The following is a 72089-nucleotide window of genomic DNA, read 5'->3' as shown; positions in this document are numbered from 1 at the left end:
AAATAGAATTGAACAAGAACAACACGAATCAGTGGAAAAATGCACTGCAGAAAAATTGCTATTGATCTACTAGCAATTAAATAACTAAACAAAACACAGAAACTAATTTCAGAAAACAGAACAAAGACTGAAGCAAAGACGAAACTGTTATGGAATTAACAACATACAAAGCACTAAACATGACCTAAGACACAACAAAGATCAGAAAATTCAAAGCTAAGTAATAAAGTGAAATCAAACCTAATTGACATGCATTGAACGGCATATTAGAAGCTTAAAGACAGTCATCACCGTATTGATTCAGAAAAATTAGAACAAGCAAACTTTAATAAATTTCAATGAGAAATCACAACAGCACAGATTAAAACTCAGAAAATTAACTCAAGCATAGTATGAACAAGAGGGAAACAAACATTGAAGAAGAAACAACAGAGATAAGTCTCGAATACTTATCTTTGAAGACCTCCACGCTCCAAGCTCGAAATCGGAGCTCTGATTACCACATGATGACAGCCGGTTCGATAGAACATTGTCAAACCCTCGTTCTCGCAGCAGAAATGGTGAATGAATGATGAATACGCGGTGAATGATGCAGCGAAAATGAAATCGACACTCGCACGAGTTTCAGTGGGAAACTCTCACTCAATCGGAACCTAAGAGGTGAATACCTCTTTAGAAAGTGAGCTAAGACGAACAAGGTGGAGTTATCTCAACCACTATATCATTCATCAAAGCTAGTTACAATGAAATGGTCTGCACCTTTTATAGATGAAAGGTAGCCGTGAGAAAACAAACAAAGAAGGCACCGTCTAACAAAGACCTAATGGTAGGGAAGGGAAAACGTGAGCAAGAATTTTGAACATAAACCAAGTTACATGAGTACCTTCAATCACTCTCATTATTTTGATCTTTTGTCAAGATCAACGGAATAACTTCTTCGTGATTTGTTCAAGATCAACAGAATAACTTCTTCGTGATTTGTTCCGAGAAATCATCTCCTAAAGTGAGAAGGATGTTCTGCTATGGCTAAATATTTATCTGATGATGGACCAACATTTAAAACCAGCCATTGTTTATCTTCTTCTAGGAGTGGTAGAAGTTGCAAATCCCTGGAAAATTGTACAGCTATGGGGCCCATGTAACCGAACTCCCTTCTGAACTTTGCCATCTCTCGGGCATTTGATGAAGAGGGAAAAATCGGTTCCATCTCCTGCCTCCTCCGCCTCTGCTGTGGTGGTTGTCCAAATGACGAACATAAATCTTGCATTTCAAGAAAATCTTCAGAACATGCTAGCCCAGCAATATTGTTGATTTCTTCTATTGCTTCCGCAATTAACACACCTTTCTGGTCGTCAACTGGCCCAAATACATACAAAATTTCATTGTTTAAAAAATCATTATTGATCAACGTCAATGAAGGATCTTGAGAATAGATCACATGATACTTTCGGACAATTTCAGTTAAATCTGACACACTCAGCTGAGAGATATATGGATTCTGGAGACAAATGTTTTTTTACGAGGGAATGCCACAAGCTTATGTGATTCCAACCTATGAACCGACCATACAATGGTCGACCACTTCTGGCATACATTAAATGCGTAAAGACAACAGTTTTGTTAAAGTACACCTTGTTCATGTTGGCTGCAAATAAGAGAACATATATTAAAGAAGAAACTACATTTTTTCGCAAGACCCACGACGCCTTGCTGCAATAACGAGTGGCTAGTTCGTTCGTCACACACAAATGAAAACAACACACACATAAAAGAGTTCATTACCGAGTTGTTGGTGGACTACAGAGTCTTTGGTGGTGGGTGGTGCGACAACACAGGACTCGCAGTTAGGGCACGCAAGCTCGTTACTGGTGTGGGTTGAGCGGCGGAAATGCTCGAACAACGACAGCATTGCTTGAGATTGGGTGTGGTGGTTGTGGTTGCGTTCATCATAGTTGCGACTGCTCAGCGAGGTCGTGGTTGCGGCTGCTCAATCTCAACAAATAACAAAAGGATTAATTGATTTCGAAGTTGAAACGGGAATACCCTGCGGAGCGGCGACAATGCTTGAATAGCGGTGACAAGCTTGCGGTTTAGAGTGGCTCGAGATGGGTGGGAACGGTGTTGGGCTCGAGCAGCGGCGGGGTTAAGTGGCAAGCTGGTGCTGAGTTTGGAAGGAGCTAAGGTTGGAAGGGGTTGAGTGTTGATGAATGTCACCCTTAAAGGCTATTGCATTGGCTTAGGCCCATTCCTTTTAATTTTCTCTTATTTTCTTAAAAAAATGATTGCATCTAATTGGGCCTTTTCTATTTGCAGCCCAAGTCACCAACTGAAGTATTGGGTCTGTAGTCTTCACGCAAGCCACAATTCTTCAAACAACATCTTGACCTTGCAATGTGAAAACCAATTAGCTGATGTGTGCCTTTTATATCATGTGTTTTGGGCTTCTAAATTTTGCTGATTGAAGTCAGCCCATTTCTCGCACACCAATCAATATGCAGCAACCTACAACAAGTGCCAACTTTCTGAAATGCGTACAAGTATTATGTGACACGCATTTCTCAAAGCGCCAGCTTGAGCCTATATGTGACAACCTAACACCTTTGGGAGCGAGCTTTAGAAAGGATGACCGCATTCAGTTTTCAACCTCACGAGTTGCATCCTCTGATAGGGTTTTCCCTTCTCCATTCTCTTGAAATTGCATCACGCGGATCCAATCCACATTCATGACTGCGCAGCCTAGATGCTTCCTCATTTTCGAAAGCCAACCCTAACATCTTCTCGAGTTCTTCACGCGTCCCACACTTGTACTCCTTTGATGTTTCTGTTAGGGTTAGAGATCTTGCTCACGTTTTCCCTTCCCCACCATTAGGTCTTAGGTCTTTGCTAGACGGTGTAGGCCATTTCATTATAACTAACTTTGATGAATGATATAATGGTTGAGATAACTCCATCTTGTTCGTCTTAGCTCACTTTCTAGAGAGATATTCACCTCTTAAGTTCCGATTGAGTGAGAGTTCCCTACTGAAACTCGTGTGAGTGTCGATTTCACTTTCGCTGCATCATTCACCGCATATTCATCATTCATTCACCATTTCTATGTACCAATCAGACCAGAACCTCCACCATTACATCCTTCCCATTACAATCCCAACCCTCTCCAACCAACTCTTCCGAGAATGAACCCTCCATCTGAACCTGGCCCCTATAATCCACAGACCTTTCTAGGGTTTCACCCCCCACTTTCCCCTCATGGTTCACTGCGGATTCTGATGTTCCACACAAACCCTTCTCTTGTTCCTCCATGGAGATTGTATCTAACAAAAATTAAAACTTCAAGCATTCAATAAACTAAAAAAACCCAGCTTTTCACCCGGGGAATTTGAAAAATGTAAATGACCCAGATGAAAAAAACTGCACAGATTTCTCCACGACGTCCACCGAAACAAAGGGGAACAACAAACAATATTGCAACAACCCCAGAAAGAAAAAAAAAAAACATACAAATTCAAACGGTGATACCCACCAAAGAGAAACGAAGAATAAAAAAAAAAGAACAGAGTTGGTACCAGGTTTAGATCTTGTTGTCACAGTGAAGTGTGCTCAGGGTTTGGCTCTAGGTTTCTAGAGAGAGAATGTTTAGAGAGAGAAAGGAAAGTCGCGATTCTTAAATCCGGATATAGTGCCTCCTTGTCCTTTTCGCTTTTCATCTTGTGGTTTCATTAAAATTACCTGCTGGTGTTGTTGGTAATGTCCGTCACCGACGTTTTTCTACGTGCCACTCGTTTATTGGACCACGGGTGATGGTAAATGTTGAACTATATAATATAATAATTTGATAAACTCTGTTTGGCATTTGGAATTATCATTCTAGTATAAGCGAAACCTGGAATTCAGCATTAATGTTTTACCAGGAACATTGTTTAAAATTAAAATTATTGTCAACATCATAAACTTATGCCATGAAATTAAATTAAAAAAATATTAAGTATATGATATTTGTGGTCTATATTTATAATAACCTATATGGTTTTCTAACAAGTAACATTATATAATGAGATATTTTTCTGTGTTCACATTTTGATATTTATGTTTTATTTTTAATTATTATTTTTAAAACTAATTATTATTTGAAAAAAACTTTGTCTTGTTATGTTTAAAATTTCTTCTGTATTTATATTTTATTTTTTAAATTTGATTGAATTATATATTTCTTATTTATCTTAATTCAGATTTTTATGAAAATTAAAAAAATATGATCACACATTTGCGAGAATGATTATGTGTTCGCTACTAACTATAAAATGGTTCAAGATGGTAAAAAAAAGAGAAACATGATGTTATTTGTATACGATAACAACTTCAGATGGAATATATAGAGCATGAATGAGGGAGTTTGATAGAAAAATAAATAAAACAATTAAGTTTTGTATTTTGGTTTGGTTTGAATTTAAAAATAAATAAAATAAACCTTAAACCAATATGATTAAATTGGATTGTTCAATTCAAAACAATTAGATTTTGTTATATATAAATATACAAAACTTTGTTGTGAGAAAAAAGAAAAATACAAGTTTATCTAAAAATTCACAAATAATTATATAATTAAATGAGATAAACAATGATTTTATTTGGAATATGCTTATATAATAAAAAAAAAAGGAATGCTAACAAGTTTTTTAAGAGCACTAACATAATTAAAATATAGGTTAAATATGTTTTTGTCTCTCAACTTTTAGTGGAGATTGGAATTAGTTTCTCTCTGAAACTTTAGTCCAATTTAGTCCATCAACTTCAAAATTGCATGGATTTAGTTCTTTTAACCAAATTTTGTTAAATTTATTTGACGTTTCAAATGCGTTTCATGATACTTTCTTAGCTAATATTGAAGCAAAAATGTGTCAAACGGTGTAAGCATCTTAAATGTTATCATGAAATGCGTTCGAAACGTTAAATAAACTTAACAAAATTTGCTTGAAATGATTAAATTCACGCAGTTCTGAAGTTTGGAGACTAAATTGGGTCAAAGTTTCAAGGAGGAACTAATTTCAATTATCATTAAAAATTGATGGACCAAAAACATATTTAACACTTAAAATATTATAAATTTATATAACAGATCTTTTAAAAATAAAAATACACTTTTTATAATTAATAACAAATTTTCTTAACACATTCTTCTCACTGTGTCTTTATAAAATAATTCACATATTAAAATATTATTTTTTTAATATAAAAATTTTTGTTAATTATGAATTTTTATAATTAACAATAAAATTTTCTTTAAAATTATAAATGTCATATACATTAAAAGGTACATTTCTTCACAAATTCAATATCCTAAATGTTCGTATTTTATTGGTAATTTGCATTATATTAATGTCCTTACTAATTTAATTAGTTTGATTTATATTATTTAATTGATCCATGAATAGTTTAAATTTAATTATAATTTCTTCTCTTTTTTCTTAAGAAGGGATATTTCTTAGTAAAGAAAAAAGTGTTTGACTCAATAAGCATGAATTTAGTAAAGAAATAACCTTGTATTTGGACAAGTAATTTCAATAATTTTAGGAAATTGAAAATTTGAGTAATTGAACTATTTGTAATTAAATAATCTTTATTTCTTAAATAATTAGTTTGGATTGAGTGATTAAATATCTTATATTTCAATTTTTTTGTTTGCATGAAACAAGCTAAATTCTATTTTACGGCAAACTTAACCCTATCTTTGAGTCTAATTTAATTTAGGTCGACCTTAGTTGGTTTGAACTAGGTCGATTCTAATCGATTCAACCTCAACACAATTTGAATTGATTCGACCTTAGTTGACTCAGCCCAAGTTGACTTAACTCAACCCTCGACTAGGGTAGATTGGTTTAAACTTTATGTATAGGCCAACTTAACTCGACCTTCAGTCTGGACCGACCTAGTTTGAACTTCGATCAAGGCCCACTCAGTTCAAAACCATCTCGTCTAGACCTTCGACCCGAGCCAACTCGGCTCAAACTTTGGCCCAAGCCAACTCGACTCGACCTTTGGTTAGGGTCGACTCGACTTAACCTACGACACGGGCGACTATGCTCGACCTTCAACCTAGACCAACTCGATTCAAAGTCATCTTGTCTCAACCTTCAGTCAGGGCCAACTTAGCTCTACATTAGCCGAGGTCGACCCAACTCAACCTTTGGTCGAGTCGACTTGGGTTAGAGTCATCTCGTCTCGACATTCGTCCAGAGCAACACAAATAAATAAGAAAAGAACGTAGAATAAAATAGAGATAAGGGACGCCACAACCTAGTAGATTGACCAGTCAAGTGAAGATTCATCACAAAGATGTTAATCTTTGATAAGAATTAGAATTCTAATCAAGGAATCAAGAGAATCATGTCTCAAATAATGCAAATGTGTAATATATGACTCAAGTTTTTACATTAGTTTTTGATACCTCTATTTATGGGCATATAAGTTTAAGAAAATCTAGAAACTCTAAAAGAAAGCCCAAGCCCAAAAACATAAAAACATAAACTAATTTCTTGAAGAAAGCCCAAACCCAAAAACATAAAAACATAAATTAATTTTTCTAATAATTATTCTTCAAATGTGTTCATGATTTTCATGTTCTTTAAGTTTCCTCCTTCACTGAACATTATAAGTCGTGTTTTGATCTTTTACCTTATCATAAATCCTTTGAATTACAAATGTTCTTCCTCAACCTCTTATATATGTTTAGGAGATAGTCCTATATCATACCCTCCTTATTGAAGAGAATTTGTCCTCAAAATCGTACCACTTGAAATTCAGGAGATAGTCCTCTATCATACCCTCATTCTTAAAGAGAATTTGTTATCAAATTCATATAACTTGAAGATTCCTTATCAAGGTCGCATTGCTACCCATATTTTCCTTGCAAATGATTTCATCCTGAAACCACTAATTGATATCTTCAAAAGATCCTTCCATGCAAATGATTTCATATGAAACCTTTGATGATCTATCATAACTTGTTATAATTGCTCATCAAGGTCCTTGTTGTGACGCCCCAAATACTATATTAAATTATTATTATTTGATAAAAAGATATAATTTTTTTTACCATAAGATTTTTCTTGAGAGAACATTAATAATAACATAACTTCATATTCATATATATATATATATATATAGTTTACATCTCTATAATTGTTCATGAAATATTACAAAATATATATTTGCATAATATTAAGAGTTCTACATCAGAATAGAAGATTATTTATATTTTTAATATCTCCTAAAGATATTAATAGAAATTATCCATGAGTCAATCTTCAGAAGATCCACCAATAATATCTCGAACAACTCTCACTGAGCAGGTTCCTCTTCTGCTCATGCAACAGGTACATATGAAAGAAAAATATGAAAGGAGTGAGGTCTTTATAAGCCTTAAATATCAATCTTAATAAACTCAACAAACAATACAGACACTGGGGGCCTAGATTTGGACCTACAACCACAAAACTTGATCTTGTTTTACCAGACATATGGATCCATATTCCACTTCTGATGATCCAATCTGAACATCAAAAGTTACTTTGGGAAGTGATTAGGTAGTTGAGTATTTCTCATAAAATATTGGTACAATCATAATTATTTCTTTCTCGAGAATATTAGTCATTCATCGGCTCACAAAAGAGATATATACTCACTACCTAACCTTGGCGATGCCGAGCAGGTATCAGATAGTCCCAAGTTTGGCCTATGAATATCCTAGTCCAGTGCGCTATTCTGAACTATCCAAATATTCACCTACTTGGTAAAACTTCCTTAGACCCCACCATGGTCCCTGCCTTTCATCACGTCGTGTACCAAACTGTGACTTCCCAAATACAAACACTCTGACACTAGTTTAATCTCAACTTATTGAAACCAAACTTAACTCTTACTTGACTGACATACTCTTGGATATTTCTATAGATCATAAAATGTGATGATTATCAAATCCTGTCATTGTATAAACAATGCACAAAGAATATAAAACAACAATAAAATGTACATGCAATTTTCTTCTATCCAAGCTCACTGAATAAAATAATATTTACTTTCACTTCACATTTATTTATTTTTTTAATTATAAATAATGATAAAATAAGAATCAAAGTAAGAACTTTAAATAAATAATTAGATAAGGATTAAAATGTTATAAATAAATACAATAACAAAAATATAATTAAACAGGACCCGTGCGTAACTGAAGATATATTAATTGAAATAAATAAACAGGACCAGTGCATAACTGGAGAGAAATAAAATAAATAAATAAATAGGACCAGTGCGTAACTAGAAATAAATAAATAAAATAAATAAATAGGACCCGTGCATAACTAGAGATAAATAAAATAAATAAATAAATAGGACCAATGCATAACTGGAGATTAAATAAAATAAAATAAATAAATAGGATCAGTGCATAACTAGAGGTTAAATAAAATAAATAAACAGGACCAATGCATAACTGGAGATTAAATAAAATAAATAAACAGGACCAGTGCATAACTAGAGATAAATTAAATAAAATAAATAAACAGAATCAGTGCATAACTGAAGATAAATAAAATAAATAAATAGGACCAGTGCGGAACTAGAGATAAAGAAAGGAAAAGAAAATAAATAAATAGGATCAGTGCGTAACTGGAGATAAATAAAATAAAATAAATAAATAGGATCAGTGCATAATTGAAAATTAAATAAAATAAATAAATAAACAGGATCAATGCATAATTGAAGATTAAATAAAATAAATAAATAAACAGGATCAATGCATAATTGAATATTAAATAAAATAAATATAAGAGGATAATAAATGAAAATAAATTAAATGAAAGTAAATAGAATAATATATGAGTCAAAATAAATAAAAGATTAATATAAAACCCATGAGTTTATCGAGATTAATATAAAAAGAGTTTAACCTCACTCCCCCTTACCTTATTGATTGAAGGACACACTAATAATATTTGAAGAAGACTAGGATCTCTTTGAATCTTTGCTCTAAACTTTCTTACCCTATTTTCTCTTACTCTCTCTCCTTTTCTTTCTTTCTTTCTTTCCTTGTTACTTTTTTTTCCTTCACGTAACTTCTTCATTCATTCATATATATATATATATATATATATATATATATATATATATATATATATATATATATATATATATATATATATATATATATAAAAGCAAGCCATGTGCTTATTTAGATTTTTCTTTCAAAACCATCATTACCTACATTAATGAAGAGATAATGCTTATCTCTTCATCTTATCTTCTTTTTACTTTTATTTTTTCTTTTCTTTTCTTCTTATCTTCTTATTTCTTCTTCTTCTTTTTTCTTTTTCTTTTCTATATTTTTTTATCTCTTTTACAAGATTCTTTATTTTCTTTTTTACACACACCTTGTAACATCCCAATTAATTAATGAACGTAATTAAAGGAAACGTCACACTATTATAATGTGACAGCGCAGTCCTGGAGTTTAAACCCACTCCATACAACGTAAGGCACACCACGATGCCACAGGAAACCAGACATAAAATTGAAGGAAACACAAGGAGGTCATAAGTCAACGAAATACATGGGCCATAGCCCTAAGAAACCCAACAAGATAAAACACCAGCTCCAGCCCAGATGGGCTATGCAGCGGAGTCACCGTTCCTCTGTTGACCGCGAGAACCTCTTGCTTCTGCTCACATCAATAAATTGATGATCATCGCAAAAAAGAAGTACCACACACAAGACAATCAAACAAACAAAGGGTAAGCTAGAGACAAAAATAATTTCATCAAAAAGTCAAATATATACATATTCACAACCCATTATACATGCATCAAACAAGAATGTACGACTTTCCAAGCAATACACTACGACTCGACTCGACTCATCTGGATAGATATAACTTGGTCGGATTCAGCGGATGCTTGTGCTTGTGGTGGATACCTCTGCTCACCCCCGAGCTGCTCACCCTCGAGCTATGTGTTACAAGTGTTATAATGAATCAATTTTCCCTCACCACAAGGTTAGCCCTTAATGAGTTTCGGGTCTCTTACTACTCTCACCACAAGAGTCAGTCCGCTCTAGGTGAGACTAACTGACTCTTTAGAGTGTCAGGATGCAACCTTACCTTGAATCTTTACCTAGTTATACAGATGGGGCACCACCATGGACACCCACTAACAGGGGCCATGGGATTACATCCCGACCATTGAAGCACGACCCTGGGAATCTCACCTAGAGATCCCAAGGACTTACGCACTGACACAGACCAAACTTTCTTAATCAATCAAACAGATTCGGCATGCATACACACAATATACATATACATATACATCTTATACAATTTCTCATTGTCCGCATCTTTCGTATTCTCAACCAAACCTTGCCAACTCGTTATTCTCGAGCCCAGAATATGGAGCTTTGTCTCATACCATTACCATGCCACGTTGGTACCAACCCTTTCATATCTCATGTTGAACTCATACCAAACTCATCATTTCAATTTCATGAATCATCTCATACAATCATCATGCTCACATCATGTTAAAACCCACAAATCATAACTCATACACCACCTCATTCACAAGGGCCAACTAATTCATAAACTTAAAAGAATACTCATACAAGCATGTTGTCCACTTTTGAAATCAAAGAAAATATCAATTCCAACCACCTTCTCGCCCAGTATCTCGCTCAGGCAGAAAGGTCTCGCCCAGGCGAGGAGGACCCTCGCTCAGGCGAGCTCCCTTCTCCTAGGCGAGAGCTCGACCTCCAGAATTAGAACTCTGTGTTCTCGCTCAAGCGAGACCCTCCTCGCCTAAGCGAGACGTTCGCTCGCCCAAAAGTGCAGTGGGTCGCCTGGGAGACCCTTCGTGGAGAAATACACAGGCGAGTCCCTGTTAATCTCGCCTAGGCGAGGCAGGCCCGCTTAGGCGAGTTTAACAGACTCCGCCACTGTTCCTCACTGCTATCAACACAGTTCATGCCCAAACAACAACACAAATCATGCCATACAATCACGACCACATATAAGTACGAAAAACACATAATACCATCAAAACTACCATCATTTCACCAGACCAAAGGGTTCTAGCTTCCCTTACCTGGAGATAAGCTAGCAAAACAGCCATACACGCCCTCGACACCGAAGGTAAGAGCACAACAGCTCAAGGAAGGAGAGCAACAGCTGGAAGGAAACCAAAGAAAATATAGCAGAAGGGGTCATCAAAAGAGTCCCACGGAAATGCCACAGAAGAGTTAGTAGAAACTACAACGAGCTCGGAAACAACTTACATGGAGTGGAAAAGTTGAAGTTCGTTCGGAGAGAGTGACGGCTAACCCTAGCAGAGCTCTGAAACAGGAGGGACAATGCTTAGGTACGAATTTGCAAAAGTGAGGCTGACAAAGGGAACCCTAGCAGCTTTAGGGCTTTTGCACCCTATGGGCCAGCCCTTAGGCCCAAAAGATTAAGGTCATCCCTTACACATTAGGGCAGAAAAGAGGAAACTGATTTTAATGGGCCTCACACACCTATTTAATTAAAATATTTTTACCTAATATTCATATATATATATATATATATTTGTTTTGTTTTGTTCTTATTGTTATTTTTAATAAGTAAAAACTACATCATGATAAAATATATTTTTATTGTTTAAACTACATTTAGATAAAATATGAAACATTAGTAAAACCATAAGATTTTTTAATTGTTTTATTTAAAATAAATAATACAGTTTATTAAAAATAGGGATGTTACACTTGTAAGATCTCTCTATACAATGAAGTTTATCTTGAAGTTCTTCTTTTTCAAACTCGACCTTCACAACTTTCATCCATGGTTTATGTTAACCAAGTTCTTCATTGGCTTTCCATTGAAAGCACACAATGAACACCTCCTAAAGCCTTTAAGAAGCCAGTGACTTATCTACTGCAAAAGTTTTAAAACATCATAGGGGCATCAAATAGATTGACATAGTTATCACTTTGAGTATGCTCCCTCGTCTCCACCGTCGACAATCATCGTTGTCGCAACCGGGATCGCGACGGGACGACGAACCAAAAAAGAAAACGGGTTTGAAAAAGATTTGGAGTCGCCATCATAGTTATTCTGGAAAACTATGAAAAACCATAAAAATAAGACAAGTCTGCGAAAAACCAGATTTTGGATCCGGGAGTCGGTTACGCGTAGGAAAAGTGTTAGCACCCTACAGCGTCCGTCCAAGGGCGGTACCTTTAATTAAAAATGCAAAGTTGATATGGTTTTCAAAATATTAATTTTCCCCGAAAACAATGAAACAATAATATTAAAAAGAAACAAAAATATTTTTTTTAAGTTTTTGGGTCCGACAAGGATTGACCTTGGTCCTACGTATTCTCATTAAAAATGAGAAAATCAGGGTTACGTAGTTCTTTGGAGAAACGATTTGGAAAACAATCGAGAAAATAATTTGATTTTTGGAGGTGAACCTGACAAGGATTGGCCTTGCTCCTACGTATCTTACAATGGAGAATCAATGATCACGTAGTTCTTAAAAAGCTTGTTTGTTTGGAAATGTTGATGTTTTTATATTTTGAAATTTTATATTATTTTTTTTTGGTATTTTTGAATTACTTGAAAATATGTGTCACACGACGCGAGCGGTCGGACAGACACTAAAAGAGAAAGAAAATAATTTTTAGTATTTTTGAATTATTTGGACGAAAGTGTCACACGATGCGAGCGACCAGACAGACACAATAAAAATGAAAGAGAACTTTTTATTTATTTTTATATATTGTAATTTTTATAATTTTCAAATATTTGGTTTTGTAAAAAAATGAAAATAAATAAATAATAATAAAATAATAATAAAACAAAATAAAAATAAATAAAAAGAAACAATTTAACTAAGAAGGATGAAAGTGAAAAACAAGATATGAAGGTACATGAATAATTAGTGGGAGGTACATGAAGTAAATGAGGTGTGTTCATTAAAGGTGGTGGTGCGGCGAGTAAAGTATGTAACAAACCCAAAATATGAGTAAAAACACAAGTGAGTGTTGGAGTTAGTAAACTTAGGGGTGCAGAGAGTATAAGGGAACATGCCCAACTGAAATACGAAGTAGGGGTGCAGGGATAAGAAGTGGGGGTGCACGAAAAAAAGAAAGGAGGAAACATAACATATGATGATGGATGAAGTAAAAACATGGGTGCGTATGATAATGGAGGGGGTGCGAAGAATAAAGATGGAGGTGCATCAAGTAGAAGTGGGCTGATCCACTTTATTTGAAATAAAAAATGAGAACCCTAATTTTAACTCAAGCCCCCTTCTCTTCACTTCACCAACGCAACGACAACCCTTCCTCTCTTCTCCCGAGCCACCAAGACACCAAGACTCCAGCCGCAGGTGCCACTGCTGCAAGTCCCACGATCGGCGAGACGCGTCGCCGTCAACGCCAGCCACCACCGGAAGCATCGTCGGCGGGATCCCAACTCCCCGAATCGTCCCCTTCTCATTTTTTTTCTCCTACGCGTGAGGCTCCTTCGTTGCACCTTCGTAGCCAACCAAGACTCGCCGCCACCGTACCGGCCACCACGATTGGGACACGTGAGCACCATGGAAGCCCAACCCCTGGCCTTTGCGACCCAGATCGCCACCACTGCGCCCCAAGCCTTTCATTCTTCTTCTTGCGCGAGACAGATGCTCAATCTTTGCTCTCTCTCTTCTCAAGCGTGGCTCGAACGGCTTCTGCTTCGTTCTCTTAGACCACCACGACCAAGGCCGCCATCGTAGCATCGTCGCCGTGAACTAGAACACTACTGGAGATTCAAGTTCAGTTCTCTCCTTCCTCACATCAATGTGGCTGAACCCTAGCACTAGTTCGCACTCACTCACTTCACTGTTCTTCGTTTCTGATTTGTGCTCGGTGGGATGAATGGATTTGGGTATTTCATTGTATCGGTGGGTCGAGGATAATGAATAGAGGTTCCCTGATTTTGGTTATTTTTGTGGAGGTTGGAGATTGATGGAAGAACGAGAGATGTAGAACGGGTTGTGGTTGAATGGAGAAATCGAAGTTCCAGGTAGTGGCGTGTATCAGTTCGGTGGTGGTGAGAGAGATTGAGGATGAGATGGTGGAATGGTGCATGATTGGGTGATGAAGGTTGCAATGTCTGGACTCTGTATTTTTCTGTGTTTTTTGCAGGTGGAAGATGAGTGTGGAGTATGTAATAGTGGGGGAATTGGTGAATGGACAATAGCCGTGAATATAGGGGGTGATGGAAGCTCGTGTGTTGTTGGCTGCCTTTGGGGAATGGAGACGGCATGGATAAATGGAGGTAATCCGTGGCTATGGGGTAATGGTGAAGGTGAAGGAAAATGGAGTGTATTACGTGATATTGATGTTAGTCGTTGTGGTTGGACTCTCATTCTTTGTTTATTTTTTTTGGTTTTTATTTAGATGGCATAGGCACATTGTAAATGGAGACTACAACATCACAACAACTTTTTATAGAAACATGCATATGAATCAACAAGTAAAAGAACACAGCACAACAGAACATCATATTCAGTTATTTAACCATGCACAACAAGCCACATACATTTTCAGTTTATATTCACGGCTGCGATACTTACCTCTTGATGCGCCCTTCTCTCGTGTTGCTCCTTTCCCCTTTGATTGCAGCTTTTGTTTTGTTCTCCCCCAACCTCTGGCATCTCTCCCAACTCTCCCTTTTTTCGTTGCCTCGCAATCGGTTTCTTTGCACGAACTGTATTTTTTTAAAAATCCTTTTTTCTCCTCTCCCTCCTCCTTTTGTTTTGTGCTCAGAACCCCTTTTTGTTCACGGTCCAGAGACGTAAAAAGGTGGGAAGTGGCAGTTGCTTCCCCCTTTGCCCAATTTGCAGAGTCATTTCTCCCTTCAATCAATCCATGTAGATGCAGCCAGTCAGTCACCATGGTCTCCCTCACTGATGTAGTTTCTTCTTTTGTTGGATAGGTAGTTGCAGCTAAGCGAGTGCACGTTCAGGGTGCCAAATAAGGAAAGAGCCAGGCAGCCAGTGTGCAGAAAAATTAAATGCTATGCATCCCTTTTTCTTTACTTTTTTTCAAATCTCTGTTCTACTCTTCTTTTTTTTTTTTTTTCAGATTTGTTTTTCTCTTCTTCTTTTTTTAATCCGTTTTCTTTTTTTTTTTGTTTTTCTTTTCACCTTTTTTCTAATCCGTTTTTAAAATAATAAATAGTAATAAAATAAAATAAATATGAAGAAAATTGAAAAAAAAAAGATAAAAGATAAAAGGACATAATAAAATCAAAGTAAAATAAGATAAGAAAGAAAATAATAATAATAAATAAATAAATAACTAAGTAAAAATAATAATAATAAAAGGAATGTATATATATTATAATCCGGACAAAATTGGGTGTTGACAATCGTGTTTGTTAACGGGTTTCTCTTGGAGTGTGAAAGGAAGATGGAGCCTGTAGGGGAAGGACAATGAAAAAAAAAAGGTAAATAGAGGTTTGTGTTTATGTGTTCTCAATGATTTGAGAAGAGGAATAGATGAAGATGATGAAGGGGGAGGTGAAGAGGAAGATGTTGATTCGACTGTGAGGGTAAATGGAATGAAGTGATAGAGAGGATGATGCGTGTATAAATGGGTCTATTGTGTTAATGGAAAAAAAAGAGAGAGAAATGTAATTTTTGTTTTTAAACGACAAATTGTGTGTTTATATACACATTGAAATACAAATGTAATCTTATAATAAAATTTACCTTAATTACAATGAACAATATTCAAAAGAAATTGATTTTGATGGTGATGGCAAACCCCTAGCCAAGGGTCCAATCACAATGAGCGTGACGAAACAAATCCAATAAGAGATAACATCATTTATGTAAGGTGAAGCTAAACTCTTATTCACTTAGGCCATCATGAAGTATTTATAGACCTTGTATTATAAGGTTCATGTAGTGTAGGATTTCTTTTTATGCCTTGTATTAAGGGCCAAATAGTGTAGCATTTTTAAACAATATTACTTAAGTTGTAGGGCAATATTTATGCATAACTTAAGCAAATATTGGGTGATTAGTTTGTAACCCTAGCTTGGTGAAAGGTGGACGACGTTCCACACATGCCACATGACAAGCCCTTAGTGGAGAGTTTTCTTACAAAGGTGTGGTCATGTGTCATTGTCCTAATGGAGAAACTTATACTAGAGTGGCTTTCCACATGGCACTTTGAGTGATTCGGTTTTCACGAAAGTGAGAGTGCCACATGTCAAGCTCTCATTTACCAAGATAGCATTTTTAGAGTGTTGGTGCATGATAACACTTTAGAGTTTTGGTCCACTTCTGAGACACCTCCTTCTATAAATAGAGCTTTCTCTCCCGTGTATTTTTCACTTTAAGAATTATAATATTATGTTGCCTAAATATTTGTGCAACCATATCTTGTCTCTTAGTCATTACTAGAGCATCCCATGAGGTCCCTCTAGCCACCCTTCTCTAGAGTTAACCCAACTTCTCTAAGCATCATCACCCACCTTCATCCCACCACCATTACCTCCAAACTAAGAGCTTATACCACCTCCATCATAGCTTCCGCGCACCATCCACCTCCACACCCACCATCTTTTAGCTTTAGTCCAACCTAGCTTGAGGAGGAGACTTTCAGATGACAAAACATTACATAAATCAAATCATAGCATAATATCAGGGATATTGATCGCAATTATTATAATCATATATTTCCCTATGTTGAAAAATGGAGATCTCAAAAGATTTTTGATAGTTATGTGACATGTCTCCAATAGAGAGTATTGCGAGAAGTATGAAAAGCAAAGAGTGGGGGTGAGGATATGAATAAAACCCTTGGGTTGTTAGGTCATGAAAAGGGCTCTGATAAATTAAAACAAATTAGACTCTTCCTTTTCTTCTCTATTTTTTTTTCTTATCATCTCTCTCTATTTTTATTTATTTCTTCTTCTCTTTTGTGCTAACATTAAAGTTTAAAAAGATATAAAGAAAAATTATTACACCTCTCTTTTTTATTTATCGTTAATTAAAAATATTTTTTTTAGTTTTTCAAAAATAAATTTATTCAATTGAAGGAAATTGGGTGTTAGCACTAATACATACTCTTTGATGTACAAGATACATAAAATTATATTAAAATCTATATCTCGTAAAGAAGTGGAAAATGATCAAATTTAAATGAAGAAGGAAAAGCAAAAGGTGGAACTAAGAAAAGATAATTCACAATAAGGCAATATATAGATATTTTAACATGACAATCTATTGTTATTGTTTTTTCCTTAAACATCACAAAAAGTACACTACAACAAAAATATTAATTTACAAGGAAAATTAGTAAGGATAAATATTTTTCACTAATTTCACACTATTTAGCTAGAGATCGACAACAAAAATACTATGTAGCTAATTTGGGAGACAATTAGCAAGTGAAATTATTTCTCACTATTTAACGAAGGATCATCGACCAAAAAAGTTCGTAGATAATTTGAGAGGAAAATTAACGAGATAAATTATTTTGCTATAAATCAACTAGGGATAAAATTTTCCATGAATCAGATAGAGATTAGTTAGAGATATCAGCGGGGAATAATTTCCTCACCATTTAACTACCTATAATTTAGCTACAGAATAATCCCTCCCAAAATTTGCGAGGGATTGACAAGGGATTAGCTAGGGATTCTTTCATAGCAAATAAATTATTTTCTTGTAGTGGTAGGAGTATGTTAGATATAAAACTTTCAAAAGAGAAAATCAAAACTCTTCTATGTTTTTTGTATGATTTCTCCTTTGAACCTATAAACACAAGAGGTGACTGATGATTATTTTTTTAGGCATGGAAGTTTTAAAGGACAAACTTTCCTTCTTTTTTTCTATATGATTTTCTTTATTTTTTTTTCATTTTTATTTGATTCATTCAACTCTTAGGATTTAGAGGTTTAAGCATGACCTTGTTTTAATAAAAAAGATATTTTATTGGTTAAGCTATTATTTAATATTGTTTTATCAAATTGCCAAGACCTGTATAGAATGATCTCCATGGGTAGAGAATCACAACAAACTTGTTTTTGTAGCTTTTATTCTTTTTACTAAACCATTAATGTTTGGTATGAGAAATAGCTGATAAATCAAGTTTATCATGATGAGTCAAGATGGTATAAAAAGGCCTAAGATAGCCTTAGAACCCTAAACCCTATTAAGGGTACATGCAATAGGGGTGGCAATGTGACCCAACATGGCCCGTTTAGGCCCGCCCCACACTTGACACACAAAAGTGTGGGTCAGGATGGCCCGACCCGCGTTAAAAATGCGGGCTGAAAAGTCTGACCCATCTTGCGGGCTCACGGGCCGACCTTTTTTTTAATTTATGATAAAGCTTCAATGTTCAATAAATTGGAAAACCTAAACAAGTTCACAAAATTAAGCAAAGACTTTTGGAGTTGAATGATAAATTGATAATTCAATATTTTCATCATATTTATATTTGTATTTGACATACACGATATATTCTTCAAATTTTAGCACATTCAAAAATAGATAAACACTTGTTTTTTTTACTCATACAAGAATTTGGAATATTTATACAGAAATTTAAAATGAAAGTAATTAATATAGACAAATATAGATTTTTATTTTTATACGGTCGTGGGTTATGCGGGTGTGACTAGGGATGTCAAAAAAATCTGTACCCGCGGGTATCCATGGATAAAACCCGCAACGGGTAAGAAACGAATATTAAAAATGGATACCCGCTACCCGCGGGTACGGATATTTTTGATACCCGCATGTTAACGGGGCGGGTATGGGTGTCATAGTATCCGTATCCGTGGATACCCATACCCGCTAAACTTTAATTTAGAAAAATACCCTTACATATATATATTAGTAAAAAACATTATGAGTCTTCATTCAATAATGGTGGTCAGATTCTTACCCCACAACCGAGTAAATTACTTTCAGATACTGTGGAGGCATTGATGTGTCTCCAAGACTGGTTATGGACCAACATGGAAGGTAATGAAATTAACACTTTTACTTAGATATTTTAATTAAGTGATTGTTAGAAATTTGTAATGAACTTCTTCTGTTTTCAAGCTCTTTTAGATTAAAATTGGACAACATGAAACTTTATAAAATGTTGCAAGAGGTGTACATTGATGAAGTTAGTAATTTCTTTAATATTTTATTCAAAAATAAACAACAATATAAATTGGTCGTGATTTTTTATTTGTTTATTTTTCAAGAATCAATTGGAGAAAAGAGAGTTCTTGATCCAAGCACTAATTATGGTTAAATATTTATTTTTTTAAATATTTTTGTAAATACCCGCGGGTACCCGTGGATACCCACGGATATGAAAAAAATAGACGGGTACCCGCATAACGGATATCCGACGGATATGGGTACGGATACGGGACGAATATTTATTCAGCGGATAAGGTACGGGGGAGCTACTACCCGTATCCTACTCGCCCCGTTAAAATCCCTAGGTGTGACTTTTGTGAGTTAGCATGCTTAATATCTTGTTCCAGCCCATCAGATTAAGCCCGTATTGTCACTCCCCTACATGTAATACATCTCGGTGATTGTGGACTAACAAGATGTTAAGCAAACTTCCGATATTGAATAGGCTGAGATGATGTCAAGCAAACTTCAAATATTGAATAGGCCGAGATCCATTTCTTAGTATATACAATACGATGATATTTCTCTTTTTATAATATTACTTTTGGATGAGGCTATCTGAAATTATTGAATACACTTTTTGGACTGTAAAAATTCGAAAAGGAAAATTGTGTTCTAGATTCGAAAAGTACATCATTGCTACAAATTCTTCCACACATCTTTTGTTACCGACTCTGCAAAGATTATTCCACTCCTTCGACAATATTTGCCATCCGTATCAAAATCTTCACTGCAAGTGTCTTTGAATATTAGATATAACACTATATATAACACTATTCAAATATATATGTCTCAGAAAAGGGTTTATTTTCGGATTATGGAATTGAAAATATTCAGATAAAGTCCTTCAGAATTTATAGTTGGGATGTACTTTTCTCAACCTTACACTTATAGATTATACTATCAGGACAATATTTTTTTTGTTTTCCAAATCATATAATTTGGAAGATTTATTCAATACTTTCTAAAAGTTTAATCTAAAAACATGCAACCATTGCGTTCTCTTTTTTTATTTTTTTAATTATGGGATTGACACAATAAATATGAAATACTAGAACAACCTAACTTGGATAACGAGGGAACTTCTTAAAATTACAAGCGAAACAACCACTTTGTAGAACTGTAGACAGTTTGTTCACACTTTTTTTTTTTTTGTTTAATTACTCATAAGCTACCCAATTTGGGTGAAGGGTATCAAATTGGTATCTCGCGAAAAAAAGGCATCAATTTAATACCCAAATAAGTTTAATTGCATCAATCAGGTGCAATCCGTTAGACTGTCAAAAACGGCGTTAAATTTGTGGTGATGTGACAATGCATAACAAATACGTGTCATTGAAATAAGAAGATGTGTAAAAAAAACAATTGTACAGTGTTACAAATTATTTAATGAATGGTAAAGTTTGAATTTGCCTTATGTCATTTGTGGCCGTTATCATCTTCTTCTTCCTCTCCATTTGCTTGCTTGCTGGTTCAGACCTAACCCTCTTCCTAATCCCAAATGCACCCTTTTGATTTTTTCCAATAAAAACAAAGCTTATGAGGAAACCCTAATCTCGGGTTCCTTTCCCCCTCCTCCCAATCAATATCCCCCAGGGTTAGGTGTAGAAACTTTAGAACCCTAAAATCCCAAAACTTCAGAACCCTAAAATCCCAAACCTAAAAAGATACATAAAAAATTCAGAATATTTGAAATTGGCATTGGAATTGAAATTACCCTATTGTAGCAACAAATGTCGTTGTACAGTTCAAAGAATAAAAGTGACAGAAAAATGAAAGAGGACAAAATTAGGAACTTGGTCTAACGTGACTGTGTCATGAATCGAAAGGGAGAGGAAATGGGAATTTAGGACTCAGATTCGGCGTCGATGGTGAAAACTAGAAGATGAAAATCAGTGGAAATGGGAGCGAAATGAGATTGAGATTGCAGAAACCCCCAAATCACATGAACCTCGATCACCTTCTCACTTTTCACTATGCTTTCCTGCTTTTCTTGACTCAGGGCCAATTCGAACATTACAAATTATTTTTAATTCATTTCAAAATTCCTATTTTTTATTTAAATTACCACGTCACAAATAATTGGTATTTCACGTGTCAAATTTTTGTGTCAACATACTCTTTTAATTGGTCAACGTTAATGACTTTAACGGCGTTAATGAAAATGGACTTGATTGATGCACTTAAACTTATTTGGATATCGAAAATGGACTTGATTGATACACTTAAACTTATTTTGGTATCAAATTGACACCTTTTTTTCGCGGGTACCAATTTGACACCCTTGATCCAAATTGGGTACCTTATAATTAAACCTTTTTTTTTACTTAATTCACTTCCCTCTTTATGTTTCTTTCTCATAATACCTTTCATTTGTTTCTGTTTCTCTCTTACGGTGGGTGTAGATAAAATGTGAAATATTCTAACAGAGAACAACAGGGAAAAGTCTAACTTATTTGAGTAAACAAAAATGCGAGACAGCCCTATCTTTTCTTTCCCCTTTAATCAATTTTTCCAATCAAATGAAGTAATATTGAAAAAATATGGTTTCCCTCCATTTCATTCTATCAAAAATTGGTATAACGATATAAATTTGAAAGTAAGATTTAAATTAAAAGTACATACACATTTAATTTTAATGTTTAGCAACTCGGACAATATTAATAACAAGTGATCAAAGGATTGAAATCTTAAAATTATATTAATACATCAACTATTCCTCTTATTTTAAGAAATTGTCAAATTTTGGAAACATTTATTAAAAATGTAAATTTTACATTCACTTTGCCTTTTTTCTCAAAAATACTCAAATATACCCCGAACGGATTTAGCCAACAATTCCTCTGCAATTATCGCTTTCTTGAACACCTAAAAAAAGAATGTGTAATTTACTTCAAAATCGAAATAAAAACAAAATAATACCTTCAAATATACTCCCGAAAGGATTTAGCAAACAATTCCTCTGCAACTATCATTTTCTTGAACACCTAAAAAGAATGTGCTGTGTAATTTACTTCAAAATGGATATAAAAACAAAATAAATACAACACTTCGGTTTTACTGCATTTTGGGCCTTCTTACCATATGGAAAGATACAAATGAGAACTGATTGCAAACATGCAATTAACCAAATTATCAAACAATTGATGAATCGCATGAAACAGGTGTGCAGAGAAATTGATTATTATCAGATATACCAGGAAAATCCACATAGTAGTTGAACATAAACAAAGTTGAAAGCAATAATAAACACCAAAACCAATAGGCTAGTCTAGGATCCCCAAATCCACCTTATTGTTGCAAATGAAGGGAAAGATGAGTTAGGCAGAAGCTGTCTTCTTTTGCTGGAAAATGACAGCATACACAGGAACTGCAACACCAATGCTGAAAGCAGAGAATACAGCAAGGGTCATTTTCAACCCCCGGTGCTTCATCCTGTCCAAGTTGTACATGTGCTTTGCATGAATATAATAGGGCTCATCATGGCCATGTCCACCCCCCATCCTCTTCATGGGAGTTGAATGAAAACCTCTGCTCACTGTCAACATATTATTTTCCAGTAAGAAGGCGGAACTCTGATGAAAACAGTGACTTTCCAAGAATCTAAAAGGGTATTGATATGCAATTGTGTGTGTAAGGATATCAGTAAATGTTAGGATTGTTAAATAACTAATATCCAATGATCAAAAAGGGTATTTATATGCAATTTTCTACACACTTATCACAGTAAGTGGATTAACAAGCTTAAATATAGAGCAATTTTCGATTGTGTTAAAAAATAAAACAGTACATAAAATTCAAATCGCAACCAAATAAATACAACAAACATTCAAGTAGCAACTAGAACAAGAAACAGTAGGCGCTAAATGTCAAACACATATTTTAAGGGTAGATCTGGATAATTTTAACCAAGACTTCTGCATTATGCATCAACTTGAAAGATCGTAAGTAATCAATCACAGACAATTTAACAAACAAAGCAAAGGAAAGATACTCTTAAATACTCCATCCCCTTTTCTTCTCTCCTCTTCCCTTCCATTTGTTTTATATTCCTTCTCATACCAACTCCCAAACGTTAAATAAAATAAATGCCCAATAAATACAATGGTGGATTTGGAACTTAAAACCTGATTATAAATGTAAGTTTAACAGGATAAAACATTTATACAAAAGCCTGAGGTACGTATAGAAAACTTGCAAAATTGATTACAGCTCAGAAAAAGAAAAGCTTAAGCCTTCCCAACAGTCTTCCCTGCAAAGAAATCCTACAAACAAGATTTAATTGCCTCCCTTCATTTAATAACAGTTCTTTCAAAAGGCAACACTTCTGTACTATCAACAACCAATTGAATTTGTAACTATAAATTAAACTCATCTGAACTCATCCAACAGTATACATTTTGCAGCCAAAAAGAGGAGGGGGGACGACAATCTAGTGCATGGAGCTCAACCTTAGAGGGGTCTATGTAGGGTAGAAGTATGCAATATGAAGCCATAGCTCCCACATGCAGAAGAACAAATAAACAAAGAAAAAACAGCACACATGCAACAGAAACCAAAACAACTTCTACCTCAACAAACATCACCCTTTCCAAGCAGTACAAAAGGACACATTATCAGATACAAGAAGTCCTTTGGTTCTAGGTTTACATGGTCTCATCTCTAGCCAGCTCCCTTGTTTGAAGCATTACTATTTCGCCATTGAACGTGATCAACCCTAATCATTCTCCACTTGAAATTCACCAAGCTAAACCTCCTCTAGTCTCAAGGAACACACCCAGAAAAAGTGATACTCTCAAAACTGCACTCCCTCTTGATCCAGTTTTCCACATTCAACTAAAAAGCATCCATCAACTAAAGTCACTGCCAACACCTCTCTCCTCAAACTCCACAATCAATATAAACGAACACAGTGCGAATTACACATCAATCCAGCCCTACACTTTCTCCTCTCACCGATTGCGTTTCATTCCCAAAGTAGGTATGTCACCACTCACAGTTTCCTATAAAACTTATTAAATTCATGAAAAAATAAACAATCCCCAATCTTCAACACAACGCGACCTGCAATCAACCATTTCTTTTCTATTATAAAATAAAAACCCTAACGATAAAAAAAATAGCTCACGGTCACAGAAACCTCCGCATCCTTAAAGGAATTCAATCATAAAACAACCATAAAGAGCATCATCGTAAAACCAAAAACGAATTGCATTAAGATTTGCAAATTGCAAATCACAAAAATATTATCAAAAGGGAGGATTTGACCTGAGGTAGAGATGGAAGATTCAGAAGAAGCGACGAGTTTTGCGGCGGATCTGAGTGCGTTGTTGAAGGCCATTGGTAGCGCCGATTGGATTCGAAAGCCACGCGCTCGAAAATGAATAGGTTTCCCTACACGCTCGCCTTTAGGTTCAGCTTCGTCTTGCGAACACGCACGCCGTTCTACTCTTCTGAAAACCCTTCTTGTTTTGCTTCTTTGTCTCGATTTCAGTTTAATTTAACCCACTTTTCTTATTGGGCTCTGTTAGTGGTTACTGGTTAAGCTTAAGTTAAGTTAAATAAAATTTAAGACATAAAAAAAAATCGAAAAACAAAAAGTTCAAGAGACGTTTAAAAAGGAAAAAAAAGAAGAAGGAAGATTACCACTTTTTTATTAATAAAAAATTAATATGAATGGCCTGGGTCATTCGGCCTCTAAATAATTTAACAAAAGGATTGATTTTCTCTTATAAGAAAATAAAAAAATTTAGTGTAATTACATCGTTTTATATTTATATATATATATATAATAATAATAATATAATATAATATAATATAATATAATATGAGTATTTTCTCTTTTATATCCATATTTCATAATATTAAATTTATCTTTTCCAATATAATTATTTATTAAATTTTTAAAAAATAATGATTATTTTTACTTATTTTTTATAAAATTGTTTATTTCAACAATTCATTTCTTGATTCATTTCATTTTACTTTTAATAAATATAAATTTATTTTATATTTAACAAAATTACACTATTATTACTTATTAACATATTATCATTCATATCTAAAAAATACGTACACAATGATAATACGTGTGGATGCTTTATATATATATATATATATATATATATATATATATATATATATATATATATATAAATTGGTTTGATTTCGATAAAAAAAAAAACTTTACATTATATAACTATATAGAAATTAGACACGAATATATCCGTTATATAATTTTTCATATTTGTCTCATTATCTATTTGGTTTTTAAATATTAAAATATTTTTAATTTAATAAGTAATTTTAAAATTTATTTATTTTTATCCTTAATTTTTTATTTTATTTATAGAATGAGTATATTCTTATATGATATTCTTATTTTATATTTATATAATTATAATATTTTCAATATTTAATGTTGAATAAACGAGATGTATACAATTTTTTCATGAGATATAATTTTAATTTTAAAAAAATAATTAAGCATATAAGTAATAACAGATATTACAAAGATAACATAAAATATTTATATACCATTAAGAATGAGAATGTAAATGGAGATGCACTTTTATTTCAATGGAAAGTTTTTACAAATATATTATTTAATATTTTTAATTAAAAATAATAAATTTATTTTTTTATGATATCATTTTAATTATGTATATTAACTTTTCTTTTAAAGTTATGTTGCTATATTAGTAGTAAAGAATTCATATTTAATAAAATATAGTTAATTATTTAGAACTTTGCTAACCTTTTATCTTTTACAGTTATGTTGGAGTTTCCGTATGAATACATTTCTTTCATTTATATTTACCATTTATGTCTTCGAGTGTTATATCATACAATATTAATATCAAAGATTAAAATATAATTTTTAATGTTCATGTAAAAACAAATATTTAAAGCTGAAAACATAGATTTGGTTAGATTTGGATCGAATGCAAATTGGTTAAAAAAATTTATAACATTCCAGATATTATGATAATATAAACAAATAGTTAAACAGTTTAAAATACTCATATAGTTATTTAAAATAAAAATAAATAACTATGAAAAGTATTGTAAATAATTATCTAAAACAAAAGAATATATATATATATATATATATATATATATATATATTTATTTAGAATCATAAAATACTAAATCCTCTTACTCTCATATGTTATTATCTAATTTGTTATTATGTTCTCAAAACCTACAAGCTTCTCTGCTCACACCATTTGATGGTCATAGCATAAGAAAACAACCAATAAAAACAAATAAAACAACAAAGAAAAGGGTAAGTTAATATAATGAAACTTCTTCATATCAATTTATATCATGTATAAACATTATACTCATTTAGTATAAATCACACTAATATAACAAATTATATCAATTAACTGACCTTAGACTCGATTATCCAGATGATGTACATGACATAAAATTCTAAGAAAGTATGCACTTGTGATGATTTATAAACTCTGCAAAATCAAAACTAAAGGGGTTATTACCCAATCATACACAGGACTAATCTTCTAATGTCTTAGACCCAATACGTCACAAGACAAAGATCTTTTGTCACTCTCACCACATAATTCATTATAATCTATATGAGTGTAATTGAATATTAGAGTTCATAATACATTTTTGTTTAAACATTTCTTATATCAAGACATACATTAAAACATAACCATAATATAATTTCCCTTGAAATTCATTTAATAATTCGTATTCCATTCTCCTAATACATCATTAGTTCAATTATCACAAACATTCATCTTTCTATAAAACAAAATTTATTAAAATAAAACAACAAGATGTTCCTTAGGCTCTGGTCAACTCGCTCACTGTTGTTCCTTAGGCTTTGGTCAACTCGCTCACTGAGTGCATCTTCTTGCTAGGCGAAGATTTCACTTTTGACCAACGACGAGATTGCTCGTCCAACGAGTTTACCATTGGAACTCCAGGGAAAATATTCCCTCATAAATCGCCCAACGACCCCCAAATTAGGGTGCCCCTGACTCATTACTTGCATAGCGAGACCTCGCTCGCCTAGCGGGTCTGCATAATTTTGCAGAACAAATTTTTTCATAATTGTGCAAATTTCAATTCTACTGAATTATGTGTTTTTTAGTCCTGATGCACCTGAGCTTGACGATTTTACAACTTCTCAAGCCATACCAGAGTTTTAGTTACAGAAAAAACATCATCACGAAGGTATCTAAGCACATTCTCAATTTCACAAACTCAATCAAACAGATAAAATCAGAATTAACACCAAATTACCACAAAATTTCATGCTATAATCAAAACTTCATCATCGATTCTAAGAAATTGAAAGCAGTTTAATAATCATACAAGACAAATAAGGTTTAATTAGCTTCACTTACTTATGTAAAGTTGAACTAACTCTAAAACACCATGACATTCCTTAAGCCTTAAGGTACTCTATCAACACACAAATATACCACAAAATGATCATATCATATCCTTATGATCCTTGATCAACAGAGAATTAGACAAAAGACATCAGAGTCACATGCGATCTCTAAAAGATATACATGCAAGATGATCAGAAAATACCAAAAGGTGAGCTGAATTTCAACTTACTCAATTTGAGAAACTGATCGGATTAACTTGAAAATCTCACCGCAAGGATCATACAGGCGATCTTCGATCTTCAAAAAGATGATTACAGAGTCAGAAAACTTAGAAAGATGAAAGAGCTATAAGAAAAAGAGTTTTAGAGAGATAAAATGTTGTTAAGTAATGAAATCCCTTTTTGAGATTCCTTTTTATAATTATGCATTTATTATTAAACTAATAGGGTCTAATTATTTTAAAACACCATCATTCTTCAAATATGTCCTTTTAGTTCTAATATTGTTTTTTTTTCAACTAGGTCTTAATTTTTGTCATTTTTATTCAATTTGGTATTTTTTTGCTAACATTGTTTAAATAATTAATGATAATGAACACTGATTGCCACATGTAACTTTGTGGTTTTTTTTGTTTCTTTTAAATGTTATTTTTTTAAAATTTTGAAAAAATGTCCACATGTCAAGTTAATGTTGGGTGTTTATATTAGTTGTGTTTGTCCAATTTAATCTCAATTTTTTTTTAAAAAAATAATTTTGTCTATCTTCAAATTGAGACAAAATTTAATTTTTATTTAGATGTTACAGTGATATTTTTATTAAAATTTACATTTTTATTAAATATTTTGGTTTAGGGTTATAATTAATTTAAAATTAAAACAAAAATGATAATGATCAGATGATGACTAGTTTTAAAATTTTAGATCTATTGTCTTAGTTATCATCCTTACAATTTTAGCTCTAATTTTCAAACAATTATAACCTTAAACAAAAAAATATCATTATAAGTTTTATATAAAAATTAAATTTAGTATCAATTTTGAGATAAACAAAATTGCTCAATTTTAAAAAAAATGAGATTAAATTGAATAAAAATAATCAATATAAAAATTAAATTGAATATTAAATTTTGACTCTTACATGTGTTATGTTTGACACGTAAAATTATTTCAAAAACTAAAATAAAAAATAAAAAATCATGACACATAATTCTTGTTCATTTAGAGATGGCAAATAAATCCGTCCCCGTGGGTATTGCCCGAACCCGTCTCCGTTTTGACGGAGAATCCCCGCATTGACTGGGTATGGGTATGGGTATGGGGAATCCCCGACTTTTTCAGTTGGGTATGGGGATGGGTATGGGGATGTACATATACCCGCCATAATACCCGTCCCCGCCATATCTCCATCCTCGTTTAAATTATTAAAATATTCACAATTAATCAAGTAACTCATATATATATATATATTTTTTCTTTTAATTATTTCATTTGTCATGAAACTCATTCTCATCTCCAATATATTTTTTATCTTATCATAACCTTTATGTAATTATGTTAAAATGATGTATGTTAATAAAAAAAATATTATGCCTCACATTTGAATATTTATATTATTTTTAATATTTTTATTTATTATAAATTTTCCTTTCACATGAGAATGTTTATACTCTCAATTTAAGGTAATATAAAAAAAATTCTTTACTTATTATTATTATTATTATTAATTTTTGTTTAATTTGAAGAACTCTTTTGTTTCATTAAAATAATTTTCGTTATTTTTCAACCATTAAGTATATATGTTGATATTTGAAAAGTTTTCTTAATTCTCTAAGATATTTTTCGTCTTATCATACCTTAGTTATACATTTGATTTCCTTTGTGTGATTTTTTTCGATAGTCTTTCAAATTATTTCTAAAACACACATTTGTTAGTTTTTTAATATTTTTATTTATTGTTTTTATTTTTATCATGTAAAATAATATTTCGATATATTCTATCTAATTATTTTTTATTTTATAACTCATTATTAATCATAATGTAATTTTTTCACTTTAAATTCTGTTTGAAGTGGTTAAAATTATATATATATATATATATATATATATATATATATAATGATATTTATGAATAGTATATGATAATTCACTACAAGAAAAACATGAAATGGTGACTGATTTAGTCAGTAACCCATATCAGTCACTATTTTTCGTCATTGGTGGTAGTAGTTGATTTATTGTCTGAATCAATTACTAAATAGTGACTAATTCAATGATGAATCTTACTTGATTTAGTGACCAATTTAATTACTAATTTATTTGTAATTTAATGACAAATTTTTTGGTCACTAATGATATTTCTATTTAATTTTAACCACTTCAAACGTTATTTAATAATTAGTTCTCTAAGGTATTTTTCATTTTATCATACCTTAATTATACATTTGATTTCCTTTGTGCGATTTCTTTCGATAATCTCTCAAATTATTTCTAAAACACACATTTGTTAGTTTTTTAATATTTTTATTTATTGTTTATTTTCATCATGTAGAATAATATTTTGATATATTCTATCTAATTATTTGTTATTTTATAACTCACTATTAATCATACTGTAATTTTTTTCACTTTAATTGTATAAATAACTTTTATTTACTACAATATAAAAATTTAATGTAATTGCTATGAATATTTTGTTGTCACTATCCAACATATATTGAAGTTCAAAAGATACAAAATCTATGTCAAAATTTTATTATTATGTTTATTATTTGTTCTTTGTGTATTATAACTTTTATTAGTGTATAAAAAAGAGATTTATTATAATTTAAAAAATTGAAGTAAACAAACATTTAAAATATATTTTAATTTGAATATTTGTTTTCCTTTTATTATTATGTTTATTATTTGTTCTTTGTGTCATTTTGATCAAGTGATATATTATAACTTTTATTAGTGTATAAAAAAGAAATTCATTAGAATTTAAAAAATTGAAGTAAACAAACATTTAAAATATATTTTAATTTGAATATTTGTTTTCCTTTTATATTTTTTTGAAATATTTTTTAATTTTATCAACTAAGTTCATCAATGTTGTAGTTTGCAAATTTAATAAATGTTTTGGTTCACATGAAATTTTATTTGGTATTCTAATATAAAATGTAAACAATTATAATTTATTTTAAGGTATTTGGCATCTAAGAAAATCCTCCTAATATTGAATATTTCATAATATTATGTTTTCTTTACCGTAATTTTTTTTCTTTTATAAAAATTAATATTGAAGTAGTTAGAATACGGGTACAGGTATGGATACGAGATTATACTCGTTACCCGGTGGGGATGGGGATGGGAAAAAAGTTTGATACCCGTTGAATTTGGGTATGGGGATGAGATGAATTTTTTATACGGAGATGGGTATGAGATAGCGAAACCCGTCCCCGCCCCGCCCCGTTGCCATCCCTATTCATTATCCTTAATTATTAACAATTTTAAAAAAATAAATAAAAAAATTAAGAAAATTAAAATCTAATTTAAAGAAATAATATTAAAACTAAAATAATAAAATTGAAGGAAAATAGAAATTAAATATTATTTTAACGATGAAAATTTGATCCGAACCAACCATATAAGTGAACAAGAATTCTTTAATTTAAAAATAAAAGGAAGAGAAAAAATGGCTTTAGAGTTCCCTCCACCACTAGATAATATAATATATTGCAGTTCTTCAAACGCCACACACTCACACCTCACAAGCACACCTTTTCTGCAATTCAGTTCCTTCTCTACCAAACATCACACACTGTGTTGTTGTTTTAGATGGCCACCGCATGTAACCTTAACCTTAACCTTAATCTAAACTTTAACCATGCGTTTCTTGGGATGCACCCGAAGGTTATGACGTGGCCCACGCGCGTCCCGTCGCTGAGCGGCGGCGGAAACGGGGCGGCGTCGCTGGTGGTGACGCGCGCCATCGACGCGAACCAGTTCCTGGGGGACTTCGGTGCGAGGGACCCTTTTCCGGCGGAATTGGAGAGCTCGTTCGGAGATAAGGTGCTGGGATACGGCAACACCGAACACAAAATCCTCATCCCCAATATCTCTGCTCTCTCTCTCGCGCAGCAGGATTGTGCTCCCATTTCCCCTTTGCAACCCCCCATCTCAGAACAGGACGCTCAGATGCTCATCAGAAAGGTAACAACTACAATTTTTTTCTCAATTGTGATACCAACTATTGTATTGGAAGAATTTTTTTGCGGAAAAATTAGATAAAAATGATTTAAGGCATAAATTATCTTTAAGTTGTAGATAAACTATTTTTCTTTCTTTCTCACTGTTTTTGTAGAGAAACATGTCAAAATACACTTTAGATATTAAATAAAAAAACTAGGTTGTGTAAGATTGATATGGGAACGGTTGATTAATACATATGCATAAACTGAATTTAGTTTTAAAATAATAAACTTATTTTATTTTTACATAAAATTTATCCAAACAGACTCAAGTTATGTTGGTGTGTCTACACTCTACTTATCGTCATATGAAAGAGATGATTGGTTATCCGTTTAGTCTTTATAGTTGAAACAAGATGATTGATTGACTTTTGGTTTCGGATGACATTGTTGTTTATTATGAATATGAATTAAATGAATCAAATGATGCTAAATTGTCGTTGATTGATTCTATTGTATGTTTGGGATGGTTCACATTTTTTTAGACTCTGAAAATATGGAGTTTTTAGTTTGGTTTCTGTTCTCAGAAGCATCATATGTAATCTGGTTCTGTACAGAGAAGCATCTTATGTAATCTGGTTCTGCACATTTTGAAAACTTTTGATTGAGTCAACACAAGTTAGTACAGTCCAATGATAACTGTGCATTGGAATTATGCATAATGTTGAAGCAGTACATAGTTACCTGTTATAAACTTCTGTTTTACAGAAAAATGGATAGCTGTGTGATGGTTCTTTTTACTTTTTCCACCTTCCCAGGACTTATTTTCTCTTCATTTTTGTAGGTTGTGGGTTGGAGACTTGTGAATGAGGAAGGTAAACATAAACTTCAGTGCTTGTGGAAATTGAGAGATTTTAAAAGTGGGGTTGAACTCATTAACAGGATCTCTAAGGTTGTTGAGGCTACAGGCCATTTCCCTAATATCTACTTGGAACAACCAAATCAAGTGAGGGCAGAACTATGGACTGCTTCCATTGGTAAGCAATAAATTTGAACCACCCTTCTTCTTGTTCATCACATTCAATACAATAGAATATTTTCATTTTAGTTGCATTTCATCAAAATCCCTATATCATCAGTTTCTTTCATTCTATTTAGCACTTGTTTTAGTTACTAGTTGCAAGTTCCTGGTAGAGAACGCAAAAACCCCACAGGGAACATCATCTAGTAGGTACCAATGTGTGTATATATGAGTTGCTCATTATATATACCTCATTTATGGGAGTCACTTAAATGAGAACAATAAATATTGATCATTGTAAGTAGTTATATGACTGCGAAATTCTAATCTTGATAATTATGCATCTTTTTTTATACAATGATATTGCTGAGGTTGTTCATATTATTGTTGTTAATGATCAAGAGATGTTGTTCTGACATCCATGTATTCTCATCTTGTAACATGATATTGAAATGGTTCAAAATTTTGCAGGAGGTTTAAGTATGAATGATTTTATTGTTGCTGCAAAGATAGATGAAATAAAGACATCAGATCTTGCCCCAAAGAAAAGGGTTTGGGCATAAAGCCCTCATGAGCACCATAAAACAATTTACCATGAGATTTTCTTCAAAATAGAATTACCACTAATTTGTGTTATTTGATTAAATCTATTAATTCTTTACTCTTCATGTCTGTAGTGTCACATCTTTTCTTGTTTGGTAAGAATAATTACTTTCAGGATCCAAAAACTATATTCTAAGCTAGCCATTTACATAACTCACATGCATAACAAAACTTGCAGGGTTCAACTAAAGATTGAACATAACGATTTATGACCCTATTAATCTGTGTGAAAAAGATTTGCAATTTGGACATGGAATCTGCGAAATATATCTTAAATAATAAGTTGGCGTGGGTAATTTAATTACTTGATCAACTCTGAGCAGTTATTGGAGCAAAGATCAATTTCATTTACATTTGATTGGGAATCACATTTATGGAGCAAATCAAATTACATAGCGGGGACACACTCACTCTTGAACAGTTTTCAATGGATTTATTGAATCAATAGTTTAAATATTAAATATTGTTGTTACTAGTTCGAAGTCTTTTTCACACACTTGTTCGAAGACGCAAAGTTAACACGTAACAAACAGTGTAACACATAATTGGCGGAGAAATAAAAACAAACCAGTCTTTGGAAGTTTGATCTTAATGTTAAAATCTAACAAGATTCATTATCTAATGTTTAGAGAGATAAATAAGTAAATTTGTGATGAAACAAATTCACAATCCCCTAAGGGAATAGCCACGCAAATAATTTCATTATTATTTTAAGCCAATTCATCCGTTCCTCAGTATCAACTATAATAACCAATTTTTTAACAATGGCGTATGTTTGTACAATTTATAGTTGCAACTTAAGTAATATATATAATATAATTTTACTTCTTATTGTATAATATTTTCCTTTCTATTTCTAATTATACTTATCCTTTGTTTGGGTAAAAATAAAGTGATAAAAAATAGAAAAGATAAAAAGATTAAATATTTAAGAAAGGGTAAGGTCTGACTCAATAAAAATTCTTTTCTCACAATTTGAATTGAAATGAAAGAGAAATAATTTCCTTAAAAAAATAACTTATATTAAGAAATACAAAATTCCTTTTAATCCCTTAATTTAAATACCAAAATCAGAATTATTTAAATTTCAGAAACTTGAAATCATAAACCTATAATTTTTTCTATTATATTTCTCTTTTTATTTTACCCTCCTTATCTCTTTTCTTTAGAAGAATATCCAGTGAAAACAGTGAAAAAAAAGCTTCAGCGTGAGATTAAAGTAAAAAAAAAAAAAATGAAATATTGATAACTATGTAGAAAAGTGATTTTGAATACGGAGGTAAAACTGAGGTATAAGAAAAGTAGAAACGAGGTTTGTACCATGTTTTGAATTCCATAGTATCTGGTCTTATACTGTATAGTGGTGTTACAGACAAGAAGATTAGGAGAGTCAAAATATTTTGAAACATTTCAGTGAGAAGCAGAAGAGATGAATTGCCTTTCCTCCCCTTCCACTGCTGCTTCTACTCTTTTATCATCTTCGGCTTTTCTTCCTCGCCAAACTCAAGGTTCCACCTATCTCTCTCTTCTCTCTCTCCTCTTTCTCTCTGACATGGGTTTCTCCTTTGACTAGCAGGGTTCTCTCTGGGTACCTTCAAATTGTCGAAGAAAGAGGTTTGCTTTCGAACCAGTCACCCATTTCCATTTCCAACGCACAATTCTACCATTTCAAGATTTTTTTTTTTGTGATAAATAAGTTTTTGTTTTCCCATTCAGTTCAGATTTTTACTTTTAGTTCTCTAGAACTTGTTCCCTATCTTCAGTTCCTCATATTTTTATTGCTCATGGTTATTTAAAGTTTAGCCTTTTGTTCCCATTTTTGTCTGGTGGTACTGATTATGAGCAATAAAAATGGATTGACAATTGACAAAAAATTTCAGAGGGACTAGAACTCAAAATTTTAAATTCAAGAAGGATCAAACACTTATTTATCTGTTTTTTTTTTTAATAGAAAAGGAATAGTAGTGGTTGATTTTTTATTATCATGTGTCTTTTGCTGTTGCTTGCTGTATTTACCAATGGAATCCGTATGTTTATTATCCACTTTGAAAGTATGTGGAGAGTCTTGTATATAAACTCTTTGAAAGTGAGAATACTAAGCAATATAGTGTTTGTTGCCTTTTGGAATATTCAAAATTTTGGAATACTCAAGATGTACAACACTTTATACATTCTGCTATTGATTAAAATTTATTGAAAACTATAAAATTACGAGTGTGACGGAGAGTGTGTTATTTCTCATATATATATATATATATATATATATATATATATATATATATATATATTGTACTGTGGGATGCTTTAGGAACTAGGAAGAACATGTTCATTACAATGACATTCTCTTAGTTTCTTAAACCTGTACTGCATAATATATTTAGTTTTAGCATTTGAAAGAGGATTTTGGGCTTTTTTCCCAGTGGTAATAGCATTTGTTAATCGTTGTATTGCAGAATGTATATTAGGAGCTCTCAAACATTCTTAAATACATATTCATTTCAATCTTCGAATGTAGGAAAATGTGAAATGTCTGATGCTAGATGTTGGTTTCTTACTGTCACTAAGTGTGGTTTACCGGGTCTCTGGAATCCCTTGCATAAATCTGTTTATGCGAAACTCAAATCTTTTATCACCTGTTGCTTAGTATCCTTTTGTGTCATATTTTTATTATGTTGTGAGAAGAACACTTCAAATCTAGAGACCAGAAAGAGTCTATAAATAAAGTGAAAACTTCCAGGCCTATTGAGGCAAAATCGTCTGAAATGTGTAAATTGATCTATTAGAAAACTGAGTTATGGAAAAGAAGTGAATGAAATAGGTAAACAGAAACTGACCTTCAATTCAGCAATAAATGCTCAAACTTTATGGCAAATACAACCTCTTTATGGATTACTACTACATTTTATGATTTGGGGTGTTTGTCTGATCATGTTGGACTTTTCACTTAAATTTTCTGACTGGAAAAGCATGTCCTGTTTAAAAATTTGCCTATTTAACCTCTCACTCTTTCATCTCCTTAAAGAAACAAAATGTAAAATGAATATTGTTTTATTGGCCTTTAATTTTATGAAAATATGTTCAATGCTGCAGAGTAGATGTATAAGGAAAGCTGGACGTATTAAAATCACTGCAAAGTTTGAGCTGAAGCCACCACCATATCCACTGGTAAGATCCAAAGTTTGTCCATTACTCCATTTATTACTTATTAGAATTAACCGTGTTGGACCCAATTGCAAGAGGACTTGAAATTCACCTTGGAAATGAGATTTTGGTGTATGGTTTATGATTGGCAAACTCTTCCTTCAAGCTGGCAAACTTTTAAAGGGAACAGTGCTTCAAATGAAACATAGCAATTGCCATAAAATTAGATTTGGTCTGGCTTTATCTTTTTCTTGAAGTTAATATCGCATGGACGTGAATTATTATAATCACCATCACTCTATTGGACAGACTTCAGTTTATTATAACTAGCCATTTAGTTTCTTTCTGTGCACCACATCAGTTACACTGAACTGATTGAACAGTACCACAAGAGTTTCATGTAGTTTTTGCAATGACCTACCATATGTCTTGTACTTGTGCAGATTCTTAAGTTTATGCTGAACTGATATTACATGTTTTTACGAATACTGTCACAATGAAAACTCTCAGAATGCTTTGGAGCCTATTATGAGTCAGGAGACACTCGAATATCACTGGGGGAAACATCACAGGACTTATGTAGATAATCTGAACAGGCAAATCGATGGAACGGATCTAGAAGAGAAGTCACTGGAGAATGTTGTAGTTATTTCGTATAATAAGGGTGACTTTCTTCCGGCTTTCAACAATGCAGCACAGGCATGCATTCTTGTAATCATAAATTCTTGTCTATTTTTCTAAACCATTGCATAGCAATCATGTTCAACTTTTTGCAGGCATGGAACCATGACTTCTTCTGGGAGTCGATGAAACCCGGCGGTGGTGGAAAGCCATCTGGGGATCTTCTAAAGCTGATTAAAAGAGACTTTGGTTCATTTGAAAATTTCCTTGACGAGTTCAAGACTGCTGCTTCAACACAATTTGGCTCAGGATGGGCATGGCTTGCCTGTGAGTAAATACCCTTCTGATTTCTGGCATTCATTTTTAATTTTCTTGGTATATCTGATAATTTTCCTTTTCATACCCTTCTTTTCCCTTTCATATATAGATAAAGAAAGCAAAATTGACGTGGGAAATGCTGTGAATCCTCTTCCATCTGACGAGGACAAGAAACTGGTTGTGGTGAAGACTCCCAATGCTGTGAACCCTCTTGTTTGGAACTACTATCATGTAAGTTATAAGGATTACCTATAACATCCAAAATTCATTTTATACTTTAAAACATGAATGCTAAGGTAAGGTCTCAGCATCATGGTTAAAATGTCTGACAAGATTCAATGTTTTATTTCTTGCAGCCACTCCTTACCATTGATGTCTGGGAGGTACTAATCTAGTTTACTTTGTTTTACTGGATTTTAGTACATTAAAACTATCATTTCATTTCTTTGGTAAAAAGTTTGCTGACTTTGTGATAATATTTCACTTTTATTCAGCATGCTTACTACATTGATTTTCAGGTGAGATTTGAGTTCAGAGAATTACACTGTGATTACTATCTCTGATAATTCTTCTCAGTAGTCTTTGACTGCTTTGTTATCTTTGTAGAACCAGCGCCCTGATTATATATCAGTGTTCATGGATAAGCTTGTATCTTGGGATTCTGTCAGCTCAAGACTTGAACAAGCTAAGGCTCGAATTGTGGAGCGGGAGAAAGAGGCTGAGAGGAATAAAAGAGAACAGAAACCAAGGAGCAGTGAAACTATTCCTGAGGTTTATCCTGATAGTGATGCTGACTTGGGTGCAGATGAGTAAAATATTTTTCATATGGAGTTTAGAAGTGTGTATTCTTTGCTCTAGCTGGATGTGGTATAGAGGCTCAATCACTTCAAGCTGCAAATTTTGTTCTATGATAAATGTTGTAATTTAGTGCTTCATACATAGTTTATACAACATGTGTTGAAGGCTTTGAGACTTAATTTATGCATTGTCTTGCAAGAACCAATTAGACTTTGATGTTGTTAGAGAAAAAAAAAAAACACTAAGTTTCTTTCCGAAAGGGGAAACAAATCTTACTTAGTTGAGCTTTGGCTTAGGTATCAGTGAAGCCTGCTGTATTCCATTGCCACCTCTTTTTGCCTTGCAGTCAAATGATGTTCATCTGTTGACATGTTTCATTGCAATCTCAACGTGTATTTTTTTAAATAAATATGCAAAATTAATGGAAAACTTGTGTTTGAAATATTTAAACATTTTCACGTTAATAAAAAGTGATATTATATGTTTGGAGTTAATTAATTAATGAACAAATAATTTTACTTACAACCATTGAAACAAAATAATAGATTTATATTGTAATTTTTTATTATAAAATGGCATAATTTGTTTAGTTTATATATATATATATATATAATGAAATATTAAAAAACTCATAACATTATTTGAGAATATATATAATTTAATTTTTTAACAATCTTTTAGGTTTGACTATATATATTTATATCGCCATGCTCAATAAAGAAAGATACATAAATATATAATTTTTAATACATTATAACAAATTTCATATAATGTATTGATACTTAAAGTTATTATTTATATTCGCTTAAAATTATCAGAGACTGACATTTTTAGCAAATGATATTTTATATAAGTCTAAACATTTATTTAGGTCTATGCCGCGCGTGTTCACCTGTCTAATTTTCCCTTTTTTTTTTCTTCCTAAACCCCCATTATTACTACCTCCGTATAATTACTATTAGCGCTCCCATTATTACTACCTCCCTCTATTACTATTTGCACCCCCATTGTAGTAATAAAAAGACAAAAGGTACTATTTGCACCATGCCACCTCTGTTACTGCTTCTACCCATTTCTCCATTGCTGCTATCGTTGCCTCCTCCAACTACACCATTGTTCTCCATTGTTGTTGCAGTCTTTGAGAGGAGGAAGAAGAGAAGTTTGTTCTTTAAAGCTCATTCAGGTATCATATATGTTTCCGAAAGCTTATTTTAAAAATTATGTTTCAAAAAGCTCATTCCAGAACACATCTTTTATGTTCCAAAAAGCGTGTTTTGGAAATTCAGTTCTGAAAATCTCATTTTGGAAGATATCATATATATTCTGAAAAGTGTGTTACATAAAATGTGATCCAAAAATTCTGTTCTGAAAATTATGTTCCAGAAGATTTTTGGAACAAGTAATTCGAAAGTCACCACTACAAATGATATTGAAAATTATGGAGGTGCAGTTAAAATTGTGGAGTCGCAAGAAGAAAAAGCCTTTCCACTTCTAGTACCAGATGTAGAGGATAAGGACCATGACCCGTATCTTCGTTTTTCAATTTATTTGTTAGGGGGCTTCTTCCTACACCGAGTTCTACTGCATTTCCAAAAAAATTTAAATTTTCTATAATATCCTTATGAACTTTTTGACTATTCAACGGTAAAAGTTAAAAAAAAAAATCCTTTCTGCCTCTACTATGAAATCACATGTTCTTTCATATTTTGAAACCCGGTAAAATCTTTAACCGGCTTTCGAAATCCAGTGAATAGTACCAAGCGGATTTGAATTTGTGAATCGGCATTTGAAGTCCGGTTAAGTGATTTAACGGAATTTAGAATCCGTTTTCTATATATACCGGCATTCGAAGCTTGTAGGTCTACGTCTAACAACACCTTGTGTACAAAACAATTGACTCGTGTTTCTTCTTCCTGTCTAAAGGTACCAAGTGAGTGTGTGAAGGCTCCACATGTTCTAGCCATGACAAAATTTTAAAAATTAAACAAATAAAAATATAAGAATAACATAAAATTTAAAATAATAATAACTAATATATATATATATATATATATATATATATTACCAAATTAGAATTAAAATAACTTAATATATTAATCAGATTGAAATTAGATCCTATATGTAAAATAAATAAAAAAGCTAAACTACGGAATTGGAACGCCGGTATACAAATATCAACTTTAAATAAAAAATTGTTTACCAACCGAACTTCCATTGTCGACATATAATTTTATTTAATATAGTTATATATAAAATAAACAATTTAAAATTAAATAATTAATATATAAATATAAAAAAAGTTGAAATTAAATCTTATAAATAAAATCAAATAAATAAATAAAAACATTAAAAACTAAAAAATAATAATTAAGTAAAAACAACTTGAAAATAATTAAATTTAATTAATCTAGATATTATAAAGACAAATATTTTAAATAAAATTTTATCATTATTAATTAAAAATTAACAAAGTAAAAGTAACTATAAAATATTTAACTAAAAAAATATATTAGAAATAAAATAATAAATAAAGTAATAAAATGAATAAAAAATAACAAATTAAAACAAAAATAATAAAATAAATACATAAAAACTCAAGTTCAGAATTAAAAAATAAATAAATATTAATAAAATATATTATAAAAATAATTAAACACCAACTTAATAATATTAATCAAATTAAAATTAAAATTTATATATAAAATAAATAAATAAAATTAAACTAACGGAATTGCAATGTCGGTATATAAATATGAATTTTAAATAAAAAATAGTTAATCGGATTTCCATTGTCGTATATAATTTTATTTAATATAAAATCTAAAATTAAATAATTAATATATAAATATAAAAAAAATTGAAATTAAATCTTATAAATAAAATCAAATAAATAAATAAAAACATTAAAAGTTAACAAATAAAAAATAAGTAAAAATAACTTGAAAATAATTAAATATAATTAATCTACATATTTTAAAAATAAATATTTTAAATAAAAATTTATCATTATTAATTAAAAATTAACAAAGTAAAAATAACTTTAAAATTTAAAATAATAAAATTTTATTTAATATACTTGTATAAAATATAAATAATATAAAATTAAATAATTAGTACATAAATTATAAAATAATTGAAATTAAATCAATAAACAAATCAAATAAAAAAAATAACAAAATTGATATCATTAACCGAACTATCAATGCCGGTTCAAAAAAAGAAAAAGCTGATTTTGAATTTTGGAACCGAGCTTCGAATGCCAGTAGACATTTCAATTGGACTTCGAATGCCGATATACAAAGAAAACAGATTTTGAATTCCATTATATCACTTAACCACATTTAAAATGCCGGTTTACAATTACAAATCTATTTGTTCACCGGATTTTGAAAGCCGGTTAAAGATTTTACCGCTAAATAGTCAAAGAGTTTAGAGGGGTACTATTGAAAATTTGAAATTTTTTGGACGCAGTAAAACTCTTTGGAGGTGTAGGGAGAAGCCCCCTATTTGTTATTATGATCACTATTACTTTTATGTAGGGCTAATTAACCATTATTATCTATCTTTATTTTTTTTCAAATATTTCATTTTTTTCAATTTTTATAATAAACCATTTTTTAGATAAATATTGCATTGTTCTTTCTTTCTTTTTCATTGTAATTATAATTGTGATTTTCTTCTTTTAAAACGAAATATTTGAATAATTATTTATTTTATTTCACTATTAGACATATATATAGTTCCTAAAGCAGTATTGTATATCATCAACTAAATTATACGTTTAATATCGCATACATTTTTCGTAAATAGGTGTATCACTAATAAAACAACAACACGATAAGCTACTTTGAGGATTTCCTCATTCTTTTGTGATTACAAATACAAGAATCTTCAATGTTCTGCTACTAGTATTATATATACTTCTCTTTCTCTCAGTAATGTTAAATTAAAAAAAATTGCTAATGTATTAAGACCACTGTCAACGTTACTATTTACACAAAAACATAACCATGAACGAAGAAAATTGTCTCTGTTTCCATCACCTTATTGGAGACACCTTGAGAGACAAAAGGTTATCCAGATCTGTCTCATAGTTATTACTTACAGGTGGTCCAAATACATTCCAAAATCGAAGAGTTTCATCTGCTCCAGCTGACACCACTGTTAAACCATCTGGACTCTGCAAAAAAAAGATTAAATTCTTATTGTTAGCTAATTGCTTGTCATATTGTGGCTTAATGGCGCAATTCCTCATTCTGTTCTTCATTCTCAATCTTTGTTCCCTATGAAAATTCACACCGCAGAATTTGGATTCTCTGCTAGATTTTTCTATGTTATTTGTATGTTATGTCTTTAAAATACACCGATGGACACTGAATTTGATATTTTATAATATACTAGAAAGAATTTTAACATACCAATGTCATGTCAGTATGTTTTTAATGTTTAGCAGAAGATAACACTAAAAAATCCAACCGAGAATCTGGACTCATTGATACTAGAGTTTTATATTATGACTTGCAACATACCTGACATAGATCAAGTACTCTAGAAGTGTGACGTTCCAAGGCTCCCACTTTAGTCATAGATGGATATCTCCACAAACAAAGTTGGTTGTGATGTGCACTTGTGCTGAATCCATGACCACTTAATACCTCTTTGTGATGTCTATTCCATTCTAATCCGCAAACCTGCATGAAATAATTGCATGCATGTATCATTCAGCTAGAAAAAGTTTGATACATCAGTCCAAATAAGAGAAATGATGATTTATTCTTTTTGGCTAATGACAATGCTTGATACTTAACAACTAATGCAACATGATAACAAATAACTGTCTTGCCTGAGCTTTTGTATCTATGCTGCAAATGCAGGTTCCATGTTTCACATTCCATAACTTGATACACCTATCTTCAGTGCCACCTCCAGAGGCAAGCACACCTGAATCATAAGGACACCAGGCAAGTGCCTTGACTGCAGCACAATGATCCTTAAAACAGTGCAAGAAATTGGATGAACTCATTTTGGCCAACTCCCATACATAAATATGATTTTCATTTCCACCACTTGCCAACATGTTGCCCCTTGACCATTTAAGACCACAAACTTCTGCTCTGTGTGCTTTTACCCGGGACATCACGTTTGTTCTTGCTCTAACTGCTTACAAGAGGGTCAAAAGTCTCTCATTTCATCACTATCTTGCTATACACTCAATAATCTGAAAAGGGTTATAAGGAATAACTGATTACCATCATGGTTTATTATGTACTTGTCATGGCTTCCTGAAGTTAAAATATGACCATTCCACGCAATGGTTGCTATCCTTTCACCATGACCTTCAAGGATCCTTATCTGAAAGTTAAAAGCTGAGTTATGTACACACAGTTATATTGTATAACTAACTACTTGTTTATCTTAGAGAAGCATACTGGTTTGGAAGATTCTGCATCCCAGAGTTCAAGTTTTGAGCTCTTGAATCCTATTGCCAGGTATTTGGTATCCTCTGACCAGGAAACACTTGTAGGAAAATCGTTGCCAGAGGCATTAAACAACTTTGTTACATTACTATTGTCTGAATTCCAAAGGTACATGTTTGAGCCTAAAGCAACAGCAAGAATGTTGTTTTTCCCCCAATCCATGATGTTTGCGTAGTAATCATTTCTAATATTTGGTGCATCCAATATCCTTGATTCTCCCTGCAAGTGTAGTTATTTCCATTCATCCAATCAGAGTACAGCATAAGATCATGGCTTTGAATGTTGGATCATATAGAGGAAAATACACAAGTTAACTACCAGTTATAAAATTTTCTCCCTTTTCATTTTATGTATTAGTTTGCTATCAGCAGTTTTTGCTCTTATCATTACAAGTCTATTAAACTTAGTTACATTAGGATTTATTGGAAATATGATAATAATACCAATTGGGTCCCTCACAGACATTAAATCATCTCAAACAAAAGACAACAAGAAAACTAGAATCACAAGACATCAAATTAGCTTTCTTTTAACAACTTCTGTGATGTCTTTATCTACATTTATGATCTATGATCTAATATATCTATGACATATTAGATTGTTATGATTGCTCTGCTCTACTCCTATACATGAATGTTCTTACAGTGACACGAGTTTCATAGTTTTGCAAAATTGTTGTATTAATTTGATTGTGTTCAGTTGTTCTTTTCAATCGGATAAATAGGAAAACATCACATTCAACCCCATATTGGCTAAACTTCGTAATTTGTCAACAGCAACATAGGAATTGCTTTGGCCGACAATCACAAATGTAAAGCATTTGTGTTGATATGGTTTAGGGTTACTACTGAAGAACATTTAGAGCAAGGTCACACCAAAGGCAAATAAAGGTGTATTTTGCTTAGACAGATATAAATTCTATCACTCAACGACAAATAAATGTTCGAACAAATTAAACTGATCACTCTATCTAAAAATAGAATATAAAATGGAAACATTATTATTAACAAAAAAAAAAAAAAAAAACTAGAAAAACACACACTGATATGAACAAAACCTTAGGCAATCTTCTGGAACTGTGATGTTGATTACTCTTGTTCTGCAATGATGCTGCTTCTTCCTCTCGCATCTCATCGATATAACGAATGGATTTTCTGCTTGATTTTGGACTTCCCCTAAAAACCAACATCTTAAATGGCTTTCCTTCTGAATCCAAACTTAGTTTCTCATCCACTATCTGTCTGTACACATCCTATAGAGAAAAATACACACACACACACACAATATAAAGACTTCTCTAAGAAGATAACTTCAGCAATGGAAATAAAATATAAAAACGTTCAAAATCTGATGCACCGAATAATCCAGAGGCAAGAAAAAAAAAAGTACTTTGTAGTGGTAAAACACAGCCAACCATGGAAAAAGTAAATACACATTCAAGAACTTCAACAAGAATGGCTTTCTTTGAGTTGTGAGAAAAAAGTTGACGACTTTAGAAACGAAGAAGAACTCTTCGAATCACAGTGAAGAAGGGTACAATCCCAACCATCAAAATTCAAAAAGCATGAAAAAAAAAAAAAATAACAGTCACAGAAACAAACACCTAAAGTGTGTGAAAAGGAGGAATGATACATTGAACTTTTTGTTCTGAATTTTTTTGGTCCTGTTTGTGAGCAAACTCTGGGCTTGATCAAGATCCATCAAACTCCTGTTGGGAATGAAGCGATCACCCTAGAAAAAAAAAAAAACAATAAATAAACAAATGAAAAAATTGCAAGATTGAAAGTGAGATTGAGTGATGATGAATAATTTACTGGAAAATCATAATGGGTAGGAGTGCTGAGAAGACTCTTGGGAGAGTACCAATCATGTTCAAGATTCCACATTTATTGTTTATTATTTATTATTATTATTATTATTGCTTCTAAGAAGAAAAAGACGATGGTGAGTGATAATGGAGGAAATGAAAATGGTGATTCCTCTTTCTTCACCCGCCAAATACAGTTGCCATTCAAATATTATGTTTCTAACTGTTATAACTTTCCACTCAAATAAATAACCAATGGGGTCGGGTCGGGTCATAGTGGCCTTTTGAGGTTAGCACCAACCCGTTTGTGCAGGGTAGGGTCGGGTCCTCATTCTGGAAGACTCTTCTTTTAAATGTTTATTTTGAAAACATTTTAATAAATTTTGTATAATTAGATATCTCATCTCTATCTTGAGGTTTGTACATCTTCCAAGTCCTAATTTTTTAATAACATATTTAATACAATTAATTGTTATTCATTGTTTATAAATATAATACATTTAATGAATTTATTTTCATGTATTAAATAATACATTTAATGCTTTTACTTTTTTAAATGTTACTTTCTCAATTTGTTTTCTTTCTAAAAATTTGTTCTATGTGTTTTACTTCACTTTTAATTAACTTATATAAATACTAATTTGATCCCATATGTATCTAGGATGTCAAAAAAATCCGTACCTGTAGGTATTCATGGATAAAACTCGCAACGGGTATGAAATGGGTACCCACTACCCACGGATACGGGTATTTTTGATACCCGCATGTTAACGGGGCGGGTACAGATATCATAGTATCCGTACCCGTGGATACTCGTACCCGCTAAACTTTAATTCACAAAATTATATATATAAGTAAAAATATTTTGACTTAATTTTTTCTAAGTTGCACATCTTGTCTTCTGTCTTCATTCTTCCCACTTCAAATATTGGTACGTTGTCTTCTTCCAAGTACACCCCTTGACATTCTTCTCTTTCCTTTCTTTAGTTTATGGTAGATATGTTTGTTGTCAAAGGATGAAATAAAAATAAGAATACTTAGCACGTAGCAGTTGAGGTTTATTATTTGTTTATTTTGTTTATTTTTCAGGAATCAAGAAGGGAAAGTGAGTTTATTGATCAGAGCACTAATTAAAGAATTTTCATTGTCTTGAACATCATTTTATATTTATTTTTATAAAATGAGTTTATGACAATGATGTATTTTATTTTATTTTATTTTATTTGAATTTATGATTAAATATTTGTTTTTTAAATAAGTTTGTAAATACCTGCGGGTACCCGTGGATATGAAAAATAGGCAGATACCTGTATAACGGATATCCAACAGATATGAGTACAAGTATGGGGCGGATATTTATGTAGCAGATAGGATACGGGGGAGCTACTACATGTACCCTACCCGCCTCGTTGACATTCTTATATATACCCAGCATAGCATATGTATCCTATCTCAGCTAAGAAAATTTGGAAAGAGAGGAACTTAGTAACTTCACATGAAAAAGAATAATATTAACAATATAAAATAATATCTATAACAATATATAAAGATAATTTCATCTTTTGTGTCCACACTTCAAAATACCAATTTTACCCTTTAAAATATAATTATTTATTAAATTTTTGAGAATTGATCGTTACTTTTACAAGTTTTTTAAAAAAGACCATATATGTTTCTTCTCTTTTTTTTATTTATCAACAATTATTCTCTCATCTTTTCTGATATATTTTATTTTTTTTTAAATATAATTTTATTTTATATATTAACTTAATAATATTACATTATCATCATCTAATAGTATAACATCAAGCATGTTTAAAGAATACGTAAACACAGACAAACATGATGCTAGTAATTAATAAATTTATTTTCAATGAAATTAATTCATGTATTAAGGAATACCTTTAGTGCTTTTACTTTTTTAAAATACTATTTTCTCAAATTTTTATGCGTAATATTATTTTAAAATATTTATTCTATGTGCATTATTTAACTTTCAATTAACTTATATAAGTACCAGACTAATCACATCTGTATCTATATATATATATATATATATATATATATATATATATAAACAGTGATCAAATTTCGATTAAGGACCACTTCTAAATTTAGGTCAAACTTTAAGGACAAAAAACATATTTTTTCTTTTTTCTTTTTTGTAAAATTTTTAGATGTTTAACACTATTTTTTATTCTGGTAATTTTTCTGTTATTTTAAACTTTCTTACGTTTAATTGTATTTAATTTTTAACAACATTAAAATATAGTTATTTAATTATTTAATTATATTTTAATTTTTATTGGTGAACATTAAATAATAAATAATTTTAGAAAACACATAGAAATAATTGTTAGTCATTATATATATATATATATATATATATATTTATATTTGTTCACTTTTTTTATTATTGTGTATTTTTATAATTATAAAATGAAATATAAATAATTTTCATAATTTCATTGTAAATAAGTTCTATATATACTGTATGTAATTTTATAATTAAAAAATAGTCAAGTTTTAAAAAAAATGTCAAATTGAAAAAAAAAACGGTTAAATTTAAAGAAATGGTCCCTTAAAAAATAAATCTAATAAAAAATTATTTTAATTTAAAGAAAAAATATTTAAATGGGTAATATTAGAAAACAAATGTGATATAAAAAGAAAATTTTCATATATATATATATATATATATATATATATATCGAAATATATAAAAGTAAAAGATATTTAAAATTTAAGTATTGATATTAATAAATTTTAAATGTATAAAATATTTAATAAAAGTATATGAATTATACTTAATGAATACTTTATATTTCAAAATATAAAGTGCATTCACTAAAGTATATCAGTTATTGTATTTTTAAAAATATAATATATTTATAGGAAACGAAATTGATTAATATAAGTATATATTATTAATAAAACTTATTAATTTAGCTTAAAAAATGTGATTTTTATATTCTTTTATACGTTAAAGATTAATTATTAAATAAAAGTTATGATGCACTGATACTTTAAATTGTATCACGTATCCGTGTCTGATAACTAAAATAATTAGTCATTATAGTAATCATTATATTTACCGATTTATAAACTAAACATTATTTGCAACTAATGATTCAAAAAATTATAATTAGTCTATAAATTGATAACTAAAATAGTTTCTAATATAAATTAGTTTCTAAATTAGTCATAAACATTAGCTACTAATTCACGTTAATAAGGAAATTAGCTAATCTTAGACATACTGAACACAAGACTACAACACTAATGTTAAAAATTGAATGTCTTCATAATGCCTGCGTAGAGATATCAGTTTCTTTTCTCCAAGTGTATGTTTTAGATGTAATAAATATTGTAATAATAATAATAATAATAATAATAATAATAATTAATAAGAAGCAATAAATACATCTAATAAATATAACACTAACTAATAACAATCAATAAATAATATATTAAATAAATACATGGGGTCTCAATGTACCTGACATTTGAACGTTTCTTTACATTAATACAAGAATGTTCTATATTAAATGAGTATACCTCTTAAGATGCTATAAAAGTTAGAATTGAGCTTCTAATTTTCTCATCTAGAAATCCAAAATGGCCACTACCTTAATTCCATTTCTTCTACTCATTGTTCTTTCAAATATAGTGATAGCAAATGCTACATTTGAATCGAATGAGGCTAATAATGTGGTCATAGATTCTGCACAACAACGTCTTATTAGCAACATTAAAAACAAAAGATTTCATGTTCTTCCGAAAGGACCTGTTCCACCTTCTGGACCTTCACATGGTTGCACTCCACCTTGTCTACCTTCAAATGTTGTTAACAACATTAAAAGCAAAGGATTTCATGTTCTTCCTAAAGGACCTCCTCATCATTCTGGACCTTCATCTCCATGCGCCCATCCACCTTGTGGAGGTATAGTTGCCCACAAAAATGTTGTTAGCGACATTAAAAGCCAACAGTTTCATGTTCTTCCCAAAGGACCCATTCCACCTTCTGGACCTTCACCTCCATGCACCCATCCACCTTGTGGAAATAGAGTCAACTAATTCTATAATAGTGACATTGTTGCACCAACTCAACATCCTCTTTAGATACAAATGTGTGACTTTGTTTTCATTCTCCAAAATCAATAAGGGAGGATCAAGATACCTAATTGTAATAAAACAATTTAATAATGTGGATATTAAATAACTTAATATTTCCATATTGAATCACACCCCTTAGTCAGTAACTCCTTAGTTTTTCTTTTTCATCTTTTGTTCAATTGAATTAAATTAAATTAAAATAAGTTAAATTAAATTAATATAATATGTATAGGGGCGGCTCAAGAATTTGAGAGGTCTGAAGTAAACTTAAACAATGAGGTTTTTTATTTAAAATTTATTTTTCAAACTTTTTTTGATGCAAAATTATTTATTAAATTGTCATAATTAATTTCATTTAACATTTCTTTTTCAATCGATAATATGGTTAATCCGTTTAATCTTTATTGGGACATTGTTATCTTAAATAAGTTTTTATTATCTTTAACTTTGAGAAATTTCTTTTGGCTGAAACAACTGACAAGAGAAATTGTTAACATCCTCCTCCTCACTACTTCTCTTTCTCTATTGTTGTTTTCACCTAAATCTATATTGTTATTATCTTGTTCATTCAAAGAGCAGTCACATCTATTTTCTAATTTTTCTTCTTCTCTATTTTTATAAATTTATTCATACCTCCTTTATGATACAATTGATGTCTCAATTCCTTTTTTTTTTTGGATTTCTGAATAGCCTGATTCAAATCTTCTAGTTGACATATCTATATATTTTTATATGAAATAAAAAAGTACAATATATAAAATACTACTAAAAATAAGCATATAAAACGAATGAATTAAAACAATAAAACCTAATTTTGGTTGTCAAGGAAGTAAACTTGATGGTATACGTGTAGTATCTTGAAGTCTCAAACCACTTTTTCCTTCTCAAGTGATGTAATATGCTAAAACCCTAATAAAAGACTCTTAGAAGAGAAGTAAGTAAGGAGAGGCAAGAGAAGTCATAGAGAGATAAAAGAAAAAAAATAGAATACATATTGATTATAAGAGAATATAGATATATCTAATCATTCTCCTTTTCGTACACAAAATTATAATTTACTAAAAAAAATTTTAAAAAAATTGGGTTAAATATGTTTTTTATCCCTTAACGTTCAGTAAATTTTGGAATTAGTCAATTTTGAAACTTTGGACCAATTTAGTCCTTCATCTTTCAAAATACGTGGATTTAGTCATTTTAATCAAATTTTGTTAATTTTATTTGACATTTCAAGCACGTTTCATAATAGTATTTGACTTAAAATTAAAACAAAAATGTGCCAAACAGTATAAACAACTCAAATACAATCCTGAAATGCGTACGAAACATCAAATAAACCTAACAAAATTTAATTAAAAGGACTAAATCCACATATTTTGAAAGATGAATTACTAAATTGGTCTAAAGTTTTGAAATGGACTAATTTCAAAAATTCACTGAAAGTTAAGGGACTAAAAACATATTTAACCCAAATTTTTTTAACTCATTAATTATCATTTTTAATACCAATAAAAATTATTAGACAATAATAATTTAATTAAATTTTATTTTCAAACATAAACTTATAATTAATTTAATAGAGCTATTTTAGCAGTAAAATATTTTTTTGGGACCTTTTTTTTCATAAACATAATTTTATAATTAATTTAATACAGGTATATTGGTACTAAAAAAATTTTTGAGGCCTTTTTTCTTAAAGATAATTTTATAATTAATTTAATACAAAAATATTAGTATTAAAAAATAATTTTTGAGGTCTTCTTTTGTTAGAGGCTTAGAGCGAGTCACTTATGCTTGAGCCAACCCTGAATATGTAATATGCACGGTAATGACTTTTTAAATTAAAATAATTATCTTACCAATCTTACTTTCTATTTGAAATTTTTTAATTTAATTATTTTTTCTTTATTACTTTTTAATTTGAACCATTTTTTCAAACTAAAATAAATATTTATAACAAAAAATTGTAAGAATTATTTATTTTAATTTTTATAATTATAAAAATAAATTTATTATTTTATAAGTCATATGTGCACTTATGGTAACATGTATTTAATGCAAATATTCTCTTCATTAAGAAGAGATAAGCCTTATATATTTCTTTTTTCTTTTTCTTTTGGACCTCTCCCTTTTTCTTCGCTCCTTCACATTCCTATCACATGAAACTAGGGATGACAACGGGTCGGGCACGGATAGTGCCTACCCGCAACTCGACCCGCCAAAAAAAAATTCGCCCCTTTACTCGCCGGGTATCCGCTTAAAAAATATCCGCGAATATTTTTAAAACCCGCGGGTACCCATGGATACCCAATACTTGCAAATATTTAAAAATTTTATATTTTATAAATTTTTTAATATAAAATTATAAAAATAAAATATAAAATTAAATTAAATTACATTAAATTTTAATTATAATTAAATTTGACATAATAAAATATATTGATAATTTTAATTTTAATTAAACTTAACTTAATAAAATATAAATTAAATTTTAATTTTAATTTTTTTGCGGGTAACGGGTACCCGCGGGTACGGATAGTATGATACCCGTACCTGACCCATTTATAAGCGAGCATTAAAATACCCGCTTCCCGCTACCCGCGGATAATAAATACTCGCGGGTATTAACTATCCGTCGCAGATTTTATCGGCAGAATCCGCAGGCACGAGTATTTTTGCCATCCCTACATGAAACCTATTTATAAACCAAAATTTTGTAAAGTAATAATTGCATTAAATGTAATACGTGTGCATTATGTCATCTTATCTCATCTTTCCATCATCATCCATCTCATTTATCTATTTACAAGTCATGCATGTGCCAAGTAATGAATGCATGCATTAAATGTAATGTTATCATGTGTTAAGATAAGATTTCTTTCATTAATGAGGAGTTATATTTCTTTCTCTATCTTTTCTTTCTTTCCCTTTTTTTATATAATTTATTTTCATTATTACTAAGTTATAATATTTTATTAAAGCTAGTTGATTTATTATTATTATTAATGTTCAAACTACATTTAGATAAAATATGAAACATTAAAAATAGAAGATTTTTCTAAATCTCATTTTTAAAGATGAGGATAAAATAAATAATATAGTTATTTAAAAGTAGGGATGTTACATCACTCAGGGAACATTGGTGCTCAATGTGGGGTCGATATCGAGATTTTAAGATGAACCACCAGTCTCGTAAGCCCTTCATTGGGGATGAACAATCATTCTTAGACTTTGATTGTAGGGCTTATGTTCCTACCATGCTCAATAGTCTCACGTTGCTTAGGAATTGACGTCAAAGGTAGTTTAAATACTCCTTCCTTCTTTCACCCACTAAGGCGCCAATGTTATGATCCCAAGTCTGGCAACATTGTTAGGTTAAATCATTGTGATCTCAAGGTATTGTCCGCTTTGGAGCATGGACCTCCGTACAATTCCTTCTTTAAAGGGTGCCTTAAAGGGTGAAAGGAGTAAGAAGTATTTAAATTGCCTTGGTTCTTAATTCCTAAGCGATGCGAGACTATTGGACGTTGTAGGATAGTTTATAATCTGGATTGAGAATTTTATAAAATGAAAATAGCTCATATAAGTCATTGAATATGAATTATGTTGGTTTATGCTTTTTAGCAGTGTAAATATGCTAAACTAGGATGATGCAACACATTCTCTTCATCTAATACTTGCGTAAACACAGACGTTATTGAGTATATGTGTATGCATTTTTTAAATATATATGATATGTTTAATTACTCGGATGATACCCACTTTAGTAGAGGTGTGTCAATCTGGTACCCGCTTTTAAAAAAAGTGTCAAATGCATCCCAACTTTTGACAAAGTGCTTCAATTAGGTCCTTTTCGGACGAAGTTGACTAACGCCGTTAACAACGTTCCACGTGTCAGTCTGTGGTTTTTTTTTATTCTTTTTAATTTTTTTAATTTTTTGAGAAAAAAAATTGTTAACAACATTAAAAGCAAATATCTTCATGTTCTTCCCAAATGACCTCCTCATCATTCTGGACCTTCATCTCCATGCGCCCATCCACCTTGTGGAGGTACAGTTGCTCACAAAAATGTTGTTAGCGACATTAAAAGCCAACAATTTCATGTTCTTCCCAAAGGACTTGTTCCACCTTCTAGACCTTCACCTCCATGCACCCATCCACCTTGTGGAAATAGAGTCAACTAATTGACTGTAACAATCACATTGTTGCACCAACTCAACATCCTCTTTAGATACAAGTGTGTGACTTTATTTTCATTCTACAAAATTAATAATGGAGGATTAAGATACCTATTTGTAATAAAACCATTTAATAATGTTAATATTAAACAATTTAATATTTTCATACTGAATAACACCCTTTTAATCAGTATTTTCTTAGTTTTTCTTTTCCATCTTTTGTTCCATTGAATTGATTTAATATAATATGTAGTATTCAAGGACAGTTCAAGTGTAAGATCCGCGAAATTTAATTAATTAAATAAATAGTTAATTAATGAATGCGGGTAGGTGGTGTAATTATAATAATAAGTTTTGATGGTATGACATGGAAAAGTGCTAGTTCAAGTGGTTGAAAGTACTTTGATTGTGTGAGAGGACTTGGGTTTGAGTCCTATGTATGCTAATTGTGTGTTATTTAATTATTATTGTTTTAATAATATGATGGAGCATATTTCGTATGATACCATGCTTGAATTGTGTGAGTTAGCAAGAAACATGAGTTGACTTGATGGTTTAACATTAAATTGGCTTTGGCATGGTCATGGGTTCAAACCTTGGTGGTGAAAATTTAATTCTCTTATTTCTGCTAAAAATTGGTATGGCATGAATAGGAAAAGGTGGAGAGAACCCTAGGCAGCTAGGAAGGCTGAAAAATAAATACTAAAGGCCTTAAATAACAATAAAACTTACCATTAAAAACTAAATTTTCCTTTTAGGGATTAAACCCCTTTAAGGGTAAGCTAGAGTAAAACATGATTTATCATACAATTGCTTACAATTTCATAGTCCAAGATACACATGTCAACCTATGACTTGCATGCAATACACTAAGACTCAATCAGGTTTTCGGTCTGATCGACCGATCGTCGCTATTTACTGGTATGGAGATGGAGTGCCGAACAACCAGTAAAATGAAGAAGAAAATGGAGTGCCGAACAACCAGTAAAATGAAGAAGAAAATGGAGTGCCGAACAACCAGTAAAATGAAGAAGAAAGCATTTGGTTACACTAAGACTCATGACACGACTCATCCATATACATATAATTAGTCAGATTCAGCCAAGGCATCAAATCAGGTTTTCGGTCTGATCGACCGATCGTCGCTATTTACTGGTATGGAGATGGAGTGCCGAACAACCAGTAAAATGAAGAAGAAAGCATTTGGTTCGGCTGTAGTTTCATAGATCTACATGGGAATCCTCTTAAGATCGATCATGCAGTTACGGCCAATCAAGCAGAGATTCGATTGGCCTTCCAGAGTGTTAACTGACTCTTTAGAGTGTCATGATGCAATCCTTACCTTGAATCCTTACTAAATTATATAAATGAGACACCACCATGAACCCCCATTAACAAGGGTCATGGAATTACGTCCTGACCAAATGAGAAACCACCATGAGATCTCACCTAAAGACTCATGGAATTACGCCCTGACCAAATGAGGCACTGCCACGAACCATCGTGGAATTACGTCCTAACCACATCAAAATCATGTTTCACCATCCAAGTATGTACTTGTCATGCATATCAATCTCATGCCAACATTTATAACCAACCTTCATTCATATTCCATACCAAACCATACCAAACCCATCATTTTTAGCCCATGAACCTTTCCATACATGCAACATCACTCAAGACACGCTTTAACATAGTAATCCAACTAAACATGTGGCATTCATCTAAGAACAGGGAAGTAAACAGAATAAGAACGCATTCTTGCCCAGCTCTCGCTCAAGCTAAAGGTTCTCGCTCCGGCGAGCTCCCTTCGCCTAGGCGAAAGCTCGAGGAGTGGGAATAATGGCTTCCTGCGATTTCTCGCTTAGGCGAGCCCTCCTCGCCTGAGCGAGAGTACATCTCGCTCAAAACGGAGACTCGTCGCTTAAGCGACATCTCTAGCAGGAAACATGGACGAACCTCTGTTAGTCTTGCTTAGGCGAGACAAGCTCGCTTGGGCGAGATTATCAGTTCTCGCCACTGTTCGTACCTGCATCATCCATACTTGCGTACCCAAAACACATAACATAGCATTTTATTTAACCACAACAACATACACTTCATACAAACTCGAAGCAAATCAAAAATAGGCAACCAATTAGAAAATACGAGGAACCCTAGCTTCCCTTAACTGGAAAAAGCTAGCAGAAGAGTTCGACACCAACAACGGAACACAAAAGTTCCAGGAACAAATTAACGAGCTGGAAAAGGAACAACGGAGCAGCTCTTAGAACGAGCTTACTACGAAACCCTAACTGGAAATACGAAAATACAATTTGGAAAGGAGAGGTATGAGCTGGAGAATAACTTACATGGAATAGGAAAACGAGGTTGAGCTACTTGACCAAGATTGGGAGAGCAGGCTGTAACTTTAGGAGAGAAAGAGGGAGACTGATTTATGAAAAGTGTAGGGAAATGACAATGTTAGGGTTGTTTAGGGTCTTTGGCACCCTATGTGCCAGCTTTAAGCCCATCTGATTGGGATATGCCCTTAAAATTATAGCATGAACATAAGTGGGCCTTACAGGCAAGAGAAGTCATAGAGAGATAAAAGAAGAAAATAGAATACAGATTGATTATAAGAAAATATAGATATGTCTAATCATTCTCCTTTTCGTACACAAAAATTATAACTTACTAAAAAAAGTTTTAACTCATTAGTTATCATTTTTAATATCAATAAAAATTCTCAGACAATAATAATTTAATTAAATTTTATTTTCAAACATAGACTTATAATTAATTTAATAAAGCTATCTTAGCAATAAAATATTTTTTTGGGACCTTTTTTTTCACAAACATAATTTTATAATTTACTTAATAGAGGTATATTGGTACTAAAAAAAAATTTAGAGGCATTTTTTCTTAAACATAATTTTATAATTAATGTAATACAAAAATATTAGTATTAAAAAAGAATTTTTGAGGTCTTCTTTTGTTAGAGGCTTAAAGCGAGTGCTTTACTCGCTTTATCCTTTAGTCAATCCTGAATATGTAATATTCATGGTAATGACTTTTTAAATTAAAATAATTATCTTACCAATCTTAATTTCTATTTCAAATTTTTTAATTTAATTATTTTTTCTTTATTACTTTTTAATCTTAACTATTTTTTCAAACTAAAATAAATACTTATAATAAAAAATTGTAAGAATTATTTATTTTAATTTTTATAGTTATAACAATAAATAAATTTATTATTTTATAAGTCATGTGTGCACTTATTATAATATGTATTTAATGCAAAGATTCTCTTCATTATGAAGAGATAAGCCTTATATATTTCCTTTTCTCTTTTTCTTAGTAATTTTACCTTTTTCTTCACTAATTCACATTACTATCACATGAAACCTCTTTATAAACCAAAATTTTGTAAAGTAATCATTGCATTAAATGTAATACATGTGCATTTATTTCATCTTATCCCATCTTTCCATCATCATCCATCTCATTCATCCATTTATAAGCCATGTGCCAAGTAATGAATGCATGTATTAAATGTAATGTTATCATGTATTAAGATAAGATTTCTTTCATTAATGAAGAATTATATCTCTTTCTCTATCTTTTCTTTCTTTCCCTTTTTTTATATAATTTATTTTCATGTTACTAAGTTATAATATTTTATTAAAGCTACTTCATTCATTATTATTATTATTATTATTATTATTATTATTATTATTAATGTTTAAACTACATTTAGATAATACATATGCTTCGATTATTGAAAGTGAAAAAGAATGATTTCTTGTTGTCGTTGTTGTCATCTTATGCGGATAATTCAAAATTCACTAATACTTGTATTTTTCATGTACATCAAAATCAAAATCAGTTAATAAATTTTAAAAATACATTAGATTGACAATAGAAAAAGCATAGAAGATAATTTTTATTTATATAACTTTAAGAGAACATTTATTGAAAGAGTAAAACCAAAACATATAATCTTTATTAATAGTATACATACAAAATATATATATATATATATATATATATATATATATATATATATAATTTTTGAACTTTTTTTCTTTTGACTATGTATTAGATCTAATAACTTTGGAGTGTAGAATTATTGTTGGCATAACACATTTTAAATGTTAGAAAATGTTTCAACTAATAGTATAAACCTGCTAAGATGGGATGTTGCAACACATTATTTTTATATAATACATGTGTTTACTTTTTTTTTGTGTGATAATAAGAAATTGTAAAATTAATTTTATTATTATTGTATATTATTATAATTAGAAAATCAAATATAAATAATTTTTATGATTTTATTGTAAATAATTTTTATTTTTTTTGAAGGCCGTTTTACAATTATAAAATATTTAAATTTAAAAAATATTAAATTGAGAAAAACAATTAAATTTAAAGAAGTAGTCATTTAAGGAGTAAAATCAATAAAATAATTTTAATTGTTAAAAAATATTTAAAAGAGTAAATTTGAAAACTAATTATGGACACCAAAAATATTTCCCTTTATATGTATATATAAACAAGTATATATAAAAGTAAAGATGCTTAAAATTTAAGTATTTATTATGATACAATTTAAATATGTAATATATTTAATAAAAGTATACGAATACATTGTATTTAATGAATACTTTTATAGGAAAAGAAATTGATTGATAAATATATATTATTAATAAAGTTTATTAATTTAGCTTAAGAAATGTGATTTTTATATTTTTTTTACGTTATCGATTAATTATTAAATAAAACAAGTTAAAACTTTGAATTTATATTATTATTAATATTGAAAAATATGTGTTTTGTATATTTGTGTTTAGTATAGTAGAAGAGTTATTATTATAACTTTTATTAAACTAAAAAATATAATTAAATTAATTTTTATAAAAATATAACTACGGAAGCGAATAATTTTATATTCGTTTAATGTGTAGGTAGTTTTTTTTTTTTTTATTATGAGATTCTTGTATGTAATTTATTTTTTTAATCTTTTAAATAATGACTTTTTAAATTAAAATAATTATCTTATCAATCATTTTTTATTTTTATTATTTTTTCATTATTACCGAATTCAAACTAAAATAAATACTTACAATAAACAAATTTAAAAGTTATTTATTTTAATTTTTATAATTATAACAATATATTGATTATTTTTATCATAAAAAAGTGAATATACATACTAGTCATGCATATGTTTTCACGATTGAAAGTTAATGATTTTTTTTTCTCATGCAGAATCTTCAAAATTCGTTGGTATTTATATTTTTAATATTTGATATTTGTATTTTTAATATGCATTAAAATTAGTGTCAATCAACATCTTTTAAACACACGGTATTGTGATCATTGATATTATTATATTTGATTTTATTTACTTTTTATGTTTAATTATTATTTTATTTTTGGATTTTGTTTGATCTTTCAGATTTTATTCAATAAAAATGGATAAAGATTATATTAAATGAAGAATATATAACAAAACGTTACACCCAAGTCACCTTAATAAAGAAGTTAGCTAATCTTAGACATACTGAACACAAAACTACAATACTGATGTTAAAATTTGAATGTCTTCATAATGTCCTTCTACCTTTAAGTGTATGTTTTTTTACCTATGTATTATATATGAATATAATAATAATAATAATAATAATAAATAAGAAGCAATAAATACATCTAATAAAAAAAACATTAACTAATAAAAATCAATAAAGAATATATTAAATAAATACATTGGGTCTTAATGTACATGAGATTTGAACGTTTTTTTACATTAATAAAAAGAATATTCTATATTAAATGAGTATACCTCTTAAGATACTATAAAAGTTAGAATTGGGCTTCTGATTTTTTCATCTAGAAATCCAAAATGGCCACTACCTTAATTCCATTTCTTCTACTCATTGTTGTTTCAAATATAGTGATAGCAAATGCTACATTTGAATCGAACGAGGATGTGGTCATAGATTCTGCACAACAACGTCTTATTAGCAACATTAAAAACAAAATATTTCATGTTCTTCCGAAAGGACCTGTTCCACCTTCTGGACCTTCACATGGTTGCACTCCACCTTGTCTACCTTCAAATGTTGTTAACAACATTAAAAGCAAAGGATTTCATGTTCTTCCGAAAGGACCTGTTCCACCTTCTGCACCTTCACATGGTTGCAGCACTCCACCTTGTCCACCTTCAAATGTTGTTAACAACATTAAAAGCAAAGGATTTCATGTTCTTCCGAAAGGACCTGTTCCACCTTCTGCACCTTCGCATGGTTGGAGCACTCCACCTTGTCCACCTTCAAATGCTGTTAACAACATTAAAAGCAAAGGATTTCATGTTCTTCCGAAAGGACCTGTTCCACCTTCTGCACCTTCACATGGTTGCAGCACTCCACCTTGTCCACCTTCAAATGTTGTTAACAACATTAAAAGCAAAGGATTTCATATTCTTCCCAAAGGACCCGTTCCACCTTCTGGACCTTCACGTCCATGCACCCATCCACTATGTGGAAATAGAGTCAACTAATTCACTATAACAGTGACATTATTGCACCAACTCAACATCTTCTTTAGATACAAATGTGTGACTTTGTTTTCATTCTCCAAAATCAATAAGGGAGGATCAAGATACCTATTTGTAATAAAACAATTGAATAATGTTAATATTAAATAATTTAATATTTTCATACTGAATCACACCCTTTAACCACTAACTCCTTAATTTTTCTTTTTATCTTTTGTTCCATTGAATTAAATTAAATTAAAATAATGTGTACCGGGGCGGCTCAAGAGTTTGGGAGGTTTGAAACAAACTTAAAAAATGAGGCTCTGTATTTAAATTTTATTTTTTGAACTTTTTTTTATTCAAAACTATTTATTATTTTATCGTAATTAATTTCATTTAAATTTTTTTCAATTGATAATATGGCTAATTCATTTAATCTTTATTGGAATATTGTAATCTTAAATAAGTTTTTATTATCTTTAGCTTGTGAAACTTCTTAGGGCTGAAACAACTGACACGGAGAATTGTTAACATCCTCCTCTTCACTACTTCTCTTTCTCTATTGTTGTTTTGACCTAAATTTATATTATTATTATCTTGTTCATTCAAAGGGTAGTCACATTTATTTTCTAATTTATTTTCATATTACTAAGTTATAATATTTTATTAAAGCTACTTGATTCATTATTATTATTATTATTATTATTATTATTATTATTATTATTATTATTATTATTATTATTAATGTTAATGTTCAAACTACATTTAGATAACACATATGCTTCGATTATTGAAAGTGAAAAGTGAATGATTTCTTGTCGTCGTTGTTGTCATCTTATGCGGATAGTTCAAAATTCACTAATACTTGTATTTTTCATGTACATCAAAATCAAAATCAATTAATAAATTTTAAAAATACATTAGGTTGACAATAGAAAAAGCATAGAAGATAATTTGTATTTATATAACTTTAGAGAACATTTATTGAAAGAGTAAAACCAAAATATATAGTCTTTATTAATAGTATACATACAAAATATATATATATATATATATATATATATATATATATATATATATATATATATATATATGATCCTGAACTTTTTTCTTTTGACTATGTATTAGATCTAATAACTTTGGAGTGTAGAATTATTGTTGGCATAACACATTTTAAATGTTTGAAAATGTTTCAACTAATAGTATAAACCTGCTAAGATGGGATGTTGCAACACATTATTTTTATATAATACATGTGTTTACTTTTTTTTTTGTGATAATAAGAAATTGTAAAATTAATTTTATTATTATTGTATATTATTATAATTAGAAAATCAAATATAAATAATTTTTATGATTTTATTGTAAATAATTTTTATTTTTTTTGAAGGCCGTTTTACAATTATAAAATATTTAAATTTAAAAAAGATTAAATTGAGAAAAACAATTAAATTTAAAGAAGTAGTCAGTTAAGGAGTAAAATTAATAAAATAAATTTAATTTTAAAAAAATATTTAAAAGAGTAAATTTGAAAACTAATTATGGACACCAAAAATATTTCCCTTTATATGTATATATAAACAAGTATATATAAAAGTACATATGTTTAAAATTTAAGTATTTATAATGATACAATTTAAATATGTAATATATTTAATAAAAGTATATGAATACATTGTATTTAATGAATACTTTACATTTAAAGTTATAGTATAAAGTACATTCACTAAAGTATATTAGTTATTGTATTTTTAAAAATATATATTTATAGTAAAAGAAATTGATTGATAAATATATATTATTAATAAAGTTTATTAATTTAGGTTAAGAAATGTGATTTTTATATTTTTTTATGTTATCGATTAATTATTAAATAAAACAAGTTAAAACTTTGAATTTATATTATTATTAATATTGAAAACATATGTGTTTTGTGTGAGACCCCTTTTTCTATTTTAAACCGTGTCCTAAAGAGGGGTTGGGCCTAGCCATTTAAGGATCTAAGTTCAGCCCACTTTGGACCCCCAAGACCCCCTTACAGTCATTTACCCTTCATTCTGTCACTTTTACAGAAAATAGTCCTCTTTGTGTCTCTTGTGCTGAAGCAGAAAGCTCTGTTGGGGCTTGAACAAGTTCCTTGATTTTCATAGATGAAACCTCTTACTACCACGTAAGTTGATTCCTCCCCTTGTTTCCTTTTGTTTTCAGCTCCTAAGTTCTGGTCCTACCTTAATCTCTATCAAATCTGAGTTCTTTTTCGTGCTCGTGTGTTTGTTTTCAGCTCATTAAGCTGTTTTTTGGTCTTGGTTCTCTTCCATCAATAATCCTTTAAGAACGTTTAGCTCCATTCGAGGTAAGGGAAGCTAGAGTTTATGTTTTTTTAAAGTTATTATGCTTTCTATATAGGCATCAAATTTATGTGACATAAAACATCTTGTAATTTAACTGTTGCTGGACAAGGTGTATCATTTTTGTACTTTTATTTGTATAGTATCTAACTGTATTTAATATTTATCCTTTTAAGGGTATGTCGTTTTCTGTACATAGTTTCTTTGGTTGAAATTTTAGATGTTGATTGTTGCCTGCATTGGATCATTGACATTAGATACTTTTATTTATTTGTTGAGATTTTATTCGTGAAAATAGTTGGCCTTTGGTCTCAATCTCTGAAGACTTGGGTTTATGTTGAAGTATGAACTAAGTAGAATTGTTTTTTTTTAACATTTGTGGGTTGATATCTTGTTTAAATTATTCTTTTATTGAAAATTTTCCCTGTGCAGGATTTGTAGAAAATAATTTAAGGTGTTGATGCTTACATTAAAAATGGCATGTCCCTTGACAATTTTCATATTGCATCGAGTACATTTTATGTTTTGTAAAAATTAAAAAATCTAGATAAAAGTATAAATGTGAGGAATATTTCCTTTTAGGTAAATTATATTTTGGTTAAATAATTTTTAAATTATTATAGACATAACTATTTTCACCATAGTAAACTAGTTTAATGAGAACAGAATACACTGTTGTAAAAGACATTATTTTGTTGCAAGTGTTATCATGAATCCATACATGTATTGATTTTCAGACCTATTATTTTTTCCTTCATCTTATAATTAGTAATGTCTTTCCTCTCCTAGTAAAGGTAAAAAAAAAATAATAAATATTCTTTTAGTTTTCTGATGTAATTTTAATCATTTTGTTACATTTTAGAATACCAATATCTTTTATCCTTGTATAAGAATAAATGATAGTAATTTTTATTCTCATTATTATAAAAGAAAAATGTTTATTTTCAAATGTATTAATTACCAATTACCAATTTAATATAATTTGTTCAAAGTCTTTCACATGCAAGTTTAACAATGAGTTTTAATTTTATATGCTACTGTCAAATATTATTAAAACTATTTATATATTTGTAAGTTCAAAACAAATGTCAGATTTTCGATAATAATACATGTTTATTTTTAGTCATTCCTATGAAACTTGGATAGGAGACGTTGTGTTGACTGTTGTTTGTTTCATGATGGTTTTCTTTAATTTTCCCTTGCTCAATATAGATGATCATGTCTGTTTGTATGCTTTAATGAGATTGATAATGAAAATGTTGGTATGGAAAGCATGACTTGTTTTGTGGTTGGTGGTGAAATGGCATGAAAATTGAATTCTTGAGATGGCATGTGAAAATTTGTTGCTAAAAGAGTTTCAAGGGAAACTCTTGGTAATGGTAGTTAGTGTATACCTTGATATAGGAGATGTCTAGATAAAGGAAGGTATCTTGAACTCTAATAATCGTTCACGCTCACATAGAGCATGATTTATGTGGTGAGAGTGGCATGTGGTCCTAGTATTGTGACATATTGGGCCTAAGACATTAGAGGATTAACCCTGTGTGTGGTTGGGTGATAACCCCTTGCGTCTAAACTCTGCAGAGTTTAGAAACCAGCACAGGTGCATACTTCCTTTAGAATTCTATATCAAGAGTATGATCCGGATATTGAGTCATAGAGTCTTGCAATTGTTTGCTTTCACATTATTAGGGTGCCTACTACTTTGTTTGATTATAACTTGTTTTATCATTTGCTTGCTTGATAACATGTTAAAATATTTTACTCTAGCTTACCCTTTCATTTTTGTGTATGTTCCTTGCTTTGCTTTCTCTTTTGCAATGATCACCAATTTATTGGTGTAAGCAGATGTGAAAACCCTTGCTAGAACTCAAGATGGTGAAGATGTTGCTGTGTAGAGTGATCCCCATGGTCTGGGTTGTGGATCACTGTTGAGCCCCTTTTTGAAGAACTCTTGTTTATTTAGATTCCTTGCTCTATGATTTGTAAAACAATAGTACCCTTGTGTCCTTTTTATGGCAACTGTGGTGTGATTAAGCTTTCATTCCAAGTATATTATGGATAACTGTAATAGTCAGTACATGCATGCTTCATGATATGTGTTCTTTTTTGCATTATAATTATGTGATGTTTAATTTGAGTAGATTACTCTATTTAAAAAAAATGTCACATTTTGTATATTTGTGTTTAGTATAGTAGAAGAGTTATTATTATAACTTTTATTAAACTAAAAAAATATAATTAAATTAATTTTTATAAAATATAACTACGGAAGCGAATAATTTTATATTCGTCTAATGTGTAGGTAGTTTTTTTTTATTATGAGATTCTTGTATGTAATTTATTTTTTTAATCTTTTAAATAATGACTTTTTAAATTAAAATAATTATCTTATCAATCGTTTTTTATTTTTATAATTTTTTCTTTATTACCGAATTCAAACTAAAACAAATACTTATAAAAAACAAATTTAAAAATTATTTATTTTAATTTTTATAATTATAAAAATATATTGATTACTTTTATAAAAAAAAGAGAATATACATACTAGTCATGCATATGTTTTCACTATTGAAAGTGAATGATTTTTTTTCTAATGCAGAATCTTCAAAATTCGTTGGTATTTATATTTTTAATATTTGATATTTGTATTTTTAATATGCATTAGAATTAGTGTCAATCAACGTATTTTAAACACACGATATTGTTTATTATATTTGATTTTATTTACTTTTTATGTTTAATTATTATTTTATTTTTGGATTTTGTTTGATATTTCAGATTTTATTCAATAAAAATAGATAAAGATTATATTAAATGAAGAATTCATAATAATACATTACACCCAAGTCACCTTAATAAAGAAGTTAGCTAATCTTAGACATACTGAACACAAAACTATAATATTGATGTTAAAATTTGAATGTCTTCATAATGTCCTTCTACCTTTAAGTGTATGTTTTTTACCTGTGTATTAGATATAATGAATATAATAATAATAATAATAATAATAATAATAATAATAATAATAATAATAAATAAGAAGCAATAAATATATCTAATAAAAAAACATTAACTAATAACAATCAATAAATAATATATTAAATAAATATATTGGGTCTTAATGTCATGAGATTTGAATGTTTCTTTACATTAATAAAAAGAATATTCTATATTAAATGAGTATACCTCTTAAGATATTATAAAAGTTAGAATTGGGCTTCTGATTTTCTCATCTAGAAATCCAAAATGGCCACTACCTTAACTCCATTTCTTCTACTCATTGTTGTTTCAAATATAGTGATAGCAAATGCTACATTTGAATCGAATGAGGATAATAATGTGGTCATAGATTTTGCACAACAACATCTTATTAGCAACATTAAAAACAAAAGATTTCATGTTCTTCCGAAAGGACCTGTTCCACCTTCTGCACCTTCACATGGTTGCAGCACTCCACCTTGTCCACCTTCAAATGTTGTTAACAACATTAAAAGCAAAGGATTTCATGTTCTTCCGAAAGGACCTGTTCCACCTTCTGCACCTTCGCATGGTTGCAGCACTCCACCTTGTCCACCTTCAAATGTTGTTAACAACATTAAAAGCAAAAGATTTCATGTTCTTCCGAAAGGACCTGTTCCACCTTCTGCACCTTCACATGGTTGCAGCACTCCACCTTGTCCACCTTCAAATGTTGTTAACAACATTAAAAGCAAAGGATTTCATGTTCTTCCGAAAGGACCTGTTCCACCTTCTGCACCTTCGCATGGTTGCAGCACTCCACCTTGTCCACCTTCAAATGTTGTTAACAACATTAAAAGCAAAAGATTTCATGTTCTTCCGAAAGGACCTGTTCCACCTTCTGCACCTTCACATGGTTGCAACACTCCACCTTGTCCACCTTCAAATGTTGTTAACAACATTAAAAGCAAAGGATTTCATGTTCTTCCCAAAGGACCCGTTCCACCTTCTTGACCTTCACGTCCATGCACCCATCCACTTTGTGGAAATAGAGTCAACTAATTCACTATAACAGTGACATTATTGCACCAACTCAACATCTTCTTTAGATACAAATGTGTGACTTTGTTTTCATTCTCCAAAATCAATAAGGGAAGATCAAGATACACATTTGTAATAAAATAATTGAATAATGTTAATATTAAATAATTTAATATTTTCATACTGAATCACGCCCTTTAATCACTAACTCCTTAATTTTTCTTTTTATCTTTTGTTCCCTTGAATTAAATTAAATTAAAATAATGTGTACCGAGGCGGCTCAAGAGTTTGGAAGGTCTGAAGCAAACTTAAAAAATGAGGCTTTTTATTTAAATTTTATTTTTCAAACTTTTTTTTTATTCAAAACTATTTATTATATTGTCATAATTAATTTCATTTAACATTTTTTTCAATTGATAATACGGCTAATTCATTTAATCTTTATTGGGATATTGTTATCTTAAATAAGTTTTTATTATCTTTAGCTTGTGCAACTTCTGAGGAATGAAACAACTGACACGGGGAATTATTAACATCCTCCTCCTCACTACTTCTCTTTTTCTGTTGTTGTTTTGACCTAAATTTATATTGTTATTATCTTATTCATTCAAAGAGTAGTCACATCTATTTTCCAATTTATTTTGATATTACTGTTATAATATTTTATTAAAGCTACTTGATTCATTATTATTATTATTATTATTATTATTATTATTATTATTATTATTATTATTATTATTATTAATGTTAATGTTCAAACTACATTTAGATAACACATATGCTTCGATTATTGAAAGTGAAAAGTGAATGATTTCTTGTCGTCGTTGTTGTCATCTTATGCGGATAGTTCAAAATTCACTAATACTTGTATTTTTCATGTACATCAAAATCAAAATCAATTAATAAATTTTAAAAATACATTAGATGGACAATAGAAAAAGCATAGAAGATAATTTGTATTTATATAACTTTAGAGAACATTTATTGAAAGAGTAAAACCAAAATATATAGTCTTTATTAATAGTATACATACAATAAATATATATATATATATATATATATATATATATATATATATATATATATATATATATATATATATATATATGAATGTATAAATAATTTTGAACTTTTTTCTTTTGACTATGTATTAGATCTAATAACTTTGGAGTGTAGAATTATTGTTGGCATAACACATTTTAAATGTTAGAAAATGTTTCAACTAATAGAATAAACCTGCTAAGATGGGATGTTGCAACACATTATTTTTATATAATACATGTGTTTACTTTTTTTTTTGTGATAATAAGAAATTGTAAAATTAATTTTATTATTATTGTATATTATTATAATTAGAAAATCAAATATAAATAATTTTTATGATTTTATTGTAAATAATTTTTATTTTTTTTAGGCCGTTTTATAATTATAAAATATTTAAATTTAAAAAATATTAAATTGAGAAAAACAATTAAATTTAAAGAAGTAGTCATTTAAGGAGTAAAATTAATAAAATAATTTTAATTGTTAAAAAATATTTAAAAGAGAAAATTTGAAAACTAATTATGGACACCAAAAATATTTCCCTTTATATGTATATATAAACAAGTATATATAAAAGTAAAGATGTTTAAAATTTAAGTATTTATAATGATACAATTTAAATATGTAATATATTTAATAAAAGTATATGAATACATTGTATTTAATGAATATTTTACATTTAAAGTTATAGTATAAAGTACATTCACTAAAGTATATTAGTTATTGTATTTTTAAAAATATAATATATTTATAGGAAAAGAAATTGATTGATAAATATATATTAATAAAGTTTATTAATTTAGCTTAAGAAATGTGATTTTTATATTTTTTTTACGTTATCGATTAATTATTAAATAAAAGAAGTTAAAACTTTGAATTTATATTATTATTAATATTGAAAACATATTTGTTTTGTATATTTGTGTTTAGTATAGTAGAAGAGTTATTATTATAACTTTTATTAAATTAAAAAATACAATTAAATTAGTTTTTATACAAATATAACTACGGAAGCGAATAATTTTATATTCGTGTGTTTTTTTTTTATTATGAGATTCTTGTATGTAATTTATTTTTTTAATCTTTTAAATAATGACTTTTTAAATTAAAATAATTATCTTATCAATCGTTTTTGATTTTTATTATTTTTTCTTTATTACCGAATTCAAACTAAAATAAATACTTATAATAAAGAAATTTAAAAATTATTTATTTTAATTTTTATAATTATAAAATTATATTGATTATTTTTATCATAAAAAAGTGAATATACATACTAGTCATGCATATGTTTTCACTATTGAAAGTGAATGATTTTTTTTCTAATGCACAATCTTCAAAAATTCGTTGGTATTTATATTTATAATATTTGATATTTGTATTTTTAATATGCATTAAAATTAGTGTCAATCAACATATTTAAACACACGATATTGTGATCATTGATATTAATATATTTGATTTTATTTACTTTTTATGTTTAATTATTATTTTATTTTTGGATTTTGTTTGATATTTCAGATTTTATTCAATAAAAACGGATAAAGATTATATTAAATGAAGAATTCATAATAATATATTACATCCAAGTCACCTTAATAAAGAAGTTAGCTAATCTTAGACATACTAAACACAAAACTATAATATTGATTCTTAAAATTTGAATGTTTTCATAATGTCCTTCTACTTTAAGTGTATGTTTTTTTACCTATGTATTAGATATAATAATAATAATAATAATAATAATAATAATAATAATAATAATAATAATAATAATAATAATAATAATAAATAAGAAGCAATAAATACATCTAATAAAAAAACATTAACTAATAACAATCAATAAATAATATATTAAATAAATATATTGGGTCTTAATGTACAAGAGATTTGAATGTTTCTTTACATTAATAAAAGGAATATTCTATATTAAATGAGTATACCTCTTAAGATACTATAAAAGTTAGAATTGGACTTCTGATTTTCTCATCTAGAAATCCAAAATGGCTACTACCTTAATTCCATTTCTTCTACTCATTGTTGTTTCAAATATAGTGATAGCAAATGCTACATTTGAATCGAATAAGGATAATAATGTGGTCATAGATTCTGCACAACAACGTCTTATTAGCAACATTAAAAACAAAAGATTTCATGTTCTTCCGAAAGGACCTGTTCCACCTTCTGCACCTTCACATGGTTGCAGCACTCCACCTTGTCCACCTTCAAATGTTGTTAACAACATTAAAAGCAAAGGATTTCATGTTCTTCCGAAAGGACCTGTTCCACCTTCTGCACCTTCACATGGTTGCAGCACTCCACCTTGTCCACCTTCAAATGCTGTTAACAACATTAAAAGCAAAGGATTTCATGTTCTTCCGAAAGGACCTGTTCCACCCTCTGCACCTTCACATGGTTGCAGCACTCCACCTTGTCCACCTTCAAATGTTGTTAACAACATTAAAAGCAAAGGATTTCATGTTCTTCCCAAAGGACCCGTTCCACCTTCTGGACCTTCACGTCCATGCACCCATCCACCTTGTGGAAATAGAGTCAACTAATTCACTATAACAGTGACATTATTGCACCAACTCAACATCTTCTTTAGATACAAATGTGTGACTTTGTTTTCATTCTCCAAAATCAATAAGGGAGGATCAAGATACCTATTTGTAATAAAACAATTGAATAAATTTAATATTAAATAATTTAATATTTTTATACTGAATCACACCCTTTAATCACTAACTCCTTAATTTTTCTTTTTATCTTTTGTTCCATTGAATTAAATTAAATTAAAATAATGTGTACCGGGGCGGCTCAAGAGTTTGGGAGGTCTGAAGCAAACTTAAAAAATGAGGTTTTTTATTTAAATTTTATTTTTCGAACTTTTTTTGATGCAAAACTATTTTTTATATTGTCATAATTAATTTCATTTAACATTTTTTTTCAATTGATAATATGGCTAATTCATTTAATCTTTATTGGGATATTTTTATCTTAAATAAGTTTTTATTATCTTTAGCTTGTGAAACTTCTTAGGGTTGAAACAACTGACACGGGGAATTATTAACATCCTCTTCCTAATTACTTCTCTTTCTCTATTGTTGTTTTGACCTAAATTTATATAGTTATGATCTTGTTCATTCAAAGAGCAGTCACATCTATTTTCTAATTTATATTTCTTATCTCTTTTTATAAATTTATTCATATCTCCTTTGTGATGTATTTAATGTCTCAATTCTTCTCTTTTTTTGGATTTCTCAATAGCCTAATTCAAATCTTCTAGTTGATATATCTATATATTTTTATATGAAATAAAAAATTATAATATATAAAATACTACTAAAGATAAATATATAAAACGAATGAATTAAAACAATAAAATCTGGTTTTGGTTGTCAAGGAAGTAAACTTGATCGTATACTTGTAGTATCTTGAAGCGTGAAACCTCTTTTTTCTTCTCAAGTCTTAACTTTTTTACAAATCTGCAAAGTTTATTTTAAGATTAATCATTTATAAAAATAATTAAAAAGAATTATTGTTTTCGATAGTAAGTGGACAATATATATGAAAAAGAAAACTCTTGAAACCCATAAATCAAAAAGTACCAAAAAATAAAACAGGGCAGAATAAACGCATTTATAATTCTAATACAAATCCAAAACAAAATAAAAATAACAGCAACACAAATAGAAAGAAAAAACATACTAATCAGAAATGAGAATGAAAATACTGGTATACATGGACAACATGAGATTCAAGATGAGGAGATTCAAGGGATGTATTATGTTAAAACCAAAAAAAAAAAGACTCTTAGAAGAGAAGTAATTAAGGAGAGGCAACAGAAGTCAAAGAGAGATAAATGAAGAAAATATAATACAAATTGATTATAAGAGAATATAGATATCTCTAATCATTCTCCTTTCGTACACACAATTATAATTTACTAAAAAAGTTTTAACTTATTAATTATCATTTTTAATACTAATAAAAATTATCAGATAATTATAATTTAATTAAATTTTATTTTCAAACATAAACTTATAATTAATTTAATAGATTTATATTAGTAATAAAACATTTATTTGGCGCCTTTTTTTTCATAAACATAATTTTATAATTAATTTAATAGAGGTATATTGGTACTAAAAAAATTTTTAGAGGCCTTTTTTCTTAAAGATAATTTTATAATTAATTTAATACAAAAATATTAGTATTAAAAAAAAGTTGAGGTCTTCTTTTGTTAGAGGCATAAAGCAGTGCTTTACTCACTTAAAACGAGCGCTCTACTTGCTTTACCCTTGAGCTAACCCTGAATATGTA

General features: G+C 30.0%; 4 protein-coding genes and 1 long non-coding RNA gene across 9 annotated transcripts in view; 2 read left to right on the top strand and 3 right to left on the bottom strand.

Moving 5' to 3' along the window:
- Nucleotides 1-3709, bottom strand: part of LOC146884555 (uncharacterized) — a 5676-nt gene extending 1967 nt beyond the window's left edge. Inside the window, exons 1-4 of one of the 3 annotated variants that reach the window (XR_014996759.1) lie at nucleotides 3567-3709; nucleotides 1783-3314; nucleotides 884-1645; nucleotides 1-759 (exon numbers count right to left, since the gene is read on the bottom strand). The exon at nucleotides 1-759 is cut by the window's left edge and continues 1967 nt beyond it. This is a non-coding gene — a long non-coding RNA (uncharacterized LOC146884555). Of the gene's footprint in view, nucleotides 1646-1782; nucleotides 3315-3566 lie in introns of all 3 variants that reach the window. The other 2 variants (XR_014996757.1, XR_014996758.1) reach the window with 2 other exon arrangements.
- Nucleotides 3710-22393: 18684 nt separating this feature from the next.
- On the bottom strand, nucleotides 22394-24737 carry LOC114192177 (TonB-dependent heme receptor A). The gene is made up of 2 exons (XM_028081809.2): nucleotides 24495-24737; nucleotides 22394-22764 (listed from the first exon to the last, which is right to left on the bottom strand). Exons 1-2 carry the CDS (start codon nucleotides 24565-24567, stop codon nucleotides 22547-22549), a joined length of 291 nt encoding a protein of 96 aa, XP_027937610.1. The 5' UTR covers nucleotides 24568-24737; the 3' UTR covers nucleotides 22394-22546.
- A 6588-nt stretch (nucleotides 24738-31325) lies between these two features.
- Nucleotides 31326-33543, top strand: LOC114190331 (Transcriptional coactivator/pterin dehydratase). Its single transcript, XM_028079170.2, has 3 exons — nucleotides 31326-31788; nucleotides 32611-32803; nucleotides 33259-33543. Exons 1-3 carry the CDS (start codon nucleotides 31414-31416, stop codon nucleotides 33348-33350), a joined length of 660 nt encoding a protein of 219 aa, XP_027934971.1. The 5' UTR covers nucleotides 31326-31413; the 3' UTR covers nucleotides 33351-33543.
- Nucleotides 33544-34707: 1164 nt separating this feature from the next.
- On the top strand, nucleotides 34708-38645 carry FSD2 (Fe superoxide dismutase 2). 3 transcript variants are annotated; one of them, XM_028079044.2, is made up of 9 exons: nucleotides 34708-34898; nucleotides 34967-35004; nucleotides 36481-36555; nucleotides 37042-37230; nucleotides 37308-37479; nucleotides 37580-37701; nucleotides 37827-37853; nucleotides 37965-37988; nucleotides 38077-38645. In XM_028079044.2, exons 1-9 carry the CDS (start codon nucleotides 34820-34822, stop codon nucleotides 38281-38283), a joined length of 933 nt encoding a protein of 310 aa, XP_027934845.2. In that variant the 5' UTR covers nucleotides 34708-34819; the 3' UTR covers nucleotides 38284-38645. The 3 variants fall into 3 exon arrangements, with proteins under 3 accessions (XP_027934845.2, XP_027934846.2, XP_027934847.2); XM_028079045.2 differs by having other exon boundaries at nucleotides 34732-34898; nucleotides 36486-36555; XM_028079046.2 differs by lacking the exons at nucleotides 34708-34898; nucleotides 34967-35004 and having other exon boundaries at nucleotides 36503-36555; nucleotides 36975-37230.
- Nucleotides 38646-42066: 3421 nt separating this feature from the next.
- LOC114190235 (cell division cycle 20.2, cofactor of APC complex-like) lies at nucleotides 42067-45743 on the bottom strand. Its single transcript, XM_028079037.2, has 8 exons — nucleotides 45560-45743; nucleotides 45378-45476; nucleotides 44803-44997; nucleotides 43698-43964; nucleotides 43518-43620; nucleotides 43112-43425; nucleotides 42798-42959; nucleotides 42067-42448 (listed from the first exon to the last, which is right to left on the bottom strand). The coding sequence occupies exons 1-8, from the start codon at nucleotides 45629-45631 to the stop codon at nucleotides 42308-42310; spliced, it is 1353 nt and encodes a 450-aa protein (XP_027934838.1). The 5' UTR covers nucleotides 45632-45743; the 3' UTR covers nucleotides 42067-42307.
- Nucleotides 45744-72089: the final 26346 nt, after the last annotated feature.

This window comes from Vigna unguiculata, chromosome 7 (assembly GCF_037176805.1).
Source record: "Vigna unguiculata cultivar grain cowpea cultivar isolate G323 ecotype 2 chromosome 7, ASM3717680v1, whole genome shotgun sequence".
NCBI lineage: Eukaryota > Viridiplantae > Streptophyta > Magnoliopsida > Fabales > Fabaceae > Vigna > Vigna unguiculata.
The sequence above is the reverse complement of the archived record's forward strand: the minus strand, read 5'-3'. Positions and strand labels throughout refer to the sequence as shown.

Bases quoted from the DNA above. Each gene is read 5' to 3' on its own strand.
- LOC114190235 (XM_028079037.2), bottom strand. From the start codon at position 45,631: ATGTGGAATCTTGAACATGATTGGTACTCTCCCAAGAGTCTTCTCAGC. The intron at 43,426-43,517 runs GTAATCAGTTAT...TCTTGTAAGCAG, and splicing joins GTACATAATAAACCATGATG to TTAGAGCAAGAACAAACGTG. The intron at 42,449-42,797 runs GTATGTTGCAAG...TTTTTTTTGCAG, and splicing joins GAGTACTTGATCTATGTCAG to AGTCCAGATGGTTTAACAGT.
- LOC114192177 (XM_028081809.2), bottom strand. From the start codon at position 24,567: ATGGCCTTCAACAACGCACTCAGATCCGCCGCAAAACTCGTCGCTTCT. The intron at 22,765-24,494 runs GTCAAATCCTCC...ATATGTTGACAG, and splicing joins ATCTTCCATCTCTACCTCAG to TGAGCAGAGGTTTTCATTCA.
- LOC114190331 (XM_028079170.2), top strand. From the start codon at position 31,414: ATGGCCACCGCATGTAACCTTAACCTTAACCTTAATCTAAACTTTAAC. The intron at 31,789-32,610 runs GTAACAACTACA...TCATTTTTGTAG, and splicing joins CTCAGATGCTCATCAGAAAG to GTTGTGGGTTGGAGACTTGT. The intron at 32,804-33,258 runs GTAAGCAATAAA...AAAATTTTGCAG, and splicing joins ACTATGGACTGCTTCCATTG to GAGGTTTAAGTATGAATGAT.
- FSD2 (XM_028079044.2), top strand. From the start codon at position 34,820: ATGAATTGCCTTTCCTCCCCTTCCACTGCTGCTTCTACTCTTTTATCA. The intron at 37,480-37,579 runs GTGAGTAAATAC...TTTCATATATAG, and splicing joins AGGATGGGCATGGCTTGCCT to ATAAAGAAAGCAAAATTGAC. The intron at 37,854-37,964 runs GTACTAATCTAG...ACTTTTATTCAG, and splicing joins TTACCATTGATGTCTGGGAG to CATGCTTACTACATTGATTT.